The sequence below is a fragment of the Vicugna pacos genome, chromosome 6, assembly GCF_048564905.1.
Source record: "Vicugna pacos chromosome 6, VicPac4, whole genome shotgun sequence".
NCBI classification, from domain to species: domain Eukaryota; kingdom Metazoa; phylum Chordata; class Mammalia; order Artiodactyla; family Camelidae; genus Vicugna; species Vicugna pacos.
Genome location: NC_132992.1, coordinates 90,277,260 through 90,349,049, shown reverse-complemented (window position 1 = coordinate 90,349,049; position 71,790 = coordinate 90,277,260).

The window sequence follows — 71,790 nt, the reverse complement described above, 5'->3', positions numbered from 1 at the left end:
TGCCGGGGGGCTGCCTAGCCCAGGTGCGGATCCCCCCAGAGAGGCTCAAGCTGGCGGATTAGAACAAACCCATTAAGGACCTTTGTGTATTTAGCCTTTGGGAGGAAGGGCAATCTTTTGAAATCAGACACATCGTGTTGTTAAGGTGAGTGTAAGTTATTTTTGGAGGTAGGGCCTGGACGTGGCGGCCAGAGCTCACGTGAAAAGGCGCGTTGCCGATACAGGAGGTTAGGCCTCGTTACCTGAGATAGCCTCCCCTGTTGAGTGAAAAACGCAGTTTTCATCAGCCCCGTGTTAATCACGGCCGCCCAGAGCTGCAACTGGCAGGAGCGTGTGTTTAGCTCATGACTCAGGACTGACTCAGCACTGGGGACCGTGCTTTCCACGGCCTCAGGCCGGCCTCCCTGTTTTCCTGGAAACGCCTAAGTCGTTTGCCAAGCCCCTCGACAGGGCCCGTGGAGCTTCCAGAGGGTGGGGAAGTGCCCTGGGCGACGTGCTCCCTCCCTTAACCTCAGGGCAACCTGAAGACCCCTCTGGAAAGCCGACCGGACGGTGGGCGATACTAGCTTGGATTTGCAGCCGGCACTTTCTGACTTCGGACTTACTCATTTCTTCCCGTTGCCCGCTGGGAGGGTCTCCCTCAGGTCGCCTGCAGGGCTTGGCGTGGCTGTCCCAGGAGCGAACTGGTCTCAGGAACATTGATCTTGCTTTGTTTAAGCCGTGGCCACGCTGCTCAGGACTGAACTTGTTTCTGGATCCGTCTGAAGGGCTCCGAGGCCACGCCAGGTGATAAAACATGAAGGCCCTTCTGGGCGGGGAGAGAGGACCGGGTCGTAAATCCTGGCCGTGCTTCTGGATCGATTGAGGGCCCGTCCATTCCTGTCGCCAAGACAAACACCTTCCTGCTTCGTTTACCTTCTCACCCGTGGCCGTCTGGAGTCGCCGCCCGGGCCTGACCTCGCAGTGGCTGCTCGGAGGGCTGGCGGGCGCCCTGGACGGGGCCGTGTGTGATGTGAGTGTCCGACGCCCTCAGAAGTCATCCATTTCCCTCCTGGCCTCCTGGTCCTCCGTGACTCACAAACTGAGTCTCATTTCTTGTCCCCTTTCATCTCCCGGCCTGGGGGTGGGACTTAGCAGGCCCATTTGATAGATGAGGAAACCCACGTTCAAAAAGGCAACGTGACTTTTTGGAGTCAAGATGAGAGACCAGGTTCTGGTTGTCCTGGTCTGACCTGCCTTGGTCTCTCTGGAGAGGATGAGGTGAGAATCCTGGCGAACTGGCCGCTACTAATCACTGGCCAGCACCCTTCCACGGACGGCCAGGGCACGTGGCGGCCCGAGAGTGTAACAAGTGCAAGCGTGTCCACGATTCACATCCGTCGGCTCATTTTTTCCCCCTTTTAGGCACCCGAGGGGCTGGGTTTTGTTACTCCATCTTTTCAGATGAGTAAACTGAGGCATAGAGAGAAGTTAGGCATCTTGTTCACAGTGACGCAGCCCGGATGCTCGGGACGGCCCAGCTCACGGTGATCCAGCCCGGCTGCAGCCTGGGTCTGCCTGGCTCCACGGGCAGGCTCCCCCCAGCCCCTTCGACAGCGCCTCACCCCTTACGTGCGTGCCTGGAAGGACAGTGTGTGTGGAAGGAGGCCCAGGAGGCAGGGGCAGGGCAGATGCTCCTCCTTTTAGAGATTTACAAGGCACCCGAGTGCTTTCAGGACGTGGAGAAGATTTGCTGTCCCCAGTGGACTTAACTCAGTCTGACCCTCCAGGAAGTCTTTTTCTGTCTTTTTTGTTTTGTTTTCTCTTCTCTTCCCTTCCTTCCTTTTCTTCCTGATCTCTCTCCTTTCTTTATTGCCCTCTGTTTCTCTTTGTCTGTCTGTCCCTCTCTCTCTTCCAAATCACCAAGGACCATGGGCTCTTTGGGAAGCAGGGCTCTGGGATGCTGAGGACGAAAGAGCTCAGACTCAGTCTGAACACGTGTTTGTTCCAGCGCCTGCTTTGTGCCTGGTGCGGAGGAGACGGACTCCCTCTCCCTCCTGACAACCGGCATGGAGGCCCTTAGGGCTCCGAGAGCTCCTGGTAATCCGTGGCACCCATGCCTCCGAAGCCTAGTGGTCTCTCAGCCTCCTCCCCCTGGCCCCTTCCTCCCACGACCGCGGACACTTTAAATGTGTCGGGTTGGACCCAGGTTTGGCTGGTGTGGCATCTTCTGCTTCCGGCTGACCACTCAGCATCTGGTCATCCCTCCCTGGGTGTCAGCTCAGCCCGAGGCTGAGGCCTGCCGGTTGCGCGAGGCTGTGGTGAGAGGTGGAGGCTGACTGTTCATTTCCACACAAATTAGCGGCCAGTCCGCACATGCAGCTGTCCCCACCGCGGCAACAGGAAAGACGGGCTCTGCTGTGATTTCCTTCACGTCTTGTTCTCTGGTCAGAGCTGGTCTCAGCTGTCAGAGTGACATATTGCTCCCTGACACAATGGCCATTGCAACACCGTTTTTTTTTTTTTTTTAAATAAAGATTTTGAATGCAGGGAAATGTTCAGCTCCTTTGAGATGCCTATGGTTGACTGATGCTAAGGGACAGTTCTTGTCCTCAAGATATGGCCTGGCTCATCTTTTGCTCCGACTATCAGACCTGTTGTTTTTTTATGTAACTTTTCTTTGAGGATCTCAAAACAACTTTTAACCAAATGGTGATGATTCATTTCTGGATGGGTCGGCAGAACTAAAAGATTAAGATTTGCAGCTCCTCCTGGACCAACTCCCCTTTTATCTCTTCATCTCCTTCCCTTTCTCGCTTACCTGCCCCGCCCACCTTCCTTTGGCCTCCTCTCCCAGCCTCAATTAGCAGAAAGGAGGGGCCGCTTGGTCCAGGGTGCTGTCGTGGGTGGTCCAGAGTGTTGAGAGCATTTTCTCTTTGCATCTCCAGCTCTGGGGTGACGGGCTGCTGACATAAGTGGGAAAGTCTTCCTGGGAGATTTCAAAGCATTGGAGATGCAACTGTTGATGGTAAACTAAGAAGAAAAAAAAAATAGGCAAAATATCCCAAAGACAGAATTTGGAAAAGATGGTCTGATGTCACCGCCCAGCATTCAGATCCCATGCTCTCAGGCTTCTCAGACCCGTATTGGAGGGTGGGAATAACACAGCAGGGGGGAAGGAGGATGTTTGCTGAGAGCTCCTCTGTGCCAAGTGCTTTTTTTGATACCCACAGGTTTTGGCACCCTGGACCAATAATAGTGACGATGGTGCTAGCAAGCCCACACAGGGCACAAAGCACTGGGAATGGTCCTCAGTGCTCTGCGTGTGCTAACTAATTTAGTTTTCACAGTAGTCTTATCGAGTGGGAACTATTATCCGACTTTACAGTAGAGGGTCTTGGCGCCCAGAGATGTTAAGTAACTTGATCAAAGTCACACAGATCAGAGGTGATAGAGCCAGAAATCAAACCTAACCAGTCTGTGCCCCAGGGTCCGTGCGACTCTCCGCTTCTCCAGACTGCACAGTCCTTGGTAGAGACAGGCTTCTTCGGAGGCTACTAGCTGCTGGGGGCGGGGGATACTGACTGGGGGCAGGGCTTGTGGGGGCTGCATATCTAGACCTCGACTCTAACACCTATAGGAACACAGGTCTCCCAAACATGCTTCTGGGGGCGAGAGCACTAAATGGGACGCCTCAGCTCAGGCCAGGGATGGTAGGGGGTGTCTGGGTCACCATGAAGCACAAGTGGACCTCTGCCCGGGGAAAGGACAGCCTGGGCACCCAGGACGAGCATCACACATAAATCTGAGGCTGACGGGGACAGACTATTATCTGTTATGGTTGATCTTTTGGACCATTTGTTAGTGAGGAGCTCGAGGTGTTGAGCTCAGAAGGTAGATATTATGCTCACGGCACAGTGGTCCTTGCTTCATGGGGGGGCTTCCAACTTTCAGTTCACCCTTTGGTTGCTCGAGTTCCAGAATCCCTGCAGACGCCGCTCCAGCCAGCAGGACAGAGGAAGGCACGTGGGACGCAGAGATCATTAGAGGCAGGGTTTGAACCCGAATGTGGACAAAGCAAGTGGAATTCTGTCCGGCCAGGCGTGTTCCCGGCTGGTGTGTCTCCTGGTGGATGTTTGCATGAATTCTGCCTTGTTCCGTCTTATTTCATTTTATTTCCATCTTCTTGAATGTTTCATCCTTCCCGCGGTCCTGTGCTTTGGCGGTTGATTTCCACTCTCCCATGTGGAAGCAGGGAGTGAGCGGCCTGTGGTCCACCCCAGAGCACGTGTGCGGAACCAGGATTCACATTTTCCCCTAGGTTGGCCGGTGGTATCACCACTCGCTGGGCCTTGCCCTGCAAGTCCGTGGCTCTTCCTTCTCTCCCCTTCTCTGTCTTTCTCCTCTGGGTCTTCAGTGGAACAGGGTGGGTCAGGAGAGGGGACCTCTTAGACCACGAGCGCCTTCTCCTTGGCCACTGTGCCAGTTCTGAGTCTTCTTGGCCTTCGAGGTGCTGAGTTTGGAACTGCAAACAGCAGCCCCTTTGGAGTCTAAATTCGGTTTCCTCTTGGAAAAGGCCTGCTTCCTGATTGTTAGAGAAAGCGAAGAAAGTCTTTAAAAGGCTCTGTTGTTCCTATTGGCCTCCAAACCATTGGGCTCCAGCATTTTGATGATTTAAGTGTGGATGGATGAAAAACATGTGGTCCGTGTTTCCCCTGAATTCAAATACATATTGAACTTAGAGGAAAGTTAAAAAAAAAAAAAAAGGCCAGGGAAACAATCTGGGTTTTACTCAATGTCCTGACTCTGAAAACTTGGAGTAAGGTATTTGCAGGTTACAGGGTCCAAGCAGGCCCTCGTGGGCCCTCTGGAAATGTCTTCAGTTGGCTTGGAGGCAGAAGGGACTTCCCAGGATGGGACCAGGTTGGCTTCCTGGGGGAGGCTGAAGGAATGAAGAGGAAAATAAAGCTTCAGTGTCCTCCCTTGCAGAGACCCCCTTCCATCCTAGTTTTGCTCAAAGTATATCCATCTCTGGCCAGTGAGCATCCACGGGGCATCGACTTGGCGCCGGCATCCCTACTGGATTCTGTTTCAGCTTCGGGTGCTGGTTCTCTCCTGTCTCAGGCTCCATCCAGTGGAGCCACTCACTGTTCCCGCCCCTCCGCCTTGCCTCTACCTGGCTCGCCCTTCCCAGTCTTTCGCTATCGCAGCCTGTCTGTTCACACCTGCAGTATGCACCCCAGTGCTTTGTCCAGAATCTGCGCCCCATCAGCACTTGGAGTGGTGTCCAAGGACTCACAGAGAGAGGAGTCTCCTGCAGATCCAGAACTTGTGATGAAATCCATAATTGCTTCTCTTTAGACTCAGCTGGCCGAGTAGAGTGGAGGGATGTTAGCGTTTGCTCCGGACGCTCAGCCCCACCTCATCGTCTGGGGAGGGTTTTCTCGGGCCCCTTCCCTCCCTGCCTTGTTTACCGCAGGCGATGATTTTCACTTCAGAGAACAGGCAAGGGATTCTGCTTTCATGTGGTTGGGAAGCAGAGGCCCACACAGACATCCATGGGGTTTATGGCCACGCCAGGGAGTTGGTAAGTTTCTTGGGGAGAGCCCTGATCCCAGCAGCTCCCTGGGAACGAGGCCTATAAATAGCTCCTGCCAGTCAAAGCATAATGATTTCAATCTTCTCACTGTGTAAATAAACAGTGTTGTTCAGGAGTTCTCCTTGGCTGCAGTTTTGGCCCGGACGTCTCAAATGCTTGCAGATGATCCGGCTGGAATTTTCAGCCAAGGCAAAGGAACTGACATTTGGGGGCTGACTACTGTGTGCCCGGCCTCGTGGGAGACATCTAAATAGGTTATCCCATTAAACCCTCACACCAACCAATCAATATCATCCCCCTTCAACTTACTAAGAAGCGGAGCTTCAGAGGTGGTAGGAAACATGCCGGAGATCAGAGGCCAGCGAGGGGGAAATGAACTCACGTCTGCAGGACTGCAGAACCCTGGCTCCATCACACTCCCTCGTTGTCTCAGGCACCCTAAAACAATCCTGCAAGAGCAATGTTTTTGTAAGACTTGTGTTTCCCCCTGGTAATATAAATAACACATGTTCTTTTCTTTACAGGGAAATTTGGAAATGTAGAAATACACCAAGAAAATTAAAATCACCTGTATCCTTGCCACCCAGAAAAATACACACAAGTGTGTTCTGTTTACGCTCTCCCAATGTTTGGACAGATAAGCAGTTAGATCTGAGAAAGGGAGATGACCTTACAGATGCACATACTGATGGATAGAAGTTTTTAAAAAATGGAAGTGAGGGGATAGAGCAGATTCTGTCTGGCAGAGCTGTTTGTTCCCTCCACGTTACGAGGCAGTAAGGATGCCCACTTTCCATGGGAGGCTCAGGGACGTGAAATGACTCCTGTGTGCTAACACAGTGGATAAGATCCATTTTTCTTCCTGACACCTCCTTTTCTCCTCTCTCTCTGCCCCCATATTTGGGTGCAGATAACATTGGGACGTAATTCAACTAGCGCATTTGCATTTTTCCACCCGTGCTGGACCGCTGTAGGTCCGTGTTCCAGCCCCAGCTCTGCGCCTTACCAGCCCTGTGGCCGTGGGCGACTCAGCTTTTGGTTTCTCCCATGTATGAAATGGGTCCGTGCTGATTCAAAGCCTTCGTGGAGCTGAACGTGTTTGGTGAAGAGCGCTCTATAGATTGACTTCCCAGCTTTGGGAACGTGATAGAGCAGAGGTTCCGTTTCTGAAAGCTAGTTTTGTCACTGATTTATTGTGAAAGCTTGGGAAAGCCATTTGACCGCTATCTCGGTCTTCACGCCTGTAACACGAGGACAGTTATAACTCCCTCGTGGAATTGTTGTGAGCACCATCTCCATCAGCATCACTGGAGACACATATTGAGTACTTCCGTGGTGCCATGGGCCGTGCTGAGGTCTTTCCATGCATCTGTTCATTTAGTTCTCATGACAACTCTATGAGGATTGCGAATGATTATCATCCCCATTTTATACATGAGGAAACTGAGACAGTTGAGAAACAGAATTGTGTTTATGCAACTAGGAACATGGATCTGAGATGCATGAAGTCCCTTCGAAACTGGAAATCCTTTATCTCTCTTGTGGAGATTCACGTCAGGCTTCTGGTCAAACAAAGTTGGGCTAGGGTGTTTTTCTATACACAGTCCCTTGAAATGTATCCCAGCCAAAAAAAAAAGGAAATGAAACCAGTTTTGCTTTCCTGAAAACAAGGACAAGTCACACCCCAAGTTGCAGAACATGATACCTATCTACCCAAACCTGTGAAATGCAGAGTACTAGAGGGTGCCCAGAACGGGTGCCCATCTCTTTGGACCTTGAGCAGGAAACCTGTTTCCCTAAGAATGAGTAACCCAGGGTTAAGAGACACATCCAATGACCCACTGCTTCTGACATCATCTAAGGTGCAGGCAAGCCAAGCCCCTGTGGACTCAGCTTGACATCATCCAGAGACGGGGTGGTAGAGGGACAGGGTACTCAAACCCAGAGTGCTGTTTCTAGTACCACGGACCAAGTTTCCTGGCTTGAGGATGGTGCTAGATATAAAGCAACGTGGAGGAGGGTACAAAGGCAAGAAATGCTGGGCCAAATGCAGAGATCTCCGGTGGTAAAGGGAAGGTCCCTCTTGAAAGCCAAAGAAGATGGAGACATCCCTCAAGGCAGAGACAATCCCATGTAGCAATAGAGGGGCTGCAGATAACAGGCAGTGCCCACAGTTCATTGTCTTTCCCTTCTGCTCCAAGTCAACACATGGACAGTTCCACAGAGGAACAAGCCTGTGACCTGTCATAATATAAAAATAAAATACCCATAAACACAGAGGGGAAAAGTTGCTCATCAAAAGGCACATCAAGGGAATATGTAACATAAATTACTCAAGAAAATAGTGAAAAAATTTAGATAAATATTAGAAATATTATCAAAAGTATGATCTTTTAAAGATAGAGAACAAAGAAGAAATTATAAAACAACATAAGGCGGATGAAAAGTGAGCTGGCAGAACTCAAGAGAAAAAACTGATGTGAAAAAGACAAATGTTATGTAACTTAAAGCTCCATTTGTGTCTTTAAAAGTCAGAATTGACATGACAGAAAACATGATCAAGGACAAGACGGCCCAGCTAACTCTATTGGCATTTTGAACAGAACATTCATCATGGGGCAAGACTCCCTCATGTTGAGGGGCATTTTGATTTTTAACCCTCAACCCCCAAATGCCAGTTAGGCTCCCCCCGGCCCCACTAATTGTGTCAACCAAAAATACCTCCCCACTTTCAAAGTACAAAGATATGAAGATGATTAAAAAGAGGATATATTTTTATAAAAGGTAGACAAGAGAAGTATGATAAATGCATAAATTTATTTCTTTTAGAAAGAGACTAGAACAAATGACACAGAAACATAGTAAATGATATAACTGAAGAAACCTTTACTTAGATAAATAAAGGGCTGATGAGAAGGTGCACCATTTTCCAGGAAAGTATGAGATAGAATGATTGAGCAATGTCAGCGTCACTCTTGTGAAAAACACTGAACTTGAAGAGTAGGGGTAGGGTTCTATCAGCTTCTAGGAGAAATGCAAATTTTAAAATATAAATGAGAAACACAGAATTGCCCACAACTACAGTCGACACCGGAAGACTAGTGCCTACCAAGTAGTGAAGGTAGGAATAAAAGGTGGGCTTCCAGAATTTTAAGCCAAGTTATAGTGTCTTACAATTCAGATATAAAGGTTTTAGAAATATTGACAAGCTTGCACAAATTTGCAGATTTTATCCACTTTATGAGTCTTTCAGGAAAAATAAGCACAGTTCAATTCCCCAGGTCAACCTCCTAAGTTATTTTGTGTTTTAAATTAGACAACAAAAAGGTGAATTAAAATAAATAACACAGGAAGGATGATGTCATGGTTAGATGGCAAAATCATTGCCATTAACTATAAGACTACAACTGGTCAACTGAAATTTTCTTCACTGAATAAAATGTAAGTATTATAAAGCTGGACAATAGTCACACAACTGAAAAATGTTGAGAGGTAGTGAGGGAGAAGTTTATGGTGTTAATTTCTTCCTCTTCACAGCAGGGAGTTAATAGTCTAAAATGAAAAAAAAATATAATTTAAAGATGACTCCAATTCAATACGTGGTATAATCTCTTTTCTTAATTTAGAGAGATCTTTTAGGAAGGAAATCAGATCCCATACAGTGAAAAAAATGAATCTGAAATAAGTCTTCCAATTTTACTTTGGTGTCTTTTTTCTTCCATTCAATCTGAATAAAAGAGAATTTAGTACTTTTAAATATTAAAAATAATGTGCATAATATCTTCCTGTTTTTGTCTCATTATCTTTCACTTTATCATCTCTCTCCTTTTATCTATCTTTACACACAGAATAATGGATGGAATGATGTTTACCAAATATTGATGACCATTGTTTCTGAGTGGTGAACTTTTGGATAATTTTTTTTACTGGCCCTTTTGCATTTTTTTTTTTGTATTGCGAGAGTATTTTCACAATGATCATGTATTATATTTATTAAAGACATAAAGTCAATATTCTAAAAATATAAAGCTGTCATAATGTAATAAAAAGGCAAAGCTAATTTTGCTTTACCTCCATTCTAAGATGGAAGGTGCCCATCTAGTCTGCCTGTTCTCTGGACTTGAATTCTAATCATGACTGTAAATGGACCTTTCCTATCCCTACCATCTTTCCCAGGAATATCTGAAGTGCTTTATAACTTAGGTTGGGTCTAAAAGAAATGGAGCCAGCTGATGGACTAGAGGACAGGGTCACACATATTGAACTTGACTATAAAGGACATATTTTTTAAACTACAATGAGACGATATCATGGACCCTGATGTCTATTTCCTTGAGAATTGTCAGGCGCAGAAGTGGGTATGACTGAGGTAAATGCATCTGTTGTGACTCGTTTGGGTACTGACTTAGCGTCATCTCTTGATTTATTTCCCACAATATCCCATAATAATAATAATGCATAGTTAAGATCTAGTATTATACAATGTTCTCTATTTGCACTCCGCTAAACACTTTTATGTGTATAATCTCATTAACAATCTATGGGAGAGGCAGTGGCATACCCACTTTACAGACTAGGAACCGGAAATTCAAATGACTCATACAGGAGTCTAACTTTCAAGTCAGAAATTGAAACCAAGACAAGAGCTTGATTAGTAGATGAATATGGGGGAACCAGCATGTCAGAAATTGGACTTTAGAATTTATTTCCTAAGCCCGTGTCACTTTACAAAGCCCCAGTACACCTGAGGACATGTGATAGCCTCTCTCTCTCAATCCATGTTGTTTGGATGAGACTTAATTCTGCTAATTCCAAGACTGTGCAGGTGACCTGGACAAGGGGTCACAGTGCATCCCATTGCTCTGGGCACCATGATTAGTTCAGGGACGGGCAGTGACTCCAGGTGGTCCACAGGAATGAATACTGGGACTTTTTCTGGTGTGACCAATACAGAGGCATTCTGTTTTCTGTGAGAATAATAGCAGCAAGGATGAGGCAAGCCTGTACCTGCTAAGAGCCACCACATGGGCACCAGGAGTAAAGCCAGCCCAGAGGAAAACGGAGCCAAGAGGTGAAGCTAGACTAGATTCCCACTGCATGGCAGAAGCTGCTAGATCCAGCCATTCCTGAATCTATTCACCATGAACTTTGGGGTTACATAAAACAGTGAGTCCTCTTTTTGTGTTACTGAGTTGGCTTTTGGTCACTTGAGACTGAATGGCCCTTATATGTTTGGAAACCTTGCATGAGGCAGAGCAGAGGCAGTAACTAGGTCTGACTCCCAGGGTGGACTCCTTCCACTGGACTGTCTGGGAATGCCTTGCAGGAAACTCACACAACATTTCGGTTTCCTCAAGATGTGACTTTGTTTGTGGAAGAGGATGCCTTCCTCATTGTCTCTGAACCCTGAACTCTTCAAGGCTTTCCTATGAAAACTGAATTGCAATAGATGAATGAATTACAATGAAAAGATTGCCACTAGGAAAGTTTTGTTTTAAATGATCTAAACAAAAGAAATGGTCTTTCCCTTTCAATGTGCATATAAAATCACTGTACTTTCCTGGTTAACAACAGAAGTCCAAATCTCATTATCAGAATCACAGAAATGAGTGAGGTGACAGTTTCTTTTTAAAATGCAAAGTGTTTTATGTCAGAGTTATGAGGCATTAGAAGGGGACTCTCCATCTATGCAGGTATAAAAGGGTGGCTTTCTCTCCTTCTTTGGGTATTTCCCACAATTATGATCCAATTTTCTTGCCTGAAAAACAAGAGTGGTTATATACATATACCATTAGCCAAAGGAAACAGAAAAACACACCCAAAGACCCCTGCGTTTTCATGGAGACAAAGAGGAAGCAGTGAGCTGTTCAAAAGGAAAGTTATAAATGTAATGATAGGAAGGCCATGTGATGCACATTAATTCAAAAGGGCCCCTTTATTGGAATGTGATCTGATTGTGTTTACAAATATATAGCCAGAAGGCTTTTAATTTTGGGGCAATTTCATTGTTCACGGATAGCTATCCAGCTACAGATATACATCTATGAAATTATGTGCTTATGTGTTTTAAATGAGATACAGCTCCTCTTTTTTAATGCAATAATATTCCTATTTTATGATCTACAGTTGCCCAAAGTTGGGGCAATTTTATATCAATCTGATTTGAAATACCATAATAGATGAAAGATGTAAATAATGCGAGGTTTAGAGACCCGGTTGAAATTTGAATTCATTAGAATTTCGCCACCACTGGTGCTAACAAGGACAGACATTATTAAATCGCACGGATTGGGTTCTTCTTGCCTTCCCAGCCACTTCTTGCCTCCTTGCTGTTTATTTTTCTTTTAAGCTCGAGTTCAATAAATAAACCTAACTAACAATTAAAAAGTCTCCAAATGATGCTAGATTGAAAAATTCAAAAATAGCCTGGCTGGCACTGCACTTGCTGTGGAGTTTGATTAAATTCTCTAATTGCATTCGAACGGGCAGAGAAGATCACAGTGTGTTGGTGCTTTTAGCACGAGCAGCCGATGAGAAACTTCAATTACCACTCAAAATGGAAAAATGTTCGTAATAGATAAATGCGCTTCCCTATTTGAGAGCCGCCTTTTAAATATTACATAACTGATTTGGGTGAGATGCTGTTTATTTTATTTCCTCTTGTTCTTTGCGGATTGATTTGTGCCCTTGCCCCAAACCTAGGAACCTTCTCCTCTGCCAGAGACCCATGGCTGGAAGCTGGTTTGGCAAAAAGAGCTCTTTTCCTAGCCAGAGACTGGATGTCCTGGGGTAGAGATGATGGAGTCTGAAAGTTTCTTGGAGAGAAGGAGAAAAGAAGGTGAAGAAAGATGATAGTGGGTACATTTGGAGCAACCACTGTTGAATTGGACTCTGCTGTGGAAGGTGGGTGAATTAGGGACAGGGCAGAGGATAAGACAGATTGGCAGAGAGCTGTCCATTTTCAAACACTGCCGTGAACCAAGTGTGCCTCCATGTTCTGGGAAAATGGACGCTCACACACAGCTTGGCTCAACTGTCACCTCCTCCAGGAAGTCTTCCTCCCTGCCTCCTCTGTGCTCCCCGTATGCTGTGTATCCTCTGCGGTGCCATGGTCTGCATTCGATGGGATCATTGTTCATACCACCTCCTGCCTCCCCCCTGCACCCTTGGAGCTCCCCTGGGTCAGAGCCCATATCTGGGATTTCTCATCTAGCCAGGTAGTTCCCTGGAGCTGATTATCACCTGCTCTGTACCTCCTCCTCACTAGAAGGCAGGACCTATAGAATCATACAGACCTTAAGTCCTGCCTGCCAGGTTTCAGCTGGGTGGCTGTCTTCATCCTTGGAGCCTTGGTTTCCTCATCAGTAAAATGGGGTGAGACCACCCATCTCATAAAAACCTCTGAGCAGGATTAATGGAAATACAAGAGGTGAAGGCAGCGAGTAGGTGCCAAGCACGTATGGTAGACCCTTTCTAGATTCTAGGTTATTTCTTTTCTTCTTTCTTTTCCTTAATTCACGTTTTTCTTCCTGATTCCCCTCATTCCCACCACCATCACCACCACCACTGTCGTCACCATAAAGTGAATATTTACTAAGTGCTGGGCCCTGAGTTGAGGGCTTTTCACAGATCATCTCATTTAATCTGCCTCCTCCTTCCCCTCTTTGCCACGCCCTGCCTCAGTTTCTCCAGCTCCCGGGCTCCCTACAGCCCCTCCTTGTGGGGCCCCCCCAGCAGGACCCAGCCCAGGGTCACGGCAGGCTCCGTGACAGTCTTGGCTATGGCCTTGACCTCACTTCCGGACGGGGCTGTATTTTCGTGGCCTAGAGACCCAATGTCTGCTGCATCAGAGAGAAGCCGGGGCATCTTCCTGTGAGACCGGACAGAGCAGACGCTCTGCCTTGAAACACGGTGTTACCTCGTCCCCTGCCCCACCTCGTCCATGTCATCTGGTCTCTGTTCCCCTCCCCTGCCTGGGCTCTGCCGTCCAGAACCTCCAAGTGACAGCCTCTCCTGACTCAGCCCTGGGCTCCAAAGGGTCCTGAGCCCACCTGGCGCTCTCAGCCATGCCTGTTTCTGCCGATGCCCTGTCACCTCGGCTCCCGGCCATCATGCCTCAGGTCTCCCTGCACCCAGCCAGGGGCGACACCCTCCCTCGGTCCCCTCTCCACTCTTCCCACAACAGTCCTGCCTCTCACTTTTGCTCCATTCTTGTCATTCTTCTTCCTTCACTCTCTCTTTTTCTCCCCTTTCCCATTGTAACTTTTCACAGCAGGCCCTAGCGTGTCCGACAGCCACGGGACAGGGCTGCTGCTCTGGACCCAGCGGGGAAGACGGAACCACGACCACAGAGCCCTTTGGCTGTGGATAAACACACCATCTCAGCCATCAGTTCAAATAACCGAAGCACAAGGTCGGAGTCGGGCGAATCAGCCTTGGAGAAACACACGAGGGAAGTGCCTTGGGGACCTCACTCAATACAGGTCCCAGGATGATAGGGCAGCTCATAAAGAGCTAATGGGACCCGAGGCTGCGTTACAGGGGTTCAGCGTTTAGAGCGAGGGAGATGGGCGCTCCGCTTTTACCTGCTTTGTTCCCTTAAGCCTCAGGTGTTGCATCACTTCAGAGTGGGGAGCGAGCATAATAATAGTAATTTAAAAGAAGCAGATTGGAGGACAGCCACAGTAAAGCCATCGGGGACGCCTGGGGGTGGGGGAGGCTGGCACCGTGTCACGTGTTCCGGGGGAGAGACCAAGTGACCGAATGAAGGGAAGCGGGCATGTCTCCCCGGGGGCAGCACACAGCTCTGCCCGCAGTTTCCAGGGGCTGCCTGCGTACACAGGTGTCGGGAGAGCTTGGGTGAGCGGAACAGGACGCAGACCAGCAGGAAGCTGCCTTTGGCAGAGACTCAGAAAGAGCTTTGAAAGCAGCTGAACCAGCCCCACCCACCCTGGTTTGAGGGACGCTGTTCCCTGACACTGCAGGTGCTCAAGCAGGAGGGGCCCGACCGAGGGGACGCTGGGTGGACAGTTGATGTCACAGAGCTACACCTGGTCTCTTTGCTCTCCAGCCTGTCCATCGCTGGTCCCCGCGTGAGACTGACTGGTAGCACGTGGCCTTCTTCTTCCCTCCCTCCCTCCCTCGACCTTCAGAACATCCCAAAGGAGGTCTGGGGGAGAACTCGGTGGGATCCCGTTCCGAAGGAATTGTAACCAACTGCAGACGCCGCCCTCTTCTCCAGTTCCTGTTTCTTCTCTTCTCTCTCCTCTTTGTGTGAGTGTTGCCCCCACAAAACTGTGGGTCTCGCTGCTTCCCACACTCACCACCCATGGCCAGTGGAGCCCCCAGTCCCATGGCTTCTGCCTCCTCTCACATCTCTGCCTCCCACTCCTGCCCCACAGCTCACCTCCGGATGCCCACCAACCCCTCTCTCGTCCGCAGTCACGGGTCTGAAATGGATCAACAGCAGGGCTTCGTTGCTTTCAGAGGCTCTAGGGGAGAGCCCACCTCCTTGACTTTTCCATTTTCTGGAAGCTGCCAACTCCTGGCTTGCGGCATCTTCCCCGTCTTCTGAGCCAGCAGCACAGCACCTTCAAATCCGTGGTTGTGACCTTCTTGCCTCTCCCCTGATGCTCTCTGTGATGACACTGGGCCTAAATCACATCCACGACCATCTCCCCATCCTTAACCGAATCACACCAGCAAAGCCCCTTTTGCCATCCAAAGGGACAGGCTCACAGGTTCCGAGGATCAGGACGCGGCATGCTTTGGGGCCGTTATTCGCTGACAAGACCCCACTAGGATTCACGAACAGCTACCACCTTCGATACCCACAGGGTCGTCCCGGGGCTTTCAGCTCTCGCCTCTCCCCGACGACGGACAGGCTCCTTAGCCTGGGCACGGCGTGCTGGGACTTGCTCCCGTCAGCCTTGGTCTCCCGCCGTTTCCCGGGACTGGGCACTCCACGTGGTGCCCTCTCTCCACCAGAGCCTTTCTCTGAAGCACTGGCCACGCAACGGAGCCACATTTCTAGGTACCGCAGTCAGCAGGGGCCGATGCTCTGGACATCCCACCTGAGTGACCTGTGGGCTGTGTCCTCAGGCCCATGCTCCTCTCCATGCCTTCAGTGAACCCCCAGTAGCTCTTTAGGTAAAGAGCAATGTCTCTACCATGGCTCCCCAGTGCCTGCAGACCTGACTCTTCTTCCTGTCCAGCTCACCTCAGGCCAGGGTCCCCCTTGCTCTCAGTCCAGCTACACCAGCCTTCTCGTAATTACTTATCAGTACCTCCCTCCCTCCTGCACCTCACCCTTTGCCCACCCCTGTCTGTCCTCTGCTGGATGGCTTTGTCCCCTCATATGGGCTCTTGCCTACTCATTCCTCGAGAGTCAATCAGCTCAAGTCCTCTTCCTTGGGGAAGCCTCCCCTGATTTCCAGCTCAGAGACACTGGTGGGTGTTTGGAGCTCTGTGTGCCTTTATGCATGGACCCTTCATAGTGTCCCACAAAGTTTGTAATTTCATACTTGGTTGCGTGGCTACATGATGAATTGCATCTTGTCTCCTGGGGAAGACAGACGCTGTAGTGGGTCTCGTGGTACATGACACGTAGACTCTTTTAGGGCCAAGGAAATTATTTCCTGGCTACTGGGGTTACTGGCCAGGGGTGACTCAGCTGTGTCCCTTTCTAAAGGGCTGAAGGAAGCTGCCCAACCCAAAGTTACTCTCGCACAGAGGTCCCATGCAGTGGCTGTGCCGTGTGAGGATATAAAGGCCTTCCGCCTTCATCTCAATTCAGGACATCTCTGATGTGTTATCGCGGGCTCAGAGCTCCCCTCGGGATTGGCTGAGGCCTTTACTGTGGCTGCATCACAGTTTGGCTTCTCCCTCTGCTCAGTCCTCCTCCTCTGGCTCCCTTGCAGGAGATGCTCTCGAGAGCTCTCCTCAGTAGTCCTCCTGCACCTACATCTCCTTCCAGGGTCTGTTACCAGGAGACCATCAACCGGTGTGAATGGCGTGGTCCTAAGGCACAGACTCTAGGACAGGACTTTGGACCTGGCTCTCCTGCTGGCTGACTGGCAGTGGAGACCTCATCACTGGTAGCAGGTACTCAGTGGAGAGTTGCTGGCACGTTGCAGCATGACAGTTGTCACACCTTTTGCTGGTGGTGAAATGGGATGGGGTGCTGGAGAAAAGGATGCCCCGGCAGACGCCACTTCTCAGGTGAGAAAGGAGGGGATAGTAATTAGAAGCATTATGGAATCGGATGCTCATCGCTGGGGGCAACCGATGGATTGCAGAGACAATGAGAAGCTAAGTGTGACTAAGCACCAATTAAAGGCGAGGTGTGAAGGCGAGAGGGCGACTAGTACACAGACTCATCCTCCTGGAGGGCAGACAAGTGGAGGGCCAGGCCCAGTCTTTGTTATAAGAACAGCAGAGAGTTCCAGAAGAGGGTGAATCCTTGAAGCCTGCAGATCTGCTGTGCCGGGGTCAGATCCCTCCCTAGGATGGAGTGGGACTCCTCATATTTCAGCGTCTCCCTTTGTCGAGTCCTACTCCTCTCGCTTCCTTAAGTTAAATTTTGCTGCTGGTGAAATGAGGTGGTTCATCCCAGGTCAGCCACCGGGACCTGCAGAGATGCTGGCCATCGGTAACAGGCACACAGGGCAGCAGTTGAGGTGGGAGTGATGCATACTGGATGCAGCCACGATAGCAGGGCAGCAGCAGTGGCTGCAGTTTGTCCCATTAACCCTCCTCTTGTAATTTTTTCCAAGGGAAAAGAGACCAACCCGAATCCTGGAACAGCTGTTCCCAGATAGAGTGGACTTGGCGTATGAAGCCGACAGGTCCAGGTGGTATGGGGGCCGGGGCTGCAGTGCATGCTGTGGTGGGCTGCCCAGATCCCACCTCAGGGCAGGGGCACTCAGTGTTTCAGATGCTTGGAGTGTTGGCTGTGTCATTCCACTCTGGACATTGTCCTCAGCCTAAAGAAGCTTCCCTGGCTAAGGTTGCGCACTCTCATGCTGGTGGACGTCTGGTTAATGCCGGGCTACCAAAGCCCAGCCCCTTTGCCTGCATTTGGACCATCTCTGAAGGTCCAGCCTAGATCCAGAGCTTCCTGGGGGTTCAGCTGCGGCTCTCCTGGCAGCTGCATCACAGCTCCACTTTCCCCCCTGTCCAGTCTTGCTTTCCTCAACTCCTTTTCTACCCCTCCTGACATGCTGCTCCCAAGAGCAGTCTTGAATACAGTGCTCAGAGTCTCAAAGTATGTTTCCCAGGGAACTGGACTGTGTACACATTAAGTTCTGGAGCTCTGGCCCCTCCACCTCTCTCTCTGTTTAGTCTCCAATACAGGGTCTCTGGTCCCCGACAGCGGATCTCCTCAGTGTCCTCAGACTCCCTGACAGTGATGCCTGTCTCCTGTCACCTCCTTCCCTTGGTCCATTCCCACCACTCACCCTGCCTACTTTCCCAGAGCGCTGGGCCCCAGCCTCTCCTGCCTGGCCCACCAGCTACAAAGTGCGTCCTGGTCTTGCAGCAAGAAGAGGAGAGGAGAGGAGGCACCACCTCGCTGCCCTCCCTGTCATTTAGGATTCCTTCGCTCCCCAGCCACACTGCTTTGGGAGTGACCAGAGGGGGACGTGGGGTGAGAGGTGGTGCTGCTGCCGCCTCCTTCTCCAGACTCCGGTGTCAACGGGACGGTCACGCCAGGAGGGCTCTGTCCGTGGACTGTGTCAGTGTCTCCTATGGGCACCCAGAGTCCACTCCGAGCTGCAGAGTTAATTAATGGCTGGGCTGACAGACCACAGTTAACATCTTTCAAATGTTTGGATCTGGTCGGGTCCCAAGTGTGGTTTGTTTAAAGGATACCCCTCTGCTCATTTCCAAGTCTTCTACGCTTGGAGACCTTTAAGTCACATGTTTTGGATTTGTTTCCATGGAGCTCATCAAAGTGCTATTTCGTAGGCTGGGTTTGATGTCCGAGCAGCCCTTATAAGCTGTTTTGGGTTTGCTCCTTGACCGGATGAGGTTTGCTTTACTAAGACCGAAAGGACTGCCTGGTGCTCTCAGGAAGGAGTCCAGATTCCTCGCTACATGCAGACCGTCCAGTGTCCTGGTGAGCTCTCAGAGTTGGCATAGCAGACTGTCTCTTAAGGCTAATAATTTCCATGCTTACCCTTTCATGAGAAGGAAGAGCATTTTGGAAGAAAATGACTTTTTTTTCTCTTTTGGTAGCCTTAAAAGCCTGCATCATGAAAAGACAGCAAAGGTGACAAATTATCTCCCCAGCTTGTGGCTTTGCTGCAAAGGCCTCTGGGAAGCTCTTTTATACGTGCCTCGCTGTCTCGCTGACCACATCCTGCAGCTCCGCAGGCACAGCTAGACCCGAGGCAGCGGCGGCAGGTTGTCAAGTTTGCTTCTCACTGGAGCACGCGGTCTGTCTTGGCCACGGGAGAGGACGGGTCAGGGGCCGCTATGACTGTTTCCAGTCTGACCTGAAGGGGGAGGAATTTCCCAAGCACCTTCTGGCTTGATCTCTCATGGGGTCCTCCCTGGAGCACTGCCAGGTGAGCATCATTGCGCCAGTTTCTAGACCAAGAAGGCAAGCGACTGCAAAACTTTCCTGATGGCTCCAGAGTGGCCTTTCTTCCTCCCACAACATCAGATGGTTGAGTGGTGCCTGCTTATTGCCTCTGAGAGTTGAGAAGGTTCTGAATGGAAGAGATGTGAATGCGATTAAGAGGGCTTGGAGCCCCTCCGCAGTGGCTCCCACACTTGCTGCACTGCAGACACGTGGGGACTGTGTCCAGGGCAAAGAGCTTTGAACTTGGTAGGATTACTGGCCTGGCAGGGTGTGCACTGGGCAGACCACTTCCATCCGTGGTTTTCTGCCTATGACGTGGGGCTGATGTGGGACTAGTGAGAAAAAGCAGGTGGCGTGCTCAGCTGAATGCTGACCACCCAGGGCAGAGGTCTACTTTTCATTATCGCAGGGAGCAGAAGTCCAGCCTCGCTCCCTCTTCCCCAGCTGGGGGCCCCTGGGATCCAGTCAGACTACAGCTGTCTCAGCATTTCATGCGAGGTGCTTTTGGTCCAACCAGGCTGAGAGGTGACGCAGAAATCGGTAGGTTGGAGTGGTCGGCACTGTGCGGACTCTGGTAGATGGGAACCGTGGCCCTCTCTGCTTGTGACCCTGGGAGGGAGGAGCCTGAGGGAGGTACTTGCCAGTGGGCTGAACTGGTCCCCGGGCTGGTCATCGCAGAACTCCCTGGGGCCCATTCCGCAGAGGCAGGCTTGAGGTTGTCACTTCTACAGCCCTGCCATGTGGGGGGGGGTGTGTGTGTGCCGCGTGCACATGTGCACACGGCACACACAAGTGGAAGAGAGGCGGAATCCAGCCTGTGTTGGCAGGACCCTACGTCTGCTTCTTATCGTGGACCCCAAGTCGATTGCTTCTTCTTCCTTCTCTTTCCTTCCTTCCTTTCCTGCCTTTAGTTGGTACACAATCGATACGTTTTCCATGTGAAACATCTGGTTTAGCTTCATTCTGGCTGGAAAATGCCACCTGATGAGGCGTGGATCTGGCCCACCTGTGTGTGGCGCCCGCAGGGCTGACAACTGGGAGCTACCAGTCCCTGCGGGCGGCAGTGGGGAAGCTCAGGCCCGTGGAGGCAGAGGGGACCACAGACGGTCTCATTGCTTGTTAGTGGAGGAGATGGGACCCGGACCGAGAATTCTTTCAGAGTAATTTTTTTTTTGAAAAATGAAAAAAGGAAAAAAATTATAATCACTTTTTATTCTTACCACTCCAAATTAACCATTTGTCTTTTTAAATATTTGTTTCAATTACTTGTCTTTGTTTATTGTTGAAATAGTCTGTCAGTAATACGTGAGTGCCCTAGACACTAAAAACTGTTAGAACTGTTTGGATAAATTGACACCTGCTTTCCGTGACCACTCCTCCCATTCTGGTCCATTTTCTTTTCCACAAAAGGAGCTATTGTTGTAGGTTTGATGTCCTTCCTTCCAGGCCACAAGAATCACACACACACACACACACACACACACACACACAGAGTACATAGTATTGCTTTTGTGATTCAACATTTACATATTTACATAAGTAGTGTCGTGTATCACCCTGCACACGCCCAGCTGGAGCCTGTATTTATCTCCCCTGTGATGCGCTCTGGGAGACCTGCAGGTGCTGACGGATGTAGATCAGGACCATCTTCCTCGCGGCTGCGCAGACTCCTTTGCACCATCCTGTCACTTCTTAGTTATCCACACACTCAAGGGTTCTCATCAGGTGACATGGCTTGGCTTTCTGCGAGCAATGAACTGGAAACCAGAAGGACTCTTGTGACTTGTTTCTGCCCAGAACGTGAAATCGCAGGAGGACGTTACCGTGCTGTGCCTCACTTGTCTTGTCTGTTGAAGATCACTTGCTGAAGCATTGTGTGGCTAAATGTTGAGTCCTGTTGCAGCTCCGGCAGCCCCCACATCCAAGGGCGTGAGGATGAAAGCTCTTATTTCCATCAAGCAGCTTGTTTGGGGTGGAGGAACTCCCCCTCCCCTCTCGTATTGCTCTCTTTGTGTGTGGAGCTCTTCTCATGGGAATGCTGTGCCTTCTATAACGTCTCAGGATATAGTGGGTCTACAGTGGGAAAGTCACCCCAGGAGTGGAGAAGGTGTCGTCCCTCCTGAAGGGTGAGGTCATTCCCAGTGTCTGTTACCTTGGAAATAGGTGGATCCTTGGATGGAAAAAGTCCCAGGCAGATGGTCATCATGAAGAGGTTGAGATATTTCTACAGCAGCTCCCAAAATGGCAGATCCTTGCAGGAGGGGGTAGCTGCAGGTGGGAGGTGACTTTTCTAAGCTTACAAAGCAAGACTGAGAAAAGCCCTGAAGGCAAAATCAGGGCCAGGTGTGCTGTCTGTGTCATTATGAAAGATTGCATGGAGAAACTTTGGCTTGACTCAATGGGATGCAATGCTGATGGTGGAATTTCAGAGGAACAGCAGGTGAAAGAATTAACTCTGCTAGGGTATCTGCGAAACCCATCCTATGGGTGGGACCATGGGAGCTGGGTTTTGAAGAATGAATAGGAGATTGCCAGATGAGGTAGGGAAAAGGCCACTCCAGGTGGAAGGAGTCTGTGGTCAAAGTTGTGCAGGCATAAAAATATCAGTGAAGATTCAGAGGATGGGAAATGGTTCAATGTGTGCGGAGGATGGGAAGACTAGGAGGCTGGCGAGATAGACTGGGGTATGACTACGTCATGAATGCCACAAGGTGCTGTAAAAGAATCAAGAACAGGAAAACAACAAAGTGAGATTTTTTTAGCTCAGGAAGATCACCAGACAGCCACAGGGTGGAGGGTGGAATGCAGTTCAAGGCAGAGGGATCAGTGAATATTGCAGTAACAGCAGTGAGAGATGCCAGTCATAGGGGCTTGAGAGTGGAGGACGGAAGATTTCTATGGCGGCACAATGGTAGGAGTGGGTGGAAGGAAACCTAATGGTTATCAAGCATGTTTTACATGCATTAGCTTGTAAATTTTCACCATCACCCTGTAGTAAAGGTATAATTGGTCCTTCTTTACAGATAAGACAACAGAGACTCACAGAAGCTAAGTACGGAAGCCGCACGGGTTCTGCACATCTGAGAGGTTTCAGAGTCGGTCTGTTTCCCCTACTTCCTGGTTAAGGGAGAAAAGACATTCAGTAATTCCAGAAGACTAGGGTTTCACCTGGGTGAACAGGGATGCTGGCAGATGCCCCCACTGCTTCCTAGTATCCAGTCTCCTTTCCTGTGATTAGGTGTGACCATGTGACTAGTTCTGGCCAATGAGCTGTGAGTGAGACTGACATATGTCGCTTCTGGGCCAGAGTATTTAACAGCGGATGGGATGCCTTCTGGCTCTATATTCCTCCTGCATTGGTGATCAGGGAAACACAACTTGAGATGCAAACTCCACCAGCTTGGAGACCTGAGTGATGATGACGGCAGAACCCACCTGCCTGCCCATGTTGCCCTGGAGTGTAAGTGGGGAATAATTCCTACTTTTAAGTCGTGGGTATTTGAGTTGCTTGTTACTGCAGCACAACCTGCCCTATACTGACTGAAAAGATGATGCCATCCCCTGAGCAGGGGACTAAAGGAGAAGGAGCAGGCTGGTAGCAAGGGTGGGAAAGATGACATTTCTCTATTTGGTAAAGTCTGAGCTGTGGCAGAACATTATAGTAAAAGGAAGTCAGGCTTTGGAGACTCACAGACTGGGGTCCAATGTCACCTCAGGAAACTGCTGTCTGGGAGGCTGCAGGCAAAGTCTCCCAGTCTTTCTGACTTCGGTTTCCTCAAATGTGAAACAGAAGGAGTTGTAATCACGACCTCACTGGGCCGTTAGGGTGACTACAGCTGAAATGTACAGAGCATCCTTCGCAGTGCCCGGTCCCAGGGAGCACTCACAAACCATGGCCACTGCCCCAGAAGGATGGTCAGAAGGATGTGGGTGATTTAAGTCTCAAGAGATCAGACATATTTCACAGGAACTTCTCTAGTGCTGAGAATGGTACCTAGATCCCATTTTAGTAGGTGTTCATTTTATATTCCTTGGATAAATGAAATACTAAAATGTACTAAAATTCTTTGCTTTATTTGCCCATTTCCTCTCACAACCAGACTGGGGACTCTTTGCCCAGAAGGATCTAGATATATTAATTCATCTGTTTTCTCCATGCCCAGTGAATATCAGATCTTAGGAAATTTTCCTTGAAAAAATGAGTCACCCTGAGTTTTAGAAATAGCCAGACCTGGAGGCCATTTCTCCCAGACACACTGATGCCAAGCCCAGCCTTGGTTTTCCACTCTCCCAGCCAGCAGGTCTCTGCGCTGACCTCTGGCATTCCTCCAGGGACCCCTCAGGCTCTGGGTCCAGGAGCAAACAAAGCCTGCCACACTGGAGCCGTATCTCTCATCCATCTTTTTCCCAAGGAAGGCAGCATGTTGCACGGCCCCGATGTCAGGTCTTACCTGCACACAGCTGGGTTCAAACTTTGGCAGAAGTGGGCTGGCAAGCAATTTCTCTCCTTCCCAGGCAGACGAGTATGTAGCAAGTCTGTTTATCAGGCAACGCCTTATTGTAGCCAGAGGTGGTGGCTTAACAGTGGCAGAAACGCCCGCATTGCCTCACAAGCTGCAAGTTACTAAGAGGCGGCCTTGGCCTCAGCGGGCAGATAACCACCTGCATTGGAGAAGGAGCCCTTGATCATGGGCTGATAAGCTCAGGGAAGGATAAAAAAAAAAAAAAACCAAAACACAAAACCCAACAACAACCAGAAGCTGAGCGACCCACTGTCGGAGGCTTTTTCATGTACCCACGGGCGTGTTCTCATCTTTGCCAACACATGGGATGATGCAAAAGCTCTGATTTTAATTTAATCTGGTGGTCATGCAATCATGGAATGAGCGTGTCAGAGCTGGAAGGGACTGTGGGATTGTCTGCTTGAACCTTTAATCTTCCAGGTGAGGACACCGAGGGCCACAGAGCTGCAGGGACTTGTTCAAGATCACCCAGCAACGTTTTGGCAGAGCTGGAACGAAACCGTGGGTCTCCAGACCCCCAGGCCTTCGCTCTTTCCACCAAATGGGATTGCTTCACAGGCTGCCTCCTGATTCCTCAGGTGCATCCTGCAAGCTGTACTTGGTGCCTCAACAGTCCTCTTTAGTAACACCAATCTGCCTCTTCTGCCTCCAGAGGCAGACAGCCCTCCCCCTCCCCTGCTATGCCGTGGCGGTCGGGGTTGACCAGTTAGCTCAGGGCAGCAAGGTCTGATGTTTCAGGCCCAACTGTTCCAAACCCGGTCATTTCATGTTTGAAAGAAGTGATGTCCTGATCAGAGAGGTGACTTGCCTAGGTGATACAAGTAGAGAAAAGGACACACCTGGGTCTAAAATTCCCAACATTCTGACTTCAGCTCTTCCCATAAACAGTGGATTAAAACCCAGGTGTAAGTGAGGGTGTGTGGAAAGCCACCTAGACCCCGCATCTTTCCTTCATGGTTTTCTTTTGGGGAAAAATCCCATATGTTACTTTAAGGATAGAAATGGAGCTTGGCAGCCTTTGCAGAATTCAAAACAGCCCTGTTGTTAGAGGCACTCAATGAACGACAGTCAGATGAGTAAATCCTTGGTGGTTTCATTCACCTAAAACTCGCTTTCTGGGTTTGGTCTGTGAATGCAGTGAAACAGATCAGTATAGATTTTAGTTTAAGAGCATTCCTGAATGAAAGTGATAAAACTAACTAATAACATCTCAAGAATCACACATATAATTGGTACATCCCAATCTCACATTACAACATGAAGTCAAAATTCATTAAAAAAAAGTCTGAAAATATTTATCAAATACCTGTATGTGATTTAAAAAATCATACAGTACAGATATATTCCTTTTTTTGTTACTGAAATACAGTCAGTTAGAATGTGTCAGTTTCTGGTATAAAGTACAATGTCCCAGTCATAATATACATACATATATTCATTTTCATATTCTTTTTCATTAAAGGTTATTAGTGAAAAAGTAATAGTCCTTTGTCACTCTAGTACTTTTCTCCTTAGTAAACCACTTTTAATTCTGTTAGCTATTTTTGGTTATTTGTTTTTGTTTGTGTTGCTGCAGAAAAACGTGTTACAGCTCAGTGTTACAGCTCAGTTGTGACTGCAACCTGGATCTGGGCGAGAGACCAAACAACTCGGAGAGTTGGTGAACTCAGGTTTATTATGCCAGCGGGCCCAGAGGAGTTAACACTCCAAGCTCTGGACCCCATCTGTAGGTTTACACAGGATTTTATAGGCTGCCAGTTTACACTTTGCAACATCATATGCAAATAAAGTATAACAAAATTTGACTAATTAGGAACAAGCTTTGTAGAATTGGACCAATCAGGAGGTAGAGAAATAACCAATCAGGAGTGAGCTCATGCAAATGAAGTACTACAAATGGACCAATCAGAAGTTAGGGAAATGGACCAATCAGTAGTGAAGGAAATAATCAATCAGGAGTGAAGGAAATAACCAATCAGGAGTGAGCTCAGGGAACCAATAGAATTTTAGGGGTAAGTAAGCCGTTTCAGTTGGCAAAAAGTGAGATAGAGCATCTGGGCCAGGGAACCGGATGGTGCTGGCAGGAGAGTAGTGGCCCTGCCTGGGGGTCCCGCCGGTCTTTTTTAAGGGGCTTCCCACCTCAGTGTTGGTATCTCTCTCTCTCTCTATATATATATGCTAATTATGTTAATAATGTTATTTTTGATTGATCAAGTTTAGATATCATATATAAGGGCCCTTCTATAACAGATGAAGACTTTGTTTACTATAGCTGATTTATAATATTGTTAGTTTCAGGTATACAGCAAAGTGATTCAGTTTTATATATGTAAATATATATTCTTTTTCAGATTATTTTCCATTATTGGTTATTACAAGATATTGAATATAGTTCCCCATGCTATGCAGTAAATCCTTATTGTTTATCTATTTTATGTATAGTAATTTGTATCTACAAATCCCAAACTTCTGATTTATCCTTCCCCACCACTTTCCCCCTCTGGTAACCATAAGTTAGTTTTCTATGTCTGGGAGTCTGTTTCTGTTTTGTAAATAAGTTGATTTGTATTATTTTTCAGATTTCACATATAAGTGATATCATATAATGTCTTTCTCTGTCTGACTTACTTCAATTAGTATGATAATCTCTAGGTCCATCAATGTTGCTGCAAATGGCATTATTTCATTCTTTTTTATGGCTGAATAATATTCCTATATATATATATATATATATATATATATATATATATATATACCACATCTTCTTTATCCAGTCATCTGTCGATGGACACTTAGGTTGCTTCCATGTCTTGGCTATTGTAAATAGTGTGGCTATGAACATTGGGGTGCATGTGTCTTTCTGAATTAGAGTTCCCTTTTCTTTTTGGATATATGCCCAGGAGCGGAACTGCTGGATCATATGGTAAGTCTATTTTTAGTTTTTAAAGGAAACTCCATATTATTCTCCATAGTGGCTGCATCAGTTTACATTCCCACCAACAGTGTAGGAGGGTTCCCTTTTCTCCACACCCTCTCCAGCATCTATCATTTGTCAACTTTTTGATGATACATGTATACATTTTTTTATTCCTTCAGTGATGTGCAGTAATCTTTAACTCACTATTTATGAGATGAGTGTATGACATTCCAACCCTTCTTATCACCTCCTCTTCCCCTTCCCCTCTTCTACTTCTCATTTCTAACAGAGGTACTTCCACTTTTATAATGTTAAGATGGAAAACATTTATTTTTTGTTTTGTAAACTACAGTCTACTGAGCTTTCTCTTAGATGCAATGATGCTAATGAAAAGTGTAATATTGGTTTTACTCCTTTCCTTTTGAAGATGGCCCCTGGAAGATTTGGAGATTTTGTCTTTATCTTCAAAGTTTCTAAAATTTCATAATGTTATAGTTAGTTATAGATCTTTTAAAACATTTAGCGTACTAGCCACTCAATGGGCTTGATTATTCTGAAGCCTTTTGTCTTTCATCTCTGGGAAATTTCTCGTATTGTTATTACTATTTTGGATAGTTCCTTATCTTTGTTTTAACCATTTTGTCTTTCTAGAACTTTCAGTGGTTTGATGCTGAATTGCTTAAATTGTTCTTCTGTGTCTCTCCTCTTTACTTTTCTCTGATATTTCCATTTCATGGCTTTTTTTGTTCTGCATTCTAGAAGATTTCCTACATGTTACCCTCCAACAGTTTTATTATTACATTTTTTTCTTTTTTTTGACATCATATATTTAATTTCTCAGGACTCCTTCTTGCTTTGTTCCTTTTACACAGCACCTTGCTCTTTCCTCATGGATGCAAAACTTTCTTGCTTATTTTATACAAATTTATTTTCTCTGGATTATCTTTGTTTTCTCCAAAGTCAGTTTTTCATTTAAAAAAAACTTTGGTTTCTCTTTCATGTTTGACTTCCCTAAGATATCTGATGACCCTTGGTTAATCACATAAGTTAAAAAATGAGATACTAGAAAACCGTTTGGGGACTCAATGTACTTGGACAAAACTTGTTGACAGTCGAGCTTCTGTCTGGGGTGAGAGGGTGGAGGGCTCAATGTTAATGAGGGTGGGAGTGTATGTGCCCACTCCCCAAATCTAGAGATCTTTGCTCTCAGGCACTGGTCCTTCCACCAGCAGCCCTAGTTCTTCTCATTTAATCTCTTTAAAGAAAATTTATCCATTAAAAACTGGGAGTGGATATCGGTCCCTTTTTTTTCCTGTTTGTGTGGATGGGCAAATGGAGTTCAATTCATCCTCTGTTTTTAACTCCACTTTTCACTCCTGCTTTTTCTTACATGGTGTTTCTGCTCCTGAGCCCGCCTGAAGCTCCTGAGTCCATCTTCTCTCTCCTTGGCCACCAGCCTCTCCTGGATGCTCTAATTCTTTCGTCATTCCTCCTCTCTCTCGCTTTTCATCTTAGAGACATTTGTCAAATTCTCTGTGGATGCTCTTCTCCCACCTCTTGTGAGTTTATGTTCTTTTGTTTTTGTTTTTGTTTTTAGAATTTTACCTTCATCTAGACAATCCCAGCGTGGGGCGTAATCCATGTATCTGGTCAGAGGGCAAGAATTTATTTTTGTCTGTTTGGTTCATTACTGCATTCCCAAGCCTAGAACAATGTCTAGTACACAGCAGGTGCTCAATAAATACATCTTGCATTGAATATAGACTAGTGCCATTCATAGATATTGTCATATCAGCTACTGGCTTCTGTTTTAGATCTGAAGGAACCTAGCGGGTGCTGTTTTTCACACAATAAAAGCATCTCTTTCTCTGAAGGTAAATTCAGATCCTCACCTCTTGAAAACAAAAAACAGATCAGCTTCAAGCTTTGAAATCACAGACCCCTCCAATCCTAAATGACATTTTAAAAATCTCAGGACCAGTTTTCAGTCTGGGCTGAAGCATCAAGTATTTCTACCCTCCTCTGCTTCATCGGTTTTTGCTTCCCCATTGATTACCCCATCAATCCAGAGGCAGGTAGGGGATGGTCCTTTCCTACAAAACTAACTCAGTTTGCTTTATTGAAGCTGTGACCCATCTGGTCCGGACCCTGAGTGGACCTGAGTGTGGGAAGTCGAGTTCCTCTGGCAGAAGTCAATTTAAGGGCCGATTTACTGCAACTTGCGTTTCTCCAAGTTCACCTGGAGGAGACCATAGTTAAACTTGAGGACACCTTCTCATATCCGCTTTTCTGCTCTCATCAATTCTCTCCTGCCTCAGCTGGGTGACTTTCCAGCCAGCCTTCTATCTTCCTCTGTAAACGCATAGAGTAAAGGCTGCCCTGCCCACCTTCTAGGGCTGCCACGAGAGCAAAGCAGCACAGAGGGTGGGGCGAGCGCCTCTCGCTGGCTATGGTGTGATGTGACGGGGGGACCCGGCTGTGAGTTGGGAGACAGGTTGTCATCTGCTGGCGCACCGAGTGGTCTCAGGCCTGGTCCTGCTCCTCTGGGCCTGGGTGAGGTCAACGCAACACCCAGGGGTTGGGCCAGGTCATCCTTCATTTTTTCAGCACCTGAGACTTTATGAAAGTAGAGGGCCTTGGGTCCAATGCTAGGCACACCTGTGAAAGGGTCCGGAACCATCACCATGCCAAGGCCAGCAAAGAGAGAAGGTGGGCCTGGGGTTGGTGTCCCCAGATGATACCCCCTCTCCATGACGAGTCCCTTCTCCCAGACATGGTTATGGTTCATGAAACCGTAGGAGAAGGTATTTCTAAAAGATGTGCTTATGATTATTATCAAACTTTTATTATTACTATTATTTTGGAAAGAAATCCCAACATAGGCAAACATCAGATTTTTTCAGGAATGTTATTAGAAGGGATTTACCTGCTATGGGGACCAACTGATGTGGAGTGAAGCTGGGATGTATGGTGTGGCGGGGAGAGGCATCTGGTGAAAATTCTAGCCAGTGAGTGTGCAGCCAACAGGAGGTATAGCAGGGGGAGGTGGGAAATGGACAGCTGGGATGGAGAAGTGTGATGCAGCAGTGCGGGGGTGATGATTAAGCAAATAGTAAAGAAAATGAGGGAGGCCAGGGCGTGTTAAAGGTCCCCAATTGACAATCGAAGGACTTCTCTGCTTAGCACCAGGGCTGTATTGCATGCATGTGCGTGTGTGTGTGTGTGTTTTCATCCACTTCACCCTTGCACCCTCTGAGACTCTGACTTTTTATAAGGAAGGTCTTCTCTTGGACTCCCCACCTCGAATAGGCTCTGGTTTTTGTTTGATGTCCCCTGTATCCTCCAAGGCTCTGAAAAGCCAAGATCCCGCTTCCAGGTATACCAGATGTCCTCAGGGCGGCAGTGCCTCTGCGGGTCTTCCTCTAACTCCTGCTTCGATTTTGACCCACCTTTCCTATTAGCTTATGATCTTTTCAAAGCATTTAAGATGCTGTGTATTTTACCTGGACTCCTTCGTGGTTCCTCGCACACCTGGTTGGCTCTGCTACGGGGGTGGAACTCTTTCACTGGCTGGCTCTAGGGCGGCTGCAAGGGGTTCTGGTGCTTCAAGTTCTTTCCTCCAAGAGTGGAAGGAAATAATCCTTTCTAACCGATCATGGAGATCGAATGATACTAATGGAGACGATATTCTTGCAAGGATGTTATCTCTCATTTGTATGACAGTTCAGCATTTAAATAATGCCTTTGAATTCACTCTCACTTAGAACTCAGGATGGGGAAAGAATTAGTGCTCTCATTTTACAGCCAGATGTCTGAGCTGCAAGCGAAGTAAGTAACCCAAGATCACTCAGTCCGGCACAGCATCAGGACTGGAAACTGGTGTTTTGAATTCCATATCCCATTTGCTGTTCTCTTTACTGGTCCTTCCGCTTACCAGGAACCGCAAACCACTGTGTAAATGGGGTCAATTAGTTTGATCCCCCTGAGGGATGTAAGTGGGGTGGGTGGGGCTACACACTAGTTTTACTGGGATCCCAGAAACTGACTAGGGTCTGGGGACCCAAAGCCCTCTTTTGTGTCACATCCCCCGGCCTGAGAACAGCTCAGGATGACAGCGGGCATGGAGCCACAGATGGGCTGCATCTTTCCCTCTCGTTCAAGGACTAGCTCCCCGCTCAAGACTGAAGCTCGGCTCCCGTCATGGATACCTGGCTACAGATGATCAGGGAGGAGGCTCCCGACCTTGGGTTTATTCCTCCAACTCTCTTCTCTAGGTGGGAAGGGGTGGTACCTGGGATGGGGATGTCTCAGTGTAAAAGGGTGGCGATTGTACACAAAGATGCCCTAATAAAGAGAGAATTTAAGACTGAAGCGGGAGAAGTCTGGGCCTTAGTCAGTCTGTATGAAACCAGTTGTGTTACTGACACAGAGCAAGTCGCCATTCTTCTAAGACTTAATTGCTCTTCTCATGTCAAAGCAGAAATAGGATGCAACTGCCTATCCAGCAGCTTTAAGAAATTATTTACGAAGGGACAAATTCCAGAGAAGGGGGGATCCAAGGGGAGCAAAGGGAAGGAAGCAAGGAAGGCGGCATGAAAACACAACCCATGGACCTGGCGCTTGACACTAAAGGCTTAACATCAAATGCAGCCAGAAATCCATTTCCACAGTTTTATTGGCCATTCCGGACGCCTCATTTCAAAGGGAAAGATTTGAATTCAGAGACATAACGCTCCCTTTGTTCTCTTGCCCTCCAGCCTTTGGTGCCAGTGTGGACTGTACTGCAGGGAGAGCGTGGGATCAAAACCGCTCTCCGCTCAGCTACCTGCCCCCAGAGCTGGCCCCTGGCATGCTTAATGAAATCAGCTTTGCTATAGATTGACAATGCCCTGTCAATTACAATCATTTATCTTGGCAAGCGGAGCATTTGAACACTTAAAAGAGCAGGGGTTCAGCAGGCCCAGAAAAACTAGAATAAAATTATACTGCATGGCACTCAGAGCGAGAGTATATTGCGCACATAAAATTTTACTCTAACTGTCAGAAGGACCGATGGATTTTACACCTCGTTTTCTGCCCATAGGGTGTTTGCAGCTCCACTGGGGTCACGTTCTCCTAACGCTGATGAAACAGGGGGCCTGTGTCAGTAGAGGAGGGGGACTGCCCAATGCGCAGGGAAGATGTGGGGCGCGTAGAGGACACCGGGGTGCGTGTGCAATGGCTGGCAACGTCGCAGGAAGTACAGGATTTGAGGGGGTTCCTGGCTTTCCCACTTCCGGCCGTGGGAGCCTGGACAAATCGCATTACCGTGCGGGTAGTTAATGGAGCAAATAGAGAAAGTCTCTCTTTTGAGGCCCCTGTGCAGACACGCTTTTCCTTCTTCTCACCCAGAATTGTAAAAGCCGATTTTGAGGTGGGCAGATGCCCCCTCCAGAGGACCCCCCCACCGGCCCTCCCTGATCAGCATGAGCTGCCCTGGGTGAATGTGAGGCACTGGAGCACCTCACCGCTGAGGAGGGGTCCCGGCCGCTCAGCCACCTCCCCCCACTCTCCCCTTCCCGCCCGCACGGGAGCATCTGCCTGGGAAGCTTCTGGTAGGAGTCGTGCCCCTGAGGGGTGGCGGCTGCTGACAGTGGGGTGGGGGAAATCTCCGATCAGACTGGGGACTTCTCCAGAGGTGGCTGCATACATCAGGCCACTCTGCGGTACCCGAAACTGATGGCTGTCCGCCCTCGGCGGGAAAGATGCGAGAGAGCTGAGCCGGTCCCGGGCTGAGCGCGCGCGCGCACTGGGCCCCGTTCTCGTTCCGCTGCTGCAACGGGTTGGGAGGATTTCGGTAAAAGACGTTAAAGTAAAACCCACCGGCAGCAAGTAAGGAAAAGAGAGCCCCTTCCTGAGCGGCCATCTCGCCGCGCGTCGGCTGAGCTGCCGGTGGCCCACCGGCACTGGGTGCTTAGGCCCGGGGGGCGGGGGACAGTGCGGGGGGTGTGCGTGTCCTGGGGGGGGGGCCGCGCCCCGAGAGGATGACCAGGGGCCTCTGGGATGGACGTTTGAGGGGGACCTACCCCACGTCAGACCCTGACCTGGGCTGCCTGACAACCAAGCCGCATCCTTGCTGTCCCCGTGCGACGCGGGGGGGGGGGGGCGAGGGAGGGACCCTGTGTGCTCTGCAGCTGCGGAGACCAGGGGCAGCGGAGTGAGCAGGCTCTTCCCCGCCTCTCACGAGCAGCTTTTGTTTCTCCCCTCCCCGCCCCCATGCCCTGGCCCCTCCGTTTTCAGGGCTGTGGGCCAATTTACAGCAAGGCTTAGCTGTGGGCAGCTGTGGGCAGCTGTTTAGGAAAACGGCCTGAGGAGGCCGAAACGCTGGCCTCCTCGGGCTTCCTGGGTTTCTGCACTTCTGCTTCTGCTCGTGAGGGACCCTGGCAGCTGAAGCTGGACAGCGGGGTGGGCGGGGGCTCAGCCTTGCTCTCCTCCCAGCTGGAGCGGTGTGAGATGGCGGTGCCTGGGCTCAGTTCACCTAAAGGGGCTTCTCCATACTAATTGTGACAATGCCTACAACTAACTGACAGGGCTGCTGTAACGGCGAACGGAGACACTATTTGATGAGGTGGGAAGCCATCCCTTAGACAGAGTCACATGGCCCAGAGAGGTTAATTCCTTGTCCAGGGTCACACAGCACTTTGGAGGCCAGTTCTGGCTCGAACACTGCTCTCTTTGCCTCATCTCACTCCTCTTTCCTTTTTCACTTACTTTTCCATCCTCAGACATGAAACAGCTCGCTCCCTGGGATCTTTCTAATAACATTTTCTTTCTCTAATTCATACAGCACAAATGTACTCCATAAATTAAAAAAGAAAAAAAGTCATACAGCCAGAGGAATGAATGAAGCTATTGTAAAATGATGTGAATAGGAATGAAAATCTCAAGCTACATTTTTCTTTTCAAGGGTAGGGGGGACACTAAATCTCCCAGTGGCAAGCAGGGTGCATTATGTCTCCAAGGGGTGGGAAGCAGACGCCTGAGTGGGAACAGTGCCCTTTGAAAGGGTGAAATGGGAGTGCCAAGGTTTGGAATCACGCTCCCTAGAGATCGCGCGGGGCGGCTGCACAACAAGGGCCTTCTGTGTGGGGTCAGGCGGTGGCGGTGGGGGGGGCGGCGGGGTGGTGGTGTCAGCACTGTGCTAGCTGGCCACAGATGGGGCTTCGGGGGAAAAAGTTGGACTCAAATGTTTCCCATACCCCTCCCTCCCTCCCTCCCTCCATCCCTCCATCCATCCCTCTCACCTTCCATCTATCCCCCCCTCCCTCCCTCTTTCCATCCCTTCATCCCACGCCCCATCCTTCATCCCTCCCTCCCTCCACCCCTCCCTCTTTCCATCTCTCCATCCCTTCATCCGTCCCTCCATCCGTTCCTCCCTCTCTTTCCATCCCTCCCTCCCTCTTTCCATCCCTTCGTCCCTCCCTCCCTCTTTCCATCCTTCTCTTTTCCCGTCCCTCCACCCCCTTCCTTTCTCTCTCCCTCCCTGTTCCTCCTGCTCTTCTTTTCTCCCACTACCTGCTTTACACCACACCTGTCGGGGGGGCTCTGGTAGTACCGTGACCATCTGAGGATGCTCTGAGGCACTGAGCACCAGTCTGCTTGGAAGGACCCTGCCCCTCATCTCTGAATGTCCAAAGCCCCATCTTCTTGAAATGCCTACTAAACCCCCTGCTCCCCAGGGAGCTGCCTAAACTTGTCCCTCCGGGAGCCCTTCACAGGTGAGAGACTCAGCTTGTCCCTACAGGGCAATGTAGGTGCCACATGTATGTTCTCTCATGGAATCGTCCCCACAGCCCCTCCTGACAGCTCGGGGCCGGGTTAATGACACAGTTTTGGAGCTTTGTCTGACGCATGCTTATTGCTGATGGAAACCTCTCTAAGAGTGGGTGGAAGCTAGCCCCACCAGAGGAACTGGGCTGGGGGCTAGGCCATCAGTGAACAGTAGAGGCAGAATTTGAGCCCACAGCAGTCAAATTCCAGCACCCCTGTGCCTCCTCCGTTCTCTCTCCTACCAGGGACCAGACCTCTCTAGGGCCCTGTTTGACCTTCTATTTCAGCCCTTCCCAGGGTCTCGTTTCCGAGTTCTTCGTGGACATCTGGCAGTGAGGCCGAGTGGAAAGACGGTGGAGTTGAAGTCAGACAGTCTATCTCAGCCACGTCTGAACTGATATTAATAGAAAGCCCTCAGGCAGCACGTGCCGAGGGTCACGCCCTGATCTAAGAGCTTTATGGACTAGAGAGCCCCGCACCACCTGTGAGGGGGGTACTGGCACCATGTGACTTTTCCCAATGGGGAAACCAAGGCACAGAGCGGTCATGTCACTTGCCCAGGCTCACACAGCTGGCCCTGGCAGATCGAGGCTTCACTCTGAGGTGGCCTGGCTGCAGCGCCCCTGCTTGTAACCCTTTAGCTGCCGTGAGCATGAGCACATGGGATGAGATGGAAACAGGCAGAGGAGGTGCAGGACGCAGCGATGGGGCCCACATGAGGACCAGCAGCTTCTACACGCTGATCCCTCTTCTCTCGCTGCAGAGGGCGTTCCCGCAAACCTGGTGACCCCCAGCCCCCGGCAGCTCCTAGCACGAGCTGGGTGTAAAGTTGTTCAGGATGACAGATGCATGGAACTGGTCCTGGGTCTTATGCCCCAGCCCAGTGTGCCAAAGTCAGGTGCCACACGTGTCATCTTTAGGGGTTCTTGCCAGCAGCATGCTCTTGGCAATGTGATCACAGGGCACTTGGGACCTGGGTCTGCTTTGGGGTGAATAGAGGACCCCAAGGTGTTCCTTTGGTACTCCCTAAGCAAAGCAAAACAAAAGTCTTTGTAGTAAAGAAAATAACCCAGGGAGGGGAGGATACATTAGAAATTTGGGCTTAACAGATACACATCAGATACACATTACTATATTACACATAAAACAGATAAACAACAAGGACCTACTGTATGGCACAAGAAACTATATTCAGTTTCTTGTAATGAGCCATAACAGCAAAGAAACTGAAAAAATATAAAAACTAAAAAAAATGTGCAGTACACTGTATATCTGTATTTACATGCAATATAATGTGTGTGTCCAGTCGAAATGTAATAATTCTACATAATAAACCTGATAAAGGGAAGAAAAAAAGAAACTGAAAAAATATATATGTATAACGGAGTCACTTTGCTGCATCCCTGAAAGTAACATGGTAAACTGACTACACTTCAATAAAAAATCATAATTTAAAAAAAGAAAGTAACTCAGAGGTGAAATTGGTTACGAGCTTTGTTTAAAACTTCGCAGTTAAATTTACAGCATGATTTGCCAGTATTATTTAAAAACACTTTGCCTCATCCTGCACGTTTCCATTCTGCAGTATTCTACCTTCCTGGGGGTTTCTCGGTGTACTTCCACATCCCCCTGCTGCTGACACAGATAGAACATCACTGTAGTGAAAACTGCGGGGCATAAATCGTGGCTTTTGGGGTCATCAAAAGACAGAGCCCCTTGAGGGAATCACTGGTTCAAAGGAAATTCCATCAGATTTAAATCCACCTCCATCAGATTTAAATCCACATGGTCGTCTCTGAGGTTCGGAGACAGATTCCCGAGTTCAGCCAGATGGATGTTAATGGAACATTCTGAAGAAAGAGAATCAACAGGACTAAGTACCTGCAAAGCCAGTGTTGGACTGTACTTAATTTGACTGAGTCCTGAGAGGTGGGCATTTGTATCCCACTACACGGATGAGGAAACTGAGACCCAGAGGCAAGTCCAGCTTGTCCAGGATCGCACAGGAAGATGTGGTCAGAGCCTAGGTCTGTCAGGTTGGGGAGGGACATTGTCTGTGACACACAACTGCATTAGTATAACACACCTGAGTCAGTGCATCTCAGGGCCCCATCGGCACCCAGGGTTCCCCTGTCTCTTGGGCATGTACCAAGTATCTGGTATTTTCTCAATTCCTAGGGGAAGCTGTGGACAAAATGGTGAGAGTTCAAGGACCCACCCCCCCCAAAGTGCAAAGACTTTCCTCAGGTGCATGTGTCCTCTTATTCACCTGTTGATTCTACGAAAATATTTACTCTGTGATTCCATACTAAATGAAGAGCGTGTTGCCATGGCAACCACCAAACTGTGCTTTCGTTGACCCCTTCTTTAGTGACTCCTCCTGTCTTCCAGTTTTTTGAGCTTGTTTTCTGCACTTGAGATTGCCCGGGAACTCTCCCTTCACCTCCTCAGCGCTGCGTCTCCACCCAGCAAAACCACGTCCATCTTTTGAGTCTCATTTCCTCCTCCTCCAAGGGGTTGGTCACTTCAGCTGGTGCCCAGCTGTCTTGATCAGTGCCGGAATTCCTTTCCATTGATGGTCACTAACACCCTCTTAGTTGGTTGGAATTCATTTGTTTATTTATCTAACCATTCATTCATCCAACAAGTATCTGCTCAGCACCTACTCCGTACCAGACCTTGTATTCAATGCTAGAAGCATCAGATAAAAAGAAATACAATAAAGATCCAGTTCCTGCCCTTAAAGGGCTTATGTTCTCTCGGGGGAGGTATTGACCCAAACATGCAATTAAAATCTGGGAAAGGCAAGACTCTTAACAGGGCAAGGCACAGTGGTCAATTCCTTTTGTGGGATCTTGGAGAAGGCTCCCCAGAGAAGGGGGCAGCTGAGCTGGCACTGACGGATGAGTCAGAGCTTCCAGGGCATCCTGGGTGAGCAATGACCTCCAGGCCTCCCACTGGCCCTGTGCCGATTTTGTGTGAATTAGAAAACGCCACCTTTCTTGAGCACTTCAGCACAGTCAACGACAGCACAGCCTCACTTGGCAGCCCTCTCTCCTCTGTTATGTCTGAGCACATGTTCCAAACTTCTCTGCGGTCCTGGCCGCAGAGGCCCGCTTGGGCTATGTCTTTAGCTTAGAAGCTGGCCTTGCCCAGTTCGATGGTGACTTCCAGAGGCCAGGGCACCCCTTGCAGCTTCGTACCACTCAGGGCCCCCCACACGGCAGCAGTTGTGCTTCAGTGGAATAGTCCCAACGTCAGAGAACTTCATGTAACTTGTAGTGGTTCCTAAATGCCAGGCCAAGGACCCATCACGTCAGAATCTTATGCGGAAGTTTTAAAAAAATACACACACGTAGCTTCACCTTGGAAGATCTGATTCAGGGAGCCTGAGATCAGAAATGAGAATCACATGTTTTTAAATACAGCCAGCGTTTCTGGTGATAATAATTAATACTTACGGGGCTGTTGTCAGTGTGTGCTCTGTCCCGGTGTTTGTATTATCTCATGTCACTCTCGTGATGACCCTAAGAGGCTAGTCTGATCCTTGAGTTCTGCAGATGAAGACGCAGACATGTGGCGAGATTAAGGTCACCCAGCTGGTAAGTGCTCGGGCTGTGGTCTGAATCCAGGTGGGTAGAGCCCAGAGCCTGAGCACCTTGTTGCTGGGTGATAGCACTGGTCCTGGAATCAGAGGCAGAATCTGGGAAATCTGGAAATACAAGATTTAAGAATGTCCTTGAGGGTCGCAGCCCTCAGACTTCCCATTATAGAGATGGGAAACATTGAGTCCCCAAAGGACAAATGGACTTGTTCAAAGTGTCCTGTGAATCTGCCACCAGACTCAGGTGCTGGGGTCCCCTCGCTCGCCCTCCAGAGCTCCATCACCAGCTCGTGGTGGCTTGCTCTCACCTATGACAGGCGAGACACTGAAGGCGATGAAGAGAATGATTGTAATGACACCATCATGTCTGGCCTGGCTTTGCTGTGCCGTGCTCTGTGTTCCTTACTTTTTGAGACATTATCTAGCCTGAATTTCGACATGCCCTTGGGACAAAGAGCATAGCCTTTCTTTAAGGAAAACAGTACGCTGTAAGGCAGTGGTTCTCAACTTGGTGTAAGAGTGGGAGTCGTGATTCTGCCCCTGACCAGGCCAGTCTGCAGACAGTTTTGGTTGTCAGTACGTTTTGGCCAGGAGGTAGGGGGCTTGTTACTGGCATCTAGCGAGTGGAGGCCAGGGAGGCTGTTACGTATCCTACAGGGTGTGCGACAAAGTGCTGCCCAGCCCTAAACGTCCACAGCTCCGAGACTGAGAAACCTTGCTGTAAGGCCACCTGGCTTTTCTGCTCATCTGGTCTCCAAAAGGGGAGGTAGAAGTCAAACGAAAATGGGGTCCCAAAGCCATCCAGCCTCATTGCAGAGCCAAGCGCCTTCCAGGGGCTGGGGCCCCTTATCTCACCTCCTGATGTCAGTCCCCCATGCGTAGCGTGGGCCAGTGGCACTTGCCTTGCAAGTCCTTTGTGATGCTCCTGTGCGCACAGTGTCCAGAGGCCAGGAGACACATTTCAGAAGGCAGTTGTCTGACAAGGGCTTAATTTCCAGAATATGCAAACAGTTCATATAATTTAATAACAACAACAACAAAAAAGCACTACCCAATCCAAAAATGGGCAGAAGATCTAAACAAGAAATTCTCCAATGAAGAGATACAGATGGTAAATAGGCACATGAAAAGATGCTCCATGTCACTAATTATCAGAGAAATGTAAATCAAAACTACAATGAGGTATCACCTCACACCAGTCAGAATGGCCATCATTCAAAAGCCCATGAACGATAATGCTGGAGAGGCTGTGGAGGAAAGGGAACCCTCCTACACTGCTGATGGGAGTGCAGGTTGGTGCAGCCACTGTGGAAAACAGTATGGAGGTTCCTCAAAAGACTAAAAATAGACTTACCGTATGACCCAGGAATCCCACTCCTGGGCATATATCCAGAGGGAACTTAAATTCAAAAAGATACATGCATCTCAGTGTTCATAGCAGCACTATTTACAATAGCCAAGACATGGAAGTAACCAAAATATCCATCAGCAGGTGACTGGATAAAGAAGCTGTGGTATATTTATACAATGGAATACTACTCGGCCATAAAAAAGAATAAAATAATGCCATTTGCAGCAACATGGATGGACCTGGAGACTGTCATTCTAAGTGAAGTAAGCCAGAAAGAGAAGGAAAAATACCATATGATATCACTTATATGTGGTATCTAAAAAAAAAGGCACAAATGAACTTATTTACAAAATAGAAAGAGACTCATGACATAGAAAACAGACTTATGGTTACCAGTGGGGAAGGGGGTGGGAAGGGATAAACTGGGAGTTCAAGATTTGCAGATACTAATATATATCAAGTAGATAAACAACAAGTTCCTACTGTACAGCAGAGGGAACTATATTCAATATCTTGTAGTCATCTATAATGAAAAATATGAAAAGGAATATATGTATGTCTACGGATGACTGGAACATTACGCTGTACACCAGAAATGGGCACAAAACTGTAAACTGACTATACTTCAGTAAAAAATACAGAGCACCCACACACACACACTCACACACAAAGACGTTCATTCTCATTGATAGTGAATAGGATAAGAGGCTCCAAGTGTGAATTCTGCCCCACCCCTAGCTGGGCCATTTGTCATCTCTAGTAGCGAGCGACCTCCTTGACCTGCAATTTCCTCATCCCTTAAATGGGCATAATGAGACACCTACGCCCCAGGGTTGATGGGACAGGATACCAGACGACTGGCATGGGTGGGTTAATCAATTAGCTCCACATGTGATTGCCCCCTTGCTGCTCTCCGGGGTTGAGGGCTAGCGGGCACCGCCCCTCCCCCCTCCAACGCGGAAAGGAAGGATCCAGCAGGTGGGGCGGGAGCTGGAGACAGAGGAGCTGGCGATGGAGGTGGTTGGGTAACCCGGCCGCTCAGGAGCAGGTGGAACTGCTCCTGGGGTGACAACACCGGGACAGGACAGGACACGGGGAGGGGAGAGGAGGGAGCGTCCTGCGGGGGTGGGGTGGGTGGGCTGGCAGGGATCTAACTTGCCACATTTTAATTTGGAACCAGTGCCCCAGGGAGGGATTTAGACGCAGTCAGGCTGCTTTGTACAAATAACCCCCTTCCTGGACAGCTGTCAGAGTGAGTCTGCACAAACCGCCCGGACAGGGAAGGGGCGAGCCGGGCGGCTGGTGGCGGAGGGCTCACAGGCCCCGAGCCAGGCCCTGCCCAGGCGAGGGTCCCTGCCGCCAGGCCGCAGCCCCGAGGTCGGGCTTTCGCCCCGCCTGCAGAGGCGGCGACTGGACTCAGGGAGCAGAGAGATGCTCTCAGACCCCGCAGCGGCCTGGCACTGAGCCGGCTGTTAGGGCTGTGCCTCCTGTTCCACCTTCGCGGCCTCTGCTCTTGGGCGAAAGGCCACAAGCCTGGCTTAGGGTCTCCCACATAGTAGGTGCTCAGTAAAAATGAGACGCGTGGGTTTGTTTTCTGTGTCTGGGAGCTTCTTCCTGTTTTGTAAATAAGAGGGAAAGGAGGGGGAGGGATGACTTAGGAGATACAAATGTCTGTATATAAAATAGGTAAACAACCAGGTCCTACTGTGCAGCACAGGGAACAACATTCAACATCTTATAATAGCCTGTAAAGAAAAAGAATATATCTATGTGTAGCTGAACCGCTATCTGGACACCAGAAGCTAACACAATACCTTACATCAACTAAACTTCAATTAAAAAAAAAAAGAAAACAAACAAAAAAACCCAAAACAGACGCATGGAGAAGAAGCATGAAGTTGGGAAAAGCAGACAAATAAAGGAAGAACCAAGGTAATAAGAGGAATCATAAGAACTGGAATAAGATGAATGTTTTTTTCCTAGGCTGTTTGTTTTCCCAGCTACCACGATTAAGAGACTTTTACCCTTTGAAAAACATTTGTTTTTATGTTTTTATTGAAGGATAGTCAGTTACAGTGTGTCAGTTTCTGGTGCACAGCGCAGTGTCCCAGCCATGCACACACATACATATACTCATTTTCATATTCTTTTTCGTTAAAGCTTATCACAAGATATTGAATACAGTTCCCTGTGCTGTACAGAAGAAATTTATCTTTTATCTATTTTTATACATAATGGTTATCATTTGCCAAGGGATACATTTGGGAGTCTGAGATTTGCCAGTGAGAATATGTTTAAAATAATAGATAGAATTATATAAATAATAATAAGTTTATAAAGAACCCACCACCAAATGGGGAAACTCCGAGAATATACTTTCTTTTCATGACTTCGGAGTTTTAACTGTGTTGCATCAGCCGAGACTCACCTCCTGGCTCCTGTTTGTCACCTGACTCCTGGGGGTGACAGCAGCTGTGTCACCGCTGTGTTGGGACCATAACACGAGGCAAAGCAGATGATCCATCTACAAACGAGAGCAGCCTCATACTCACACCAGGGCCTCGCTGGCTCCGCTCACTCTTCCATGGAGATCAGAACTGGGGTACAACAATCACCCAGCTGTTGGCCAGGAAATAAAACGACTGTCACCCTGTGTCCCAGCCTGGCCCCGGTTCCAGTCCAGTGACGATCGCAGGACCCCTCAGGCTCTGGGGACACGCAGCCTCCACACCACCTGCAGGGCAGACAGACACCCCAAAACGAAAAGGGACCCTCAGATCCTGCTGCCTGTTTCCCTGCCCTCCCCTCCCCTCCCGCAGGCTGATTCAGTCTTTGGAGCCATGAGGACGCTTGCTTTGAGTCAGGGTCTGAGTCAGAGCAGCGGGGGAGAACGCCGGCCTCCGAGGAAGCTGGAGCCGGGGTGAGGATCCTGGCCGGCTCCCACGCTGGGGAGCCGTAAACCGCTTACTTAGTCTATGACTCAGTTTCCTCATCTGTAACGCGGGCAGCGAATGCTAGAAACAAAGCACGTGAGAGCACCGAGGGCCCAGGAGCCGGTGCGCTGCAGCTGCTGTCAGAGGCATCGCTGGAGATGCGTCCACCCCGTTCCCGAAAGAAGTGAGGACACAGGCGCGCCCGTGCTGCCGAGGACTGTTTCGTTCCGGTCTGCAGGCTTTTTGGAGGAGGGCGCTGCTTGCGCGTGGGGCCGGGGTCGTACTCCTCTCCTCGGGCTCTGGAATAAACAGCCCCCTCTGAGCTCAGCTGCCCTCCCCCCACCGGGAGCACGATTTCAAAGGGTTTCTCCGTCGAGCTAAAGCGAACCTCAGTCATCTTTGTGCACAAAACACCCACCCAGCCTATTTGTCTCCGTCCTGAGCGCTTGGCATGGGGCCCGAGAGAAGCCTTCAGAAGGAGCGCTTAGCAAAGAATGCTGGCATTCAGACGGGGTTGACTGTCCGCCGGCCGACGGCCCCACCCCGCTCTCTGCCCAGGGTTCTTGGCAGCCCACGTTAACCACAAGACAAGTTTTATCATCTGGTAAACCTGTCGTTTTGAAAAAAAGACTTCAATAAAATATTTCAACAATTATAGTCCATTTTAATTAGGTGTGTGCCACATAATTATAGATTAAAAAAAAAGGATAGGGTTTCAAAACCCAATACCCTGACCATACAGTGTTAGCTGTTCTCCCGTGAATGAGTTCCCAGCTGAATTCCCCACCAGAGGAAACAGTGCGTACTCGGGGAGCCCTTCCCACTCTCCTCGGCTTGGCCCAGTTACTTCCTTTTTACCGTTTTCCCCACTTGCACCTGGCAGCTCAGCGTCCCGGAGGAGGGAGAATGGTGGCAGGGGCGCCCCTGAGAGTCTGGAGGGTCGTGGAACTCCGGGATGTGACTGATGGTGGGCCGGCTCCCTGGACGGGAGCCTGGAGGTCTGGGGTCTCCCTCTGGCCCCGCCATCCACTTGCTGGGTGATCTTGCATGTTTCCTTTCTCTGAGCTTCAGTTTTTTAAATCTTTAAGCGGGTCTGGCCATCATTTATCACGAGTTTTGGGGAGAGGGAGAGGAAATGAAATTTTGAAAGAGAAGTCCAAAATGTAAACAGTTAAAAATTGAGGTGCCTTGAGAAGAACTAAGTATTACATTTGTGATTTAGTAATTGTGGTACACTGCAAGTCGCTTTCTTAATTTTAAGTAGTGTTAATGGACTCAAGGATTGGCTACGTGTACACGACACGCTTGTATGCTTTTCATTGCACTGTTTTTCATGGCGTTTCCTTTAAAAACACTTCAATTCTTTTTATGACATCTGAAAACATGAAAGTAAGATGTTTTAGAACAATTTTCCTTCATACAATGCATTTAATACATACAAAGCTGAGAGACAGAGAGAGAGAGAGAAACAGAGGTGCTTGGCCCAAACCTTCTCTGGTGGCCCCTGTGTCACCTTCAAAGTAGCAGGGTTTAAAAATGGCTGGACTGGATAATTTCTAAGAGCCTTTCCAGCTCCGTCATTCATTTGACAAACACTTACTAAGCCTTCATGATGTGCCAGCCCTCTTCTCGGCTCTGGACGGACAGCGGAGAACCAGGCCCGCCCAGTCCCGCACCCTGTCCCTCCAGGAGCCTTCCTGTCCCGCGAGGCCCAGACCCGGACACGTGCGATGGCTCCACACGCCAGCTCCGCCCACCATCCACCCCACCCAGTCCTCGGAGGGGTCCTGCAGGGATTCTTATATGGAGGCCACCCAGACGGGGTGAGTCACCCGAGGTCCCACAGCTCCTGTGAGGCAGTTCTGGAGCCGAGTCTGGGATCTCGTGGTCCCAGATCCCACGACCTTAGTCAGGACACCCAACCCCCTGCATCTTCATTTGTTCATTGGGCACCTGCTTGCTGAGGAGGGGGCCTGGCCCCAGTGCCCACTTCACACTTTGAGTGATTGTCTCCCCGGCCCCCTGGAGACACTGCCCTCAGGGGAGGGCACTCGGTTGCTCCCGCACAGACTGACTTCTGCTCCCAGTGCTCCAGAGAACCTCGCTTCTCCTTTCTTTGTCGTGCCGGGGTCCCTTTCTCCCTTGCGCCCTGCTTCCTGGGGTTCCTGGCTTATTCCCCGTTTGAGACAGCGACGTTAGAGGGTGGGGCTCATGTCTTAGTAGTTTTAACCTGCCCTACACAGCCTTGTACCGTAGGAAGGGAGCTGTTTCTTGAGTGAATATATGTGTGAATTAATGACTAGATGGAGAGATGGAGTGGATGGATAAATGGATGAGTGGATGGATAAGTGTATTAATAAATATATTAGTAATGTGAGTCAATGTATAAACAGATGGGGAAATTAATGGATGGATGAATGGAAAGATAGTTGAGTAGAGGAGCGTATGGTGGGTGAATTAATAAATGAGAAGGTAAACAAGGGAAGCTGTATCTCCATCTTCACCTGTATCTAGATCTACATGTAAACTAGTACAAGTCTAAGTGAATGACCAAAGGAAGGAGGAAGCAAGTCAAATAATTTAAGCTGCAATGAGTGAAGAAATAAATGGACGGATGAATGAATGGATTGGTGAGTGAATAGGTCACTTCTCCCTCTAATTAGCTTCTCAGCTACATGTCAGCGTCCTCTGGAACCAAGCTTGGTGGGTGCATGCTGGCTGTGGGACAGCTTTCTAATGATGACGGCTTGCAACACCCGACCGGAACTCAAGGGAGCTTTGCAGACCCAGCCGAGGCTGTGAATAACAAGAGGGGGCACCCTTGTCCGCAGGCCGGCCTGGCTGCGGCCCTGGACAATGACTCACCGACTCCGGAGCTTTTCAGGGGTTTGCCGAGTTTCCTGCCTGGAGAGACTCTTGCATGCAGCCTGGGGAAATTCCAGGAGCCTCCAATTAGCCAAACTGCGTGGTGGGGGTGGGGGTGGGGGTGGTGGCAGGTGCAGGGAAGGGGGTTGCTGTTTGGTTCGTGCCATTGTCCAGCTAAGAGGAGCCAAGTGATTTCGAGCAAATTCTAGGACAAATGTTTGCCTTAAGGCTCAGGACTCTGGTGCCAAGTTTCAACGCAACCAAATACTTCTGAGTTTGGGAGTCAAGTTAGAGAGAGAAAAAGGGTGGGGAAAAGAAAGAGAGAGAGAGGATGATGCCGTGGGGCAGAGTGGGGGAGGGAGAAGAGGCGGAGGGTTGACGTGCAAGATGTCCTTTGAAGGCTGTGGTCCTTCCTCGTGTACCTGATAAGTTATAGGCTCTGCCCACGCAGATTCCCATCAGGTTGGGGTGTTGCCTGTGCCCAGAGACCTGTGAGACAGCCTCGGATCCCAGTTAGGGCTCAAGCGTGGATCTGTCTGATTCCAGGGGAAGGGGAGTCATGTGGCTCTGTTTGGAGGAGAAAAGAGAGGAAAAAGTATAAAGATGCAGCAGATTCAAGGTCAAACCCTCCCAGGCCAGCAGGACGTCCAGGAGAGGCAGCTGAAGGTTCCCATCAGAGGTGGAGTTTGGGATTTGGTTAATACATATGCTCAGGACCAGGTGGGTGCCACCAACAAAGCTGGCCTGGTGGCCTTGCCAGTGCAATGCTGCCTGTTGGGGGGGACGATGGGGGATGCTGGGGACTGCGGCAAAGTGGAGAAAACAGACCCCACAGGGACGGGCTGGGCGGTCCGGGGCTCCAGCTGACTGTGCCCAGGCTGAGAGAAGGAAGTCCTGTGTGGCCAAGTATTTTAATTTGGGGGAAAAAATTCTCAATAACTAAATACTGGCTATGGATTAAAAAAATATTTTTAAACTGTGCTGGTCAAATAAAACTGGGCTTTTGGTCTCTGACCTCTGGTTTTAGGATTGAGGAAACCAAGACAGGCTGAGAAGGAGGGAGCTGGTTCTGATGCTCAAGGTCTTTTGCAGCCCCTTCGGCTTGACTCAGGCTCCTGTCCCTGGGGGACACGCCGCAGGTCCCCCCACTGTTCCTGCAGATTTACTGCTGGGTGCCCTTAGGCCCTGTTTCAGTCCTTCTAGACTTAGGAAGCCCTGCTCTCGCTGCATCCCGTGAATCAGACCTGCTCGTCGCAGGCAGGCCCTCAGCACTGGCTCTTTTTACTTAGTCCACGGGACTCCCTGAGCAGCTACAGCACGCTGCGCGTGGCGGGTGCAGGGGACGCAGAGCCTTGCGGGGAAGTGGAGGGGTGCGGACACGTCTCGTTGAGGGTTGACCACTGGGAATGCTGACTCCTCTGTGTGTGCAAAGCAGGAGCATCCGTTCCAGCCTAAGGGGTCAGGGAAGGCTTCCAGGAGGAAGCGGCTAATTCTTCAAGAATTGGAAGGAGTCGGGTGCATGACGGCCAAGGGGCGGTGAGAGGGATTATTGGGATGGTGCCGAGCTTGGGTTTGGAGCCAGGGCCCTGGACCCGCATCCTGGGTCTCCCTCTTATTAACCGGCGACCTGGAACGAGCCACCTCACCTCTCTGAGCCTCAGTTTCCTCCCCTGTGGCAAAGGTCTAATGATGGCTTCCTGGATGGGCGGTCTTGAGGGTGGGGTGGCTGGCCCCATGTGAAGTGCCCGGCACTTGGCGGCTTGTCCGTGGTGCTGGTCCTGCCACGGCCGCCGGCAGCTCTCCTCAGGCTTGTTAAAACTCCCGTGCCTGCGCTCTTTGGGGAGGGAGGAAGGTGTGCGGAGCGGTGCAGAGGTGGTGCCTCCCAGGGTCACTCAGGGGAGGAGCGAGGGGGAGACCAGGCTGGAGCTCGTGCAGACGTGGAGTGTGTGTGTTGGGGCTCACATCTGGGTCTGGGGATGTGACTCTGCTCTGCCAAGGGAGGGAGTCAACCAAGGTGGGTGGGGGTGCCCGGAGCCCTGCTGTGCTGGGGAGGCTGTTCCAGCAGCCACTGCGTGTCATGGAGGACAGGCGTGGTGGGGAGGGGAGGGGAAGCAGGGAGCTCAGGGTCGTGGGACTGTGGGGGTGGCCGGCCCGGGCACCATGGGGGTCTGGCTGTGAGTGGCTGCTTTAAGAAGATGAGTGGGGGACCAAGGGGCAGACTTTGGCAAGTGAGATGCAACAGGACACGATGCAGGACAGGTCCCTGGGGGCACACAGGGGGCTAGGTCCATGCTGATCTTGACTTTCTGAGTCAAGGGGGCAAGGATGAACACTGGCGGTGCCAGCAGGGATTCGGGCATGGGGAGGAGTGTGAGGACCTCTGAGCAGGGAGCTGTGAGAACAAACTTCTGCCTTGTTCACCTGGTTAACCCTTCAGAATGCAGGTCATTAGGGCAAAGAGCAGGGACACCTCCTCTGAGAAGCCTTCCTGGAGTTCCTCAGTCCCTGGGGACCTGGCTTTCTCCCCTCCGTGCCTCCTCCATGCCTCCTGCACACATCTGCTAATGACTCCTGCAGCCTGTCTCAGCCCATGTGACCTGGTGGCTGTCACCTGCCCGCCTGGCTCTGGGCATCCCAAGGGCGGGAGCAGGTTCCCAGTTCTGACTGTGGACTTCTGGATCCAGCCCACAGCAGGGCAGCTACTATGAGCAAGTGAATGAGGAGGAAAGAGTAGAGAGGAAGGCAGGAAGGGAGAGAAGAGGCAGGAAGGAAAAGGGAAAAAAGGAACAAGGGAAAGAAAGACGAAGGAAGGAACAGAGGGACGGATGCAGGGAGGGAGGGAACGAAGGAGGGAGGGAAGGTCCAGAGGCTGGTGTTGGCTGTCGGCTGAAGGCCCTCTGTTTGCCGAGGTCATGAGATCAAGGATCCCCAGAGGACGGCGAGATGCGGCAATCAGAGGTAAGTCCCCGGGCGGCGAAGGGCACGTTCTCTGGGGCCAGGGACGAGGACTCGCTGGCTCCGGCTGCCATCTGGCTCTCTAATAAATGGGTATCTGGAAGGCCCTATTGTGGATTAAAGCAACAGCTGACAACCTTGGTTCTCCTGAGAGGGCCGCGGCTCTCCGTCCTGCGGGCGCCTCCAGGCTGGGAGACACTCGGCTTTGGAGAGTCTCACTCACCCGCTGATTCGCTCGCTGCCTCACTCACTCACAGAGGCAGCAGCTGAGCTTGTGCTGGGCATCAGGCGACGCGGCAGGAGGCGGGGATGCAGAGGTGGCTGAGGACGTGGGTGGGGCTGAGGGCTTCAGACTTAAGCCCAGCTCTGCCCTCACTTGGGTGCGTAACTTTGAGAAAATCGCCAATCTCTGTTTCCTTCTTTGCAAATCAGACCAAAGGGCCGGCTTCTAAGGATTTAGGGAGGACGGGAGAGGGTGCATATGAATCTCCCAGCCCAGTGCCTGGGTCGCACTAAGGGCTCACCTAATGGTGCCTTTTAATCTTTGTTATAACAGCCCTGTGGAAGGCAAGGCGTGTGAACCGACACACACGCAACACAGCCAGCGCCGCAGGAGGGGTGTGAACACGCGGTGCACGGATCTTAGGAAGCAGCGATGTTCCTGCTGCCTGGGAGCCCCACGGAGAGCAGCAGAGAAAAGTGGTAACTGCTGCTCTGGGACCTGAAGATGGGAGAGTTAGAGCCAGTCCTCCCGAGAGAGGAAGAGGCAGGGGCAAAGAGGGCTGTGTCCGGGGACACTTGTGGGGAGGCCACGTGAGGCTGTGCGAGGACCAGGCACCTCCCTCCTGGCCGATCTCCTCCAACATCTGTCCCGTGGGAACCGGTCCGCTTCCGACCAGCCCTGACGGGAAGGGGGATGGAACACAATTTTGAGGGTCATGGTATTCGCCATGAAGACAGCTTGCTGCACTTTTAAATCAAAAATAGTAATTTCACTGATGCAAAATCCATATCATCTGATGTGTGGGTATATGTGTACGAGACACAGGATGAGGGAGGCATGGCGGCGGCCCGCGGTGCCCAGTCTGAAGGCCCCTGGCTGGGCGGCAGAACCACTCTTATCTGCCATTCCTAGAAAAGCCACACGTCACAGTGCAGACGCGACTTTGCATGTACTGCCTGTAAGAGTCAGCCACAGTGCAAGCACCGCTAGTCCCCCTTTACAGGCGAGGGATGGCAAGGGACCCCTGGGGCTGGCAAGTGGACAAGGAGGGCCAGTGTGCTTCGAGACTGATGGGTGTGTCCAAGGACGACCGAGGCAGCTCTGGAAGGATGCTGGAAACAGACCAGGTACAGAGAGCTGGGCTGAGGGACTTGAGGCTGCAAAGATGCCTGGAGAGGGAAATAGTGGAGCTGGTCCCCACTGCTCTGAGGCTGTCCTGGGGCGGAGAAAAGCAGGCTGGTTCTGGCAAGTTCAGGGGACGTCACAAGGACTGACTTCCCCAGTGCAGGCAGGAGCTGTGTGGGGACGTGGGAAACCTCTCCAGTCCTTAGAGGGGCTTCCTCAGAGTACAACCTTGTAAGAACATTCTAGCACTTGGGGGGGACTTTGCCTGGAGTGGATGGTCACCTTCTCCCCCCTTAAAGTTCCACACTTGTATTCCACTTTCTCTGCGTGGAGGACCACGAACCGATAGCCACGGGCTGGGTGGACACAGGAAATTGGGGAGGGTCCCCTTGCTCCCAGGATGCCCCGCCTGTGGTCCAGACACAGGAGGACCCACGACAAGAGAGCAGTCTCTCTGGTTAAGCCTTGCCTCTCCCCATGGTCTTTTAAAGCAGACCTATTCCTGGGAGAGAAAAGTGCCTTGAAGCTGAGCATGAATGTCGTTAGTAGGGCAGAGGCTTAAAGAAAACACTGGGGTGGAGCTCTGGCCCGGGCAGGGCGCAGTGGCAGGTGGTGGTGGGGAGAACTGAGCCGGCTCTGGAGCTCGACGTCCCGGGTGAGAGCCCAGATAGCAACGCAGGCAAGCCACCTCAGTTTCCACATCTGTAAACCAGAGAGGACCCGGAGGACACCCTCATGGGTTGATGGTGGGCGCGTGTGGGTTACGGCTCTGGAAACAGCTTCGTCGGCTCAGAAGCGCTGTCCAGATGCTGGCTGGTGGGACAGCGCGAATGCAAAGTACTTAGCGTGTTGCTTTACTAAGTGCCTGATAAATGTGGACCATTATTACTAGTGTCACTATTATTACTACTACCACGTTACACTTTTTGTCCTCAGGGCTGTTCCACTTTCTGTAAAACTAGAAGGCACCACCCTGTGCGGCCAGCAATAATTATATAGGAAATTTTGACTGTTATGTGTTCTCTCCTCTCTCCGGGGAGATATTAAATAACGCGCAGACACGAAACTAATAACATTTCCTTGCGGGTGGGGCTACCCAGAGAGCGACCGTTTATTGAGAGCCTGCCTCGTGCCAGGTCCCATTTGAAAGTGGTGTTCCTGTATCCATTCATTTGATTCTCACAGTCCCCCCGTGATGCTGGACCACTCCCGCCCCACTCTGCAGATGAGAACAGTGAGCGGGAGGGCCCACTGCTAGGCGGCCGCCTGGTTCTGGGTGCTGGAGCTCCTGCGACACTGCGCGAGCTGGGCATGAGGACTTTCTGGCGGCTGAGTGCGCTGGGCACGGGACCGAAAGGCCCCAGTCGAGCAGGAGCAGTAACAGAGGGGAAGGAGGCCGTTGTCCCAGTCGGAAAGCTCATCCTGGAATCAGTATAGGAGGTGGACTTGAGCCAAGCGGTGAGTTGGGGTGGAGAGAAGACACATTTCAAAGTGTCAGGCTGACTAGCCTCAGATTTTCACCCAGTCGCTTACTACCTGTGTGAAAATGTGTGACAAAGACCAGGGGTTGCAAACCACGGCCTGCAGGCCAAACCTGGCCAGCTGCTGGTTTTGGTGCATGAAGCTTGCCTGGCACCTGGCCATGCACCTACACAATGTCTCTGGTGTTTCCACGCTGCAACGGCAGAGTTGAGTATTTGGGACAGGGACTGTCTGGCTTGCAAAGCCTAAAATATTTACCATCTGACCCTTTCCAGAAAAAGTTTGCTGACCCCTGGAGAGATGGATGGTCACTTCTGAATCTCTGAATCTCAGGAAAAAATTAATTGCGAGACTTAAGCAAGTGAAAGCATAGGATCATACAAACAGTGTGAGTTTGTGGACGCCCCACCAGTGTTGAGTTGATGGATGAGATGGAAGAGCCTGTGTAGTGCCTGGTGCCAGAGCAGGAGAGGAGAGGGATTCGAGGCAGATCAGCCATGGTGAGAAGCAGACCTGGGTCGAGTCTGAACGCTGCTCCCTTCCAGGCTTGCGACCTTGGCAGTTGCTTCACTTTTCCTGAAACTTGATCTTCCCATCTGCCCGAGGGAAAGAATGCCAGCCCCTGTCTCTGGGGTATCTGGTGGGATTCCATGTGTTAATTCATAAACAAACCACGTGGCTATAGGAAGAAAATGGATATCAGTAAATGTTGATAAAGGTGTGGAGAAACTGGAAGTATCATCCATTGCCAGGAGAAATATAAATGGGGCAGCCATTTTGGAAAATACTTTGCTGTTTTTTTTTTTTAAACATAAATTTATTATCCAAGCCAGCAATTGCATGACTAGGTATCCATCCAGGAGAAATAAAACAGGTTTGCACAAAGACTCGCACACGAATGTTCATAGCAGAATTACCCATAATAGCTCCAAAGGGAAAGCAACCTCAATGTGTACCGACTAATTAAACAGCTGGTTAAGCTGATAAACAAGATCTGTTATATCCACCCATGGAATATTATTTGACAATAAAAAGGAACAAAGTACTGATACACGCTACAAAAAGCAGAGCCTTCAAAAAACATTATGCTAAATGAAGGGAGTCAACTACAAAAGACCACATGTGGTAGGATTCTATTTTCATGAAACATTCAGAACAGGCAAATCCAGAGAGAAACAGATTTATGGTTGCCAGGGACAGAGGGTGGGGAGGGAGCATCAGTTTCACACGGGCCTGAGGGATCTTTCTGGGGTGATGCAAAAGTTCTAAACTTGGACTGTAGTGATAGTTGCACAACTCTGATAATTTACTCAAGATCGCTGGGTTGTGCACATTAACCGAGTGGATTTTATGTTGTGTAAATGAAATTGTTTGAAAAAGCCTATCGACCCTGGGCATTGCACTTGGTGCAGAAGAAGGAACAGCGGCTGTCCGTGGTGGTGAGTCCTTCTTGTCCTCTCTGGCTGGAGCTGAGCTGTTGGTAAGCCCCCAGAGCTAACCTGAGTCTGGAAGTTCACGTGCACGACCTCCAGGCAGATCTCAGCTTCCACATCCAGCCACTTGTATGACTGCGAGCCTCTGTTTCCTCTTCTGTAAACAGGTAATTTAATTGTCCTGAATCTGTGATTTTTTTTTTTGTTTGTTTACATGTAAAATATATAAAGTCGTATTGGCACATGTTAGGCATTCGAGTTTTCTTTCTCAGGTGAGCAGACGAATGCAGTGGCCATGAGATGGCACACTTTTTCTTCTCCAGCTGACACAAATCCACATTTTCTGTTCCTGACTTTGTTTCAGAGGAAAGAAGATTGGAGTTAAAGGTCAGAGAGCGGACCTGGACTCCCAGCTCTGCCACTAACCAGTCATGTGCTCTTTTCCATCTGGGTCTTTCTGGCAAAAGAGGGCTCTTGGGTGAGGATCCCACCTTTTGGGGCTTTGGGAGGGTCCAGTGGGAGACTAGCTCCAAAACACCTTTGCTCCTAAGAGGTTGCTATTCAATCCCAAGGCAGCACTGGTGGCTCCCAAGAAACTGATCTGGGTCCCACGAAGGGAGGGTTCAAGTGTGGGGGGACGTACATTACACACCTAACAGGGGCTCCCAGGGCTTTGGCCATGTGTTAGCTAAGGGGCCACAGGGCCTGGCTCTGCTGTGGGTCTGCTGTGGACCGGGAGGTGAGGATCCTTGGGGAGGTGACCCTGGTCAGCCCTCTCCAGGATGCAGGGCCGTGGGAAAGTTGCACGCTATTGGAAGCATTATCAGCTCGGGCATCTGGCAGCTTGGGGTTGTCCCAAGGCTTGCTGGGCCTCAGAATCCCCAAAGCTGAGCAAAGACCGGGTGCAGAAAGGGGTCTGGGACACACCGAGCTGCACTGGCTGGTTTCCACAGGAGGGTCTCGCAGAAGGCCACGTGCACAGGGACTCAGGGGAGCAGGACCCCGCCATCCTGCCCCCTGAGCTGGGGCTGATCTCAGGCATATTCCGCCTTCTCTGGAGCTTGGCTCTTTTCTCTGAGAATAAGGGCAAGTGCTGTTGGATCAGAGATCTCTGACTGGCAGCTCGGCTTTTCCCTTTCGTCCACAGGCAGACGTCCTTTTATTGCACTGCACTTGATCGTGCTTTGCAGATACTGTGTTTTTATAAATTGAAGGTTTGTGGCAACCCTGCATCGAGCAAATCGTTGGCGCCATTTTTCCGATATCGTCTGCTCACTTCGTGTCTCTGTGTCCCATTCTGGCAGCTCGTGTACTAGTTCAGACTCTGCTCCAGCAATAAGACCCTGCCTTGCTGAAAGCTCAGGTGATTGTTAGCATTTTTTGAGCAATAAAGTATTTTTAAATAAAGGTATGTACTTTTTTTTAGACACGGTGCTATTGCACACTTAACAGACTATGGTGTAGAGTAAACTTAACTTTGGTATGTGTACTGGGGAAACAAAAAGTTGTGCAAGTCACTTTATTGCAATATTCGCCTTATTGTGGTGGTCTGGGACTGAACTCACCATATCCGCAAGGTGCGCCCACGTAGCCAGCACTGTTTATAAAAGATAGTTGAATCATTGATATTTAAACATTAGGAAATTTTACTGAGAAACAGATTTTGGGGTCCTCTTTGAAAAAAATGAAAAACAAAGGTTTAGCACCACTGAACCTGCATTTATTCCATCATGGCTGCAATAAGGCTGAAAGGGAAGCAGTCGGGCCCTTCAGACCTCAGTCTCCACTCAACCCTATTTTCTTCCCTCTTTGAAACTGAATGCTGGTTGTCACTTATGGAAGAGTTAAGAGGGTGAAGAACAGATTTTTTTGTGCTCACATCTCTATCAGAAGTGGGAACGTGAAAAGGTAATGAAACAGTGTTTTAAGAAAGATGAAATAGCAACTTGTTTTGACGGAAAGGAAACATATTCCTGAGCATTTACTGGGTGAGGTAGACCCGTGTCTGTGGGGTGCTTGGATTCACCCATGTCTTTCTGTTTTTCCTTCCGGCTCATTGGAGGATTAGAGTGTCCTGCCCCCTCTGTAGTTAGGTGGGGCCAAACTCCTGATGGTGGGTATTTGTGAATTGATGAGGGGAGTTAGTGCAAGTGAAGTATGTTCTACACACTCCTTTGAACAACCCCCAGCACACTTCTCCAGCCACAGGGGCAGAAAAGGCTGTGTGTCCCAGTAGGTTGGGGCACCTGGGTCAGCCTGAGTGACTACAAGGCAAACGGTGAGAGTGTATGGCCATGGGGCTGTTTGTTACACAGCACAACCTATCTTATCCTGACTGATACAGTATTGAGAAGGTGTGTCTCGTCTGCTTCTTCCATCACCTTCTGGATTTGATGGTCAGTAATTCCCATCCCCATTTTATTACTGAACCAAAGTTGGGTCCACTTGCCCATGTGCAGTGAAGCCAATCCACTGACCCCAGGTTTTGATGAAGGAAGGTGAAGTGTTTACTGCAGGGCAGCAAGGAAAGAGTCCATGCAGCTAGTGTTTTCAAGACCTGAACCCCCTGAAGGCTTTCAGGGAAAAGTTTTTAAAGACGGTGAGGGAGGGGGGTTGTGGGGTGTGTGATCAGCTCATGGACATTCTTCAGACTGGTTAGTGCTGAGGTCACTGGGAGTCAACAGCGTCAACCTTCCGGTTCCAACCAGTCTGGGGTCTACATGCTTGAGGGAAGCATATAGTTAACATCTTCCATTTAGTGAGGGTTTCAGTGTCTGCAAAACAGCTCAAAGGATATCGCTCAGAATATTATCTGTAGTCCTGGAGGAGGAACTAAAGGTTCTTAACTTTGTTTAATGGCTAAACAATTATTATTTTGTCTTGCCTGACTGTTTTCTTTTTCGTACTTTCTCACTTCTCTGATTAAATGTACTCTTTGGAACTCAGGGAAGGCTTCGGAGGCTAAATTTTTTCTACAGACAAGAGGAAGGCAGAGAACATAGAGGGGGGTGGTCTGTTCCAGGACGGCCCCAGAGGGTCCTATTCGGTTGCAGTTTTAATCCCCTGAGGACCGTTCCATGCTCCACTGGATGGTGAGCTCCTTGGGGCAGAAGTTGAGTCTTACTCTTCAACTGTGCACCCCCAGTGTCTACGAGGTGACCCAGCAGAGGGTGTGCTCCAGAAAAGTTAGGCGAATGAACAATTGAACTCTGTTCTAGTTTGTCCTGAGATTGGGGTGAGTGGCCTCATGCTGGTCTGTGTGTTTTCATTTGTAAAACAAGCAGGTACAAAGGTGTGATCGCCTGTGTCTCCCCCCAGCTCAGGACGCCCCTGTCCTCTGATCTAACCTCTGCTTTTACCTGCGCTCAGAGCACTCACCGCAGGAGCCACTCATGTCCTCAGGAACTGACCCATCACTCACTCCAGGCATTTAGACCCTTTACCCTCGAAATGCCCTTTCTGGGCTTCCATCACTGATGTCTGTATAAAGGATGTGTTACTGACGACTGAGGAGGCCTCTCTTCCGGGACATCTGATCTAATGGCATTTCTGCCTTGCTCACATGACAGTTCTGCTACTGTCAGGACACAGGGGGTCTCTCCCAGCCAAAAATAATACCTCCCTGGAAAGGAAGATTGTAAAGGCCCAGCTGTGCTGTCAGGAAGCCCCCTTGATGGAAATGGGCAGGTGCCAGGCTGGGCCAACCAGAGGGGCTGTCAGGGAGACAGACGCTCACACTTCACCACCTTGGGGTCCTCTGACTGGTCCACGGCACCTGGTGACTCAGAAGCACCTCCCCTCTCCACCCAGTCAGGGCTGCCGACCAGGAGGAAGAGCAAACTGTCAGCAGTCGAGAGGCCAGAGGCTCACCGTGGACCACCATCCTCGTGCAGGACCTGGGATGTCATTTTCTGGACAGGAGCAGTTGCTGTTGAAGGTCTTTGCCCATCTCCGTGTCTGTGACCACTGGCCTGGCTCTTCCTGTGTCTGTATGATCTTGGCAGTGTCACTAAACCCTGTGGAGCTGCATTTTCTCATCCATAAAGTTTCTGACATTCAGAATGAAGTGTAGCGATGTAAGCTCTCATTTATCGGGTGCTCAGCACATGCTAAGACCCAGGCTAAGTGCTTCCCTCCATGAACCCGCATAAACCTTAAGACAATTTCTCTGATCATTGTTACCATCCCCGCTTTGCCATTGCCATCTCTGCTTCCCAGGTGAGCAAACCAAGGCGTGGAGACATTAGTGAGATACTTGCCCCGGGTCTCCTGACTCGTACGTGGATTTGAACTCTGGCAGATGGATTCCCAGAGTGGTCCAGCTAAGCTCACCACGTGCTCTCTGGGGTGTGGTTAAAAGAAAAAACGCACTGGACCAAGGATTAGAAAAATCAGGTAAAATCCGTCTTCTTGGTTTATTGGCAAGTCAGCAAGGTTTGCTTTCCACAGCTCCCAAACCGGAGGGGAATCAGTGTCCTCTGTCTCCCTGGCTGGTAGAGGCTGCTGCTGAGGTCATGACGTGGAAATACCTCACGACCATCAGTGCTGTGTGGCTGGACACGACCTCTTCCTGTCCTGAGTTTCCTGTGTGCACCGTGGTTTTCTGCTGTCTGTCCTCACTGTCCGTATCTGCCTGCATCTGCCTCACCCTGTTTGCAGGGAGGGGCCGGGGTCCAAGCTGCCTCACCCACCCCTGAGGCTCACGGGGAGATTCTCTTTCCCCATCGTGACCCCCGGTGCCCTGGGGAGCACCCGTGCAGAAGCTCGGTGTTGTGTCATGTGGTGATCCCTTCGTTGGAGGGATGACTCCAGGGACAAAATGTGGGCATGAGCATGAGGGGTAGAGGGGGCCCCGTGAATCAGGATCAAGTTGGGGAAGCCCTAAGGGTGAAAAGGGAACCCTGCGATGATGACTTTGACCTGCTTGTGGGATGCGTGGAGAATGAGAGCAGGAGAGAAAGCTGGGAAGGTAAGGCTGACCGCGGACGGTCCCGCAGGCTGTGAGAGCGGCAAGGACTGGTCCCCCGCAGTGGAGCCTCCGCCAAGGGCTGTGGAATGCACCTGCTGGTGGCGGCTGGGCTCTGTCATCTCGGTTCTTCCCAGCTCCACCACTCTGTGGGATTGTGGGCCAGAACCAGGGGTTCTGGAAGCCGCTGCAGGAAGCGTGGTCACTCCGCTTCCTATTCACCTGGTTGCTTGAATTTGAACAAAGATGCCAAGCACGGGCTGCTGGATGGCTTTCCTGCTTGGAAGACATGCTTGGTAAATCCGAGTCCCCGCTGTTTTCTCAGGATGGGCCTGGTTCATCGATACATTGACATTTGATAATCACTCCTGAAAGTATTTATTCTGGTGCAAAAACAGGTCACCGCTGTACTCGCTGTTCCTTCTCCACGGAAAAGGAGAGGGTCTGCCTTCCAGGGTGTGTCTCAGCATTGGCTTCCTAGGGGCCGAGCGGTCTCAGCAGAGAGTACGAGAGTATAACTGCCTTACCCCCAGCGTTCACTGGAGCATCATTCTCCCCTGCTTTAGACCATTCTCCCCTTGAATGGGGTATTAGGGAAACCAGTTACATGTCTCCAAACGACTTTAAAAACAGATCTTGTGGTAGCTCACAGTGAAAAAAAATGTGACAATGAATATATGTATATTGACGTATAATTGAAAAATTGTCCTCTACACTGGAATTTGACACAACATTGTAAAATGACTATAACTCAATAAAAAATGTAAAAAAAAAGTGAACCAGAAAGGTAAAAACAAAAAACAAAAAACAAAAAACAAAACAAAACATAACAAAACAAAACAAACAAAAGAGAGGGTTTTTTCCTCTCTCTGTTTTTCCAGCTCCTTGTTGAAATGAAAACCAGTGTGGCTGACCTGGTGTTAAATATGGTGAATCCAGTTACACAAGGATTCTAATCTGTACTTTTCATTTTTTTTTCTTTTTCAATAAAGGCTACTTAGGGCCAAGAGAATTTCTGACTCGAAGTAGCACATAAAACGTGAGTCACCGTTAACAGGGTGAGCTCTTTGCTTTGGGATTAGGCCTAAGTGACAGTGCCCTGGTCCCTTTAGTCACTGAGATGGTGCCAGGAGAATGCTTGTGCTGCTCTGAAAAAGATAGAATTAGGCGTTCCATTTCTTCTATTGATCTTAATAGCTTCGTCTCATAAATACCTACTTTATGACATCAATAAAAGAGGGATCGTGGCAACTCAGAACAATAGAAATGGTTACTTTGCAACAGAAGTGTTCCCTTGAGTGTCCAGACGGAATTCCAGAGCGTGGTGCTGTCGGGAGATTCCTATGCTGGCTTTTCCAAGAATGTGCAGGAGAGAGTTCCACCCCGTTCCTTGAAAACACAAACACCCGAGTGCCTAGGATGGGACGCAGTGGCCTCTTGTTTCTCAGAATTGTGGTTTTTCTTCCCCCCGTGGCTCAGACTTCAGTTTTCATGTCATAGAGTTTCCAGGGGTCTAACCGTGGTGTCTGTATTGGTAGACCTGAGGTTTCCCTATCAGCAAAGTATTGTGGATAATCCTGTCTTCCTCTGGCCCAGCACGAAGGATGCTTAACACTTACTTTAAGGTGCGCAAATATGCCCACCTCCTTTGTGCTCTCATTTTGTGGAAGAGAAGCCTGAGGGTCAGAGAGGTCCCATGACTGATGCCAAATCGAAATCTTTTTCACTGTTCTGCATTTCTCCTTAAACAATGTTACTTTTATCCCAAACCCCTTCTCTGCTTTCATCTGCTCCGCACAGCCTACCATGAGCTGGTCTCAAGGATACCTGAATGGACACGAGCAGGACCGAGCTCAGGGCCAGGATGCCTGGGCGCTGCCAGGTGCCCTCGGGAGTCTTCTCCTTCCCATCACCAGCTTTGGCCCGGGAGAGGAAGGTCTCAGCTCGCCTGCCCTCTGGGACCAGTACTCGGTTATGGCTTAGCTGCGCATCAAATCCACGGAACTCTGCGCTCTGCAGGGCGCAGATGTGAGCAAGAGGGACAAAATGGTCAGAGGGGTGCATTTGGGAGCTGACCCCATGTCCCTGAAATTCGGGACGTATTTTGGATGCAGGGTTGATGGCTCTGCCTCCCAAATTTCTTTGCCTTCCCTGCTTCGGCCCACCCCTCCAGACCTGGTCATTACCTTGCCGCACCTTCATCACGTGCAGAATCTCACTCCAGTGTCCTCTCAGACCCTACCTCCCCTCGTCCCAGCGCGCTGTCTCTGGTGTCCCCTCCCTGGGGCCGCTCCCCTACCTGATGCAGCTGCAAGTAAGAGAGCCCAGCACCGCCCCCGCTCCCACCTGCACAGAAGCTGTCTGGGACCAAGGCGCCTGGCCAGGCTGACTGGAGACCGGTGGGAAGGGCAGCTGCCGGTCTGAGCCTGGGTTTCTGAGCCGAAAGGCTGGAAATAGGGACAGGAGAGTCACCAGCTTGTGGATGGGAGTGAAAGCCTCGGGGGCTGGGATGGAGTCAGGAGAAGAAGAAGAGGGACAGGCAGGACCCTGCCACCACCGCCCCCACCTCGAGCCCGGGAGGGGTGGAGGGTGGGACTGCGGAGACGCCCTGCGTGCAGGAGGAGACCTGAACCTGCCTTCTCCTTTCTTCTTCCAAAAGGTCTGCAAGCTGGTGGGCTCTCTGGGTAGAGCACGACTCCCAGCGAACCTTCTGCAGCAGTGGACTCGGCTGCCTGGGGACCAACCCGGAGTGGGCCCTGCCCCCCTCCCCAGCTGCAGTCTCGTCCCGCCTGCCTCTCCTGCTCAGCACACCCGGAGGAGGAGGCCAGCTGACTGCCGACATCGCTCCCCGATCAGCCTCCTGCCCCCTCCTGCCGGCCCCTGTGCCTTCTGGAACATTCCTCTGCCCAGCTCTCCTTGTTGTTCCCCTCGGGGGCCGCGGGTTGACTTGTCCTCTCCCCAGCATCCTCCACCCTCCTCGCTGGAGTCTCCCAGTCCCCTCAGGGGACAGAGGCCCAGCCGTGTTTACCCTCTGCCCCTTCCTTCCTCGCAAACCTGCTCTGCCCTGTTCTTCCAACTCCCTCCTCTGTTCTGGGAGGGCCCCAGAGTCTAGTTCCCACTTGCTCCCCTGCCAGTTCCACCAGAACTTTCCACCTCTGAAATTTACCTGTAGTTAGAGAGCTGCCCTCAGTCTGCCCCTCCCCGGAATTCTCTGCTACCTTGGAATAGAGGCTTCTCGAAGGAACACAAGGGCATAACAGTAAAGCTGACCCCTAAACTCACTTTGGGAACAGTGGCCAATATTTGTGGAGCTCTGGGCATGCTCCAGGCGTGTTCTGAGGGCTTGGTCCAGAGAAGGAGCCTGGTCGTTTGGTTTCATTGGCTCGTTACTCAATCCTGGCATCATCACAGAGCTTCTCTCCTGCACTGGTACCTGCCACAGGGCCTTTGCTCTGGCTCTCCTCTGCCTGGAATGGCCCGAGCTTCCCCAGTAAACTCCCACCCATCCGCCCACACTCTGCTCAAATGTCCATCCTCCAGAAGCCTCTCTGGGTTTGGTGAATCCCTGCCCCACCCCTTCTTGGCTGGGGGAGCGTGGGGGATTCACTCAGCCTTTTCGTGCTTCTGTTTTCAAAGCGGGATGAGATGGGTGCCCGTTCTTAGGGCGGCTGTCCGGAAACACAGGTCCAGCTCTGGCGGCAGCGCCCAGCACACAGTAAGGGCTGTGCACCCGTGGCTGTGGTTACTCCTATTGTTGTTGTTGCTCACCTTTCCCTCAGCCCCGCCCCTTCGCCTTCTCAGCACTCCCCCTGCTGCTCCACACTGACACGCGGGATTGCTCGGCTCTTGTCCCATCCTGCCCGGCGCGCACATTCCAAGCTGCACGAGGGCAGAAGGCGTGTGGGTCCTTCTCACCAGGACATCCCCTGAGCCCAAAACAGGGCGTGGATGTGTTTGTGTTATCGCGGTAGAGAGAAAAGAGACTATTTATGAGATCGTTACATTGTGCTCTGTGGGTCCTGCCGGGGCTGGCTGCCTAGATATTTACATTTACCGAAGGAAGAAAGGAAGGAGAAGGAAGTGGAGGAGGAAGGGAAGCAGGAGGGCCGGGGCTCTGTTCCCTGGTACCTCCACCCACCACAGGGCGCAGGCAGGCGGGGCCTGGGGTCTGGCAGGGTCTCCGTGCCACATGCACTGTCGCTTTACTGGTCTGGGAGGCAGAGCCCCAGAGCAGGCCAGGACTGCTTCCGCCGTGGCCGTGGTCCTGACACCTGTGTGTTTGCAGACGGCCCTGCAGCCTGTGGCCGCCTCTGTGGCGGGCAGGTGTGGCGGCCCGGCCCGCCTGAGCCTCCCCCACAGCCAGCCCATGTGCCCACAAGACTGGCCTCGGGCTGGACGTGCTCAGAGCTGGGGTGGTTTTGGTCAGCTCAGCCCTGGAGGTCCCTGTGAGTCAGCAAAGTTTCTTCATCTCACATTTAGCCGGGGACAAAATCGTTTCCTTTCAAAGAACCACAGTCACATTCAAAGAGGTGATGTGTCTCAACTTCTGTCCCAGCAGAAAGAGACAGGCCTTCCCTCACCCTCAGCAAGGAAAAGTCCAAGCTCGAATAACAGTGCTAAATGATGGAATAAAACCGGTGCTAGAATACAGGGCCAGGTGTTATTTTGCAGACATGGAGACAGGGGCCACTACTGTATGTCAAACTGTGGGCTGGGGACTTGGATTCAGTTGTGAGAAGGTTGGATTCCTGCCATCATCCAGAGGAATGCTAGAATCCTTCAGAACTGTCATGGCATGATCTCTGATCTCCCAAGGGCAGTGCTGGGTGTGGCACAGAGACTGTGGGAACCCAGGAGGGCTTCCTGGAGGAGGCAGTGTCTAAGCTGGCCCCTTAAGGGTGAAGAGAGGAGGGAAGAAGAGAGAAGAAAATCCAGACAGAGGGGACAGGGCAAGCAAGCAGTATGGAGGGGGGAAGAGTCAGGGGTGGGGGCCATGTGCGGGCCAGTGAAGCTAGGACCGGGGCTGGGGAGGAGCTGGAGAGGAGGGTGGGGATTGTTCAGGAGGGCCGTGGGACGTCACCTGCTAACCCATCAGAGAGAGTGAAGCCAGGGGACACCTGATGCTGGGCATGATTTTGAAAGTTCTCTCTGGTGGTTGCAGGGTAGAAATAGGAAAGAGGAAAGGCAGAGAGATTGGTTAGGATGTGACTACAGCCCCTGAGGGTGGAGAGGGAGGTGTGATGGGAAAGAGAAGGAGATTAAATGCACAAGTTCTGGAGCAGTTTGGACACCGAGGGTCAGGGAGATGAGCACAAGCCCGGGGCGACTCCCAGTTTTAGAGTAACAGTCGGGTTCTGGACAAGAATCATTGATGTGAATTAATAATGAGTTAATTAATTAGTTCTCCTTTTACTCCTTATGTGTCTTGTCCTTGGGAACTCTTGGGCCCACAGGTTTGAAGAGAGGATCCTTTCCTATTTCCATGTATTAAAAAGAAAGAAGTAAAAATATAAAAGGAGCAGGAGGCAACACCACTGTCTCATTGTACCGGATGCTGTTGGTACCCACCCACCATCACAACGACTGATGTCATGGAGGTATAAATACCCCAGCTCTCTCAGCCCAGCTGGGGTAGCTCTGAAGCATCTGTTCGTTCCCCAGTGGGACTGAGTGCCAGTTGCTTACAATGGTAACTGATTTTGTAATAAAACTTTTCATGAATGTCTTTGCTTACCTGCCCCACATCCTCTTGTTCTCAAGGAGAAATTTTCATGTGCTTTTGCTGATAGTCACAACCAGTATCTTTGCAGGACATTCTAGGTTCACTGAGGTTCACTCTGAGCCTAGAAACAGCTCCATCTAAGCAGCCATGGCAGCTCACTGGGAATTCTCTTGCTTTTTTTTTTTTAATTTAAAGTTTTTCTTTTCCCTCCAGGGAGCCCTTCACTCTTCAGTTATTGATCATTTAAGGCCCAGAAACAGAAGGAAATTAGATAACACTTAATGAACTTTATCATACTGTAGTTTCTTTGTGCATCTTTTTTTAACAAAATAAATATTGGCATAACCTGGTAGAGTAAGTTTTATGATCTCATTTAAGGGATCATAAGGTACAAGAAACTCACTTAATAGATGGAGAAACTGAGGCTCAGAGTGCTACATCGCAGCCCAAATGCATGCACCACCATTGAGTGGTGGTTCCCGGATGCAAAATGCAACCTCGCTTAGCCGGGTGCTGCGCCTGCCTGCTGACCCCTCCGCCCCACCAGGAGAACTGCCGACTCTATTCTGGCTGTGACAGGAGTGGCCGCAAGTGGACAGTGCCGGTTACTGTGGAACTTTATTTGACTTCTCGATTCAATGGATGGCAGCTGTGCTAGAGCTCGACAGCTCCCACCCCTCTTCCCTGGAACAGCCGCGACCCCCCATGGTATCTGCTGTCTGATCGCCTTGTCCCAAGACAAGGAGCTTGAACTGCCACAGGGATGTAACTCCAGCCCCTGGGCCAAATCTGGCATCACTTTTTTTTTTTTTAATTTCAATTCATTTTTATCTAAAATAATTTCTTCTTTTAATTGAAGTACAATTCATTTACAGTATTGTGTAAGTTTCAGGTGTACAGCAAAATGATTCAGTTACATGCATCTATATTTTTTCAAATTCTTTTCCATTATAGGTTATTATAAGATATCGAATATAATTCCCTATATCACATCTTTTATTATTTTTTTATTATGGTGAAGTGCATAGAAGATTTGCCATCATAACTGTTTTTAGGTGTACAGTTCAGCTACATTAGATACACTCACCCTGCATTACCATCACCCCATCCATCTCCAGAACTTTTCATGTTTCCCAATTGAAACCACAGAGGAGCCCATTTATTAATTAAAAAAAACTTAAAATAGTTAAATTTAGAGGGAAAAATAAAAGAAAACTGGGAAATACTGGAGAAAAACTCTCTGTGTCCATTAAACTCTAAATCCCCATTCCCCCTCCCCCAGCCCCTGGCAACCACCATTCTATTTCCTGTCTCTACGAATTTGCTGCTCTAGGTACCTGTTCTGAGTGGCATTATACAGTGTTTGTCCTTTTGTGTCTTATTTATTTCTCTCAGCATACTGTCCTCAAAGCATTATGTAGCACATCTCAGAATTCCCTTTCTTTTTAAGGGTGAATAATATTCCATGGTATGGCTAGACCACGTCTTGTTTACCCATTCACTCTTCTAGTGACACGGCTTGCTTCCGCATTTGCCTTTGCCTTTGCCTTTGAACATTGTGAGTAATGTGGCTATGAAAGTGGGTGTAGAAACTTACCATGTGTTTTTGTAAATATAATTTGCCTGGAACACAGTTATGTCTCTTAGCCCGTGTACTGCCGATGACCTCTTTTGCACTACCGTAGTGGAGTGGAGTATTTGCAGCAGACACCACACGCCCTCAAAGGTGAAAATATTTACCATCTGTCCCTTTACAGGAAATACGCCAACTCCTGAACGAATGGAGCCACAGGCCCTGGACCAGATAATGACACGGCCTCTGAGCAAGACATTTTCCTCCCCTGGGTCTCAGTTTTCCCGTCTGTAAAATGAAAGAATTAAATCTGACCGCAGGACTGAAGCACTGCGCTGTGCACCAGAAATGGACACAACATTGTAAACTGACCATACGTCAATAAAAAAGTTCAAAAAAAATTTGACAGCAGTTTTCAAATGGTGCTTTCTGGATCCCGGATAGACCCTGGAGTGGAGCGGGAGGAAGACGCGCTGGCGGGGTGGGGGGTGGGGGTGAAATCCCACGTCCACCAATTCACTCAGAGCAGCTCCGTCTGTATCTGTTTTGTATCCCCAGGTCAGACACATTCTGCTCAAGGTTTCCTTTGGGCAAAGAATTCCTTCACTTTAGAAGATGTTTTGGGCTTGGGGATAAGAATGAGCTGGGCCTGTCCTGGAGTTCACGATCCCTGATGGATGCGGGACTTGCAGGTTAGAAGGAGGAGACACAATCCTCTAGGTGGGGGAGAATCTCCAGTGACCAGCGAAGGCAGTGGTTTTCCACTGGAGCAAGGAGGAGAGGCCCTTGGGGTCAGACCGGATTTTGTTGCGATGCCAATCTTCAAAGGGGGTTGGGCTGATCTCTGGGGACCTTGGTGCTTCAAGGGAGAGGAGACAGGATGATTCCCTCTGGGCCTCTTCATCTCATTAGCATTGAACGTAGTTGCTATTAACATAACAACAGGGTGAGCTTCTCTGGATGAGGCAGGCCCATCCTTGCTCATTCATCAGGGTGAATGCCACCCTGCAGATCTCCTGTGCTGTAAGGCCACCAGGTCCCTGTGGGTGGGAGCAGTGTCTTCCAGGTGGCTTTCTCATTCTCCTAAATCTGCATTAGATGAGTAGGAAGCAATGCTCTGGCCATACTTAGCCATGCAGCAAGGTTCCTGCAGTATTTCCAAAACATTCCGGACATCATCTCCAAAGCGATCTGGCCAGTGAATACAACTGGAGTTTTCAGTGTGTCCCACGGAGTGTTACTTTGTTTTATGTTTTGAGGCCTGCAGACGCGCGGTGGTGATATTTGCGCTTTTCTTATCCCGGATTAGGCAGGAGAGCGCGCCCATTACGCTACATAGGGCGTTTATTTGTCAACTGGCCTCGGAGACCTGGGGCCCTCCAAGAGGAGTTGACCTTCAAGAGTGTAAACTGTCAGCGACCCTGATGGTCTGTCCCTTTCAGCTTCAGCAGCACAAACAGACACGTCATTCGTGCTCGGTCTCAAGATGGGCCGTGGCGCACACTGGGAAGCATCGTTTACGCCAGGAAAAGCCGGGACTCGGAAAGGTAGGGCACCTCACCTGAGATAAGACAGTAAGTCTTTATTATAGTAAGTCCATTCCTCCATCACACACCCAGTAAGCGACAAAGTTACGTTTCTAACTTAGGTCCCCTGTGGCCACTGCCGCCCCTCCCCCCACAGCACTCCTTCCCTGGCCCACGCTGGTTTCCATGGGCCTGACTGCTGGGCGGAGTTGATCTTGGCATTTCTTTTCTAAAGCATCACTTTATCCAACAGACTTCCTTCTCATCAATGGCTTTTGGTGATATTTTGGGTCAGAGTCTCTCTCACCTTAAAGTCAAATGGATTCTGGGGTCTGCTTTCCTAAGAGTGTGTGAAATTATCTCAGCCATCTGCTGGCTTTGGTTGGAGTCCCGAGCTCGGCCACCTGGGGAACGCTGCTCCTGGCTGTGACTCACCCCAGCTCACTGGGCTCCGGGGACAGTCTTGCCAGGCTGGCTTCCTTGGTTTGACTTTCTGTTCCTTCTGCCTGGAACACTTTTCACCTAAAGGATCACGTCGCTCACCTATCCATTCAATGGGTCTCCATTGCCACCTTCCCAGGAAGGCGTCTCTCTTCACCTACCTAGAAGAGCAGCTCCTGCCACGCCCCGTCATCTACCCAGTTTTATGTAAACCTGTAACGTATCATTACCTGATACTCTGTTATAAGGGTGGGCAAACTTTCTAGAAAGGGACAGATGGTCCAGGCATTCCTCAGAGATATTGCAGTTTGGTTTCAGAACACCACAATAAAGTGACTAGCATCATAAAGCAAGTCACACGCATAGTCTGATTTCCCAATGCACTTAAAAGTTATGTTTACATTACACTGTAGTCCAGGCTATAGCATTATGTCTGCAAAAAGGTATGTACCTTAATTTAAAAATACCTTATTGCTAAAAAATGCTAATCATCCTCTGAGCCTTTAGAGAGTCTGAATCTTTTTTTTTTATTATTTTTTATTGAAGTGTAGTTGATTTAAAATGTTACTTTCAGATGTACAGCAGTGATTCAGTAATACATATATATACATACACATATATTTTCAGATTCTTTTCCATTATAGCTTATTACAAGAAATTGAATATAATTGCCTGTGTTCTTCAATAGATCCTTGTTGTTGATCTATTTTATATATAGTAATGTGTATCCTTTAATCCCAAACTTCTTATTAATCCCTCCTCCAATTCCCTTATGATAACCATGATTTGTTTCCTATGTCTGTGAGTCTATTTCTGGTTTGTAAATAAAATTTGTTTTTTTTTTTTAGATTCCACATGAATCTAAAATCTAAATTTAAAACACCTTTACCGCTCCCAAAAGAAACCCTGTCCCCATTAACAGCTCTCCAACCCTGGGTAATCTACTTCTGTCCCTATGGATTTGCCTGGTCTAACCATTTCAATAAATGGAATCATACAACATGAGGGCTCTTTATGACTGGCTTCTTTCGCCTAGTGTAAGGTTCAAGGTGCGTCCATGTTGCAGCATGTGTCAGGACTTCACCGCTTTTTATTGCTAAATGATACTCCATTTTGTGTCTGTACCATGTTTCATTCATCCGCTCATCCCGTGGTGGGCGTTGGAGCTGTTTCCACTTGTTGGCTGTTTGGGAATCTGGACAAGGAGTGGTGCTGCTTGAACATTCACGGACAAGCGTTGGGAGAAGGTATGCTTTCATTCCTCTTGGGCGTACAACTAGGGGTGGAAATGTTGAGTCCTACAGTGACTCTCTATTTAATGTTCTGAGACATCGTCCAATTCTTTTCCAAAAGGGCTGCTCTGTCTTACGTTTCCACCAGTGATGGGAGTTCTCTGCATCTTCATCAACGATAGCATGGTCCCCCTTTTGATTCTGGCCATCCCGGTGGGTGTGCAGTGGTGTCTTATTGAGGCGTTAATTTGCAGCTCCTGACGACTAACGAGGTTGAGCATATTTTCATGTTCTTATTGGCTGTTTGTCTATTTTCTCTGGGGAAATGTCTACTTAGATCCCTTGCTGATTTTAAAATTAGGGTATGTATGTTTTAATTACGGAGTTGTAAGACTGAGTTATAGATTCTGGATACAAATCCCTTATCAAATATATGATCTGTAAATGGTGTTTCCCATTCTGTGGGTTGCCTTTCCAATTTCTTGATGATCTCCTAGGATGCATGAAAGTTTTAAATTTACATGAAGTTGACTATTTTTTTCCTATTGTTGCCAGTGCTTTTGTTGTCATAGCTAAGAAAACGTTGCTTAATCCAAGTTCACAGAAATTTACTCTGACATTTTCTTCTAAGAATTTTATAATGCTAGCCCCTATATTTAGGTTTTTGATCCATTTTGAGTTGATTGTTTGTATATATGTGAAGTAGGTGTACGGCTTCACTCTTTTGCTTGTGGACATACAGCTCTTCCAGCATTATTTGTTGAAAAGACCATTCTATCTAAACTTTATTGTCTTGACACCTTTGTAAAGAATCAATTGTCTGTAAATGTAAGGATTTATTTCAGAATTCTCATTTCTATTCCATTGATTTTTATATACATTTACCCTTATGCCAGGACCACACTGTTTCGATTACTGTAACATTGTAGGAAGTTTTGAAATCAGAAACTGAGTCTTTTAACTTTGCTCTTCTTTTTCAAGGTTGTTTTGGCATCCTCTTCCTTTTGACTCACAAGTGAAGGCCACAGGCTGTTAGAGGGCTGAGTGCCTTGACCAGAGAGCATTTGGATTGCCTGGAAGGAGCTTTACACCCTGTGCTTAACCAGGTTGCTGCCTTTTCAAGAGATCTGTGATGGCACAGGTGGGTTCTAGTCCTGGTTCTGCCACTAACTGTGTGGCCGAGAGAGTCCCCTTCCTCTCTCTGCATCCGAGATGCTCCATCTTGAAGTGAGAGATCCAGACTAGATGACATCTTCTGTCCTCACTGAGATTCTATGGTCCTGTGACTTTTGAGATACCACCCAACTGGGGGGAAATATCATTGGGTCCGACATAGCTACTCTACCCTTCAGAAGAAATGTTGAAAATGACAAATTCAGGGTGAGGTAAAGCAGATGATATTCATTTAATTGCCTGGAGAATTATTACATATTTTTAACCTCATTAGAAAGTTGTTGTTTTCGACATTGACCTTAAAAATTAACATGGGGTCTGTCAGACTCTACGACACGGGATTTGTTTGATAATGTGATGACTGGAATCCAGAGTTAAACACTTTTATTTGGTGTAAATTTATCCACTTGTTTCCTTTCTCTCATCTGAGTTCTTGCCCAATTATTAAAGGGACATTTTAAAAAATTGGCCTCAGGAAAGGAAATTTAAAATCAGAAGAAGAAGGGCAGAAGCAGGCAATGTCAGCTCCATTGTTATCACTGCCCGCTGTGCACGCAGAGCATTTCAGGGTCTTTACAAAGCCATTGTCTCGTCAAATCCTTGGGACAACCCTATAAAGTAGGCATGATTCATATTACACTCATTTTATGGATGGAAAAAAATCACACCGGAGAAACGGCAAACAGGCTGCCTGCCTCTCATGCAACTGGTGTGCCTCCCTGCTGAAATGCCATCATCTCAAGCTTCCCATTGGGCCATCCTGCCTTGGGGAGAAGTCTCACTTCTTATGGCCATTAGGACCTAGTACAGTGCTCCTGTTAAGCTGAGCAGCATCTTTCTCTTCCAGATCGTGTTGGCTCTTTATATCCTCTCACAATTCCTCATGGTTCCCCTGTGTTCTGAGCCTGGGGGGTGGGGGTGGGGCGCCACCCCTGAACGCCAAACCTGGGATCAGCGGTGGTCAAAAGCAGGTTCCTTGTCACAAAGGGCAATATTCCTTCATGGACTCAGAGGGGAAACGGGAGGGTCACATCTCAAGTGAAGATGCATACACATGAAAGAAACTGCTAAACGCGGTGCTGGGCAAGTAGCAGACATTCAAGGCAAGGCAGTTGCTTCCGAGTCAGATCTGCAGAGGGACCAAGCCAGGAGGATAACGCATGCGCCAGACGACAGGAACAAGGTGCGGTGCTGCCCGGGCTCCTTAACGCAGGCGCTGGAAGTGAAGAGACGCAAGGACAAACGTGAGGTCTCGCACTTGGGTCTAAAGTGAAAGCAGCACAAGGACGGACTGAAGAGGCAGAGCTTAGGGAGAATTCGTGAGGAAAAGACCGAGGGCGCTGGGCCGAGAGCTGCGGGGCCTGAGCTGGGCGGGGCCTCGGGGGGACCTCGCTGCTGCTCTGCTCACATCGCTCCGAGGCGCCCTCCTCTTGGCTCCCGTGTGCCCTGGTTTTCCACCGGCGGCTCCGGCGCCTCTCTTTGGGGCTGGCCCTCAGGCTGCTGGAGCGGCGCAGGAGGAGAGCAGGAGCTCCCTAGGAGGTTGCAGTCCGTTGGGGTTTTCTTAGCCAGTGACTGACTGGTGACAGAGTCGAGAAGCCCCCTCGGGGCCAGGCTGCAGCTGCCCTTTCTGGGGCTTCCCAGCCTTGCGGGCTTCCTTCCCTTACTCTCTCACTCGATCCCCCCGGGAGAGTCCTGTAGTGAAGCCCTAGCCCGTGAATCTTCACCTCAGGGTCACTTCTCGGAAACCTGACTGCAGACATTCGTGAAAGCAGTGTTCGATTTGGTTGTAGTAACAGGAGTATGGTATCTAGCATGAGGGAGGTGAAAATTCTACTTAATGCTACTGAGACTATGATTGGAATATTGGTCAGTTAGGATGTTGATCAGAACATTTTAAGGAACCATGAGTAGGTCCAGGGGAAGGTGGCCAAGGTTGCCCAAGAATTCCAGAAGAAGTTATCAGAGGGAGAGTCAGAGCACCTGACAGATCGTCTATGAGGAAACTGGAGAGGGACTAGATCACTGTCTTCAAACACCCGGCGTGCCATGGACAGAGAAGCAGCTTATTCTGGGAGGCCCGAAGGGACAGGCTCAGTACCAGGGAGCAGAAGATGCAGAATGATACATTTTAGCTCCACACGAGGAAGACCTTCTTAGTAATCAAAGGCATTCAAGGATGGGCCGTCTGTCTTCAGAGAACATGGGTTCCCCATCATGGGAGGCAGCCAAGCAGATGAGGTTCAGCCGCCTCTAAGGAGCGGCAAAGGGGATTCAGGCAGCTTGTGGGGTCCTGGACTAGGCTCAGTTCCAAGACTCTGTTCCTGTTGCCATCCTAGAACACCTGGGGCTGTAAAGTCAGCTCTCACTCCTGCTCTCCAGGAGCGTCTAGTCTAGTGGGGAAGACACACACACACACACACACACACACACACAATAATAATAAACTCCCCCTAAAAAGTGTGATAAGGGTCCTAAAGACATGAATGAGCTTCTGGGATAAATATTTCCTCCCTGTAGGGTGGCCAGGGGAAGTTTCTCCAAGGAGCAGACTATTGATGGTAGTCTGGGAGGTGAGAAGGAGTCAGGCAGCCTGGAGAGCCCAGGACAGGCTGAGGGACCGGGAAGGCCAGAGGTCATGGGTGAGACGACCGGCACTGTTGAAGGGTGTGGGTGACGGTGAGTGAGGAGCACTGTGAGTTGGATGGGGGTGGATGGGCTGATCATGTGTGAAGGGGGTTTCCATATTATTCTACAAGCATTGGGAAGTCACTAAA